Source organism: Choloepus didactylus, chromosome 14, assembly GCF_015220235.1.
Source record: "Choloepus didactylus isolate mChoDid1 chromosome 14, mChoDid1.pri, whole genome shotgun sequence".
Taxonomy (NCBI): Eukaryota; Metazoa; Chordata; class Mammalia; order Pilosa; family Megalonychidae; genus Choloepus; species Choloepus didactylus.
This window is the reverse complement of record NC_051320.1, coordinates 37,759,900-37,831,988: the sequence shown is the minus strand read 5'-3', so window position 1 is coordinate 37,831,988 and position 72,089 is coordinate 37,759,900. Positions and strand designations below refer to the sequence as shown.

Sequence of the window (72,089 nt, the reverse complement as noted above, 5' to 3'; positions counted from 1 at the left end):
ATCAGAATGGTTAATATTAAAAATGGTGGCAACACTTAATGCTGCAAGGACACAGAGAAACTAGATAACTCATACACTGCTGGTAGGAATGTAAAATGGCACAGCGGCTCTAGAAGTCTTTTAAAACTAAGCATGCAACTATCTACGACCCAGCAATTGCACTCCTATACATTTATCCCAGAGAAATGAAGATGTAGGTTTACCCAAAAACCTGTACACAAATGTTCATAGCAGCTTTATTCATAATGGCTCAAAACTGGAAAAAAAAAAAAAATCAGGTCTCCTTCAACAGTTGAATGGTCAAACAAACTGTTTGCACCCACACCATGGAATACTACTCAAAAAGAAGAAGGATCAAACTATTGACATACACAACAAACTAGATGAGTTTTCAGAAAATTGTGCTGGGTGAAAAAGGCCAATCTCATAAGGTTACATATGTCATATAATATTCTTGAAATTAAAAATTAAAAATTATAAAAAAGAACACCAGATTAGTGGTTGGCAAAATAGGGAGTAAGGGCCTAGGAGCAAAGGTGAATTGTTTTCCACCTGTTGATATCAGATATTAAATTCCAGAGTCAAATCAAGTTTTGCTCTGTTTCTATCCAAGCCCAACCCCATAGGTGTACTACTCTGGCAGATCACTCACTTTCTTTAAAGAGCAGTTCTAGGATTTTTAGCTCAAGGTAAAAACTGCTATTCCAGCCAGGTATTTGCTCTAATGTGAGGAGGAGGAAGTAGTGGAGCAACTCTGTTAGCAGCATAATTTTTATATAAATTACCATGTTAGTTTTGCACAATTGGCAATTATATTTTCTATCTGTTGACACCAAGTTTGGAATCACTTGTTAAATGAATGCTGGAGGGTAGGAGATGTGATGCCTCCAGCGGCTATTCTGAAGCTGGGGGAGATGGTTCAGCAGGAAGCCAGGGATAGAGATCAGAATTCTGAGGAATGAGGACTTGATGTGGAACCTCTACAGCAGCAATTTTGAAAGACCCCTGTAGAACTTCAAGATCCTTTCAGAAAGTCATAAAGACAAAATAATTTTCATAATAATACTAAGACCTTTTTTGCCTCATAAGTAGATATATTATCTTTTGCATATTACTCCAGGTTTTATGAATTCTCAATAAATATCTTTAATATTTATTTTCTAAGGCTAAAATCAATACTATATATCCAAGAAACCATATTCCATGACTGATATTGTGTACATCAATACATTTTATTTTGCTATCCAGCAGATTTCTTTTAGAGCTGAATATAAATGCGAAATGCTAAACTTTGCCACAAGGTGGCTCTTTCTAGACTCTGAATTAACTATCATATAAGCAGTGCTACAAAAACAATTTCCATAGAAAATATATTTATCTCTTAAAGTGAATGCTATTTAGATAAAGACAGTTTAGGGAAAATATTTTTTAAAAACTAAATATACAACTAAATGTTATATAATACATATACAACTAAATGTTACTTCACTGATCTCTGTGTGTGTGTGGAGAGAGACAGAGAGAGAGAGAGACAGAGAGACAGAGACTATTATCATAACACATCTATGTAGAAGAAAGCCAGGCTCCTAGGAAACTGTAGAGTAATGTGGTGCCAAGCCAGCTCTGAAATGGAAGACCACCTAAGTAGGTTCTTTTATCACTTAAATGGAAATATTGCTTTTTCTTCACATGTCTAGGAAGACAACTTCCATTCAATGTTCAGTGCACGTTGGCATATGAAATCATTCACTTAAGGAATGGTTTCACTAGCATTTGTGGGAAGCCCAAAGTACAAAACATTTCTTCAAAACATATGTATATTGACCCAGCCTATATTCCAGACACTGCTGTAGACAACATAGCATAATGATTAAGAATATAGGCCCTGGAGCCAGATTGCCTGGCTCCAGTAGTGCTTCTATCCCTTAGTAAATGTTTGTTATTGGGTAAAATACATAATTTATTGTGCCCAGATTTCCTTATATGTGAAATGGGAATAAAAATATAAGTTGCCATGATTAAATAAATCAATACAAGTAAAGTTATAGGTTTAAATAACTCAATACAAGTAATGGTTATAGAAGAGTGCTTGATAAGGCACTGTTGTGGATTTAAAGCATGTCCACAAATTCCCTGACACTCCTCCTTCAAGAGGTGGAGCCTAATTCCCTTTTCTTTAAACATGGTCTTACCTTAGTGAGTCACTCCCATCAAATAGAATGCAGTAACTTCCAGTGCTAGTTAGAAAAAGTGATACAGCTTCAGTGTGGCTCTTCTCTCTTGGGATGCTTACCCTTGGAACCCAGCCACCATATTGTGAGGAAGCCCAGGACACAAGGAGCGGTCACGTGGAGGTGCTGTGGCCAACAGCCCCAGCTAAGGTTTCAGCCACCAGTTAGCATCAGCTGCTATGCATGTGAATGATTACAGATAATTCCAGTCCCCAGCCTTCAAATCGCCCCAGCTGTCACTAAGTAGAGACAAGCTGTGTCTGCCTAGTCCTGTCTCCTGCCCACATTGCAGATTCATGAGCAAAATAAATATTGCTATTGTTTTAAGTTATTAAGTTTTAGCATGATTAAGTACACATTCATGGATAACTAGAACCGACACTAAAGACATGAATAAAAAAAGACAGTTTTTTCCTCCAAGAAGTAGTATGCTCGTAGAAAGGGACAGTTTGATCTACTAAGAAAAAACGTGGACTCAGTAGCCAGACAGTTCAGAGTCTCAGTTCTCTCTCTTTATTGGCAGACACCACTCTGAGTACTGCTTCTGCATCCATAAAATCAAGCTGATAATTCAAGCTCTCAGAGGATTGCTACAAATCCTCCCAAATCATCTCCTTGCTCCAGTCCTGCCTCCCTTATATTTATTCTTGTCACCAGAAACAGAGTAATTTTTCTTAAGTGCAAATCTGATCCTTGGTTCCTTTCCCTGACTGCCCATTCCCACTAATTAACTTCCAAGATCTCCACTTTGCTTCCCAGGCTGTTTATGATCTAGTTCTCATTTGCCTCCTCTGCTCCACCCTGAATCTTCCCCCACTCTACCCTCTGTGTTACTCCATCTGTGAACTTTTTCTATTTCTACTTTGACATTAATTTCTGGAATCCAAATAATTCCCAGGGACCCAGAGAATCCAGTTTATACATGGTGTTCAAGCCAAAGAAACCTGAGCCTCGTCTCTGAAAGCTTGAAGACTAGGGCAGATCTCAGCTGTGGAGCTCTTAAAGGGGTGGCATAAGAGGTTTACAAAGAAAGCTACCTAAGCATCCCCCTTACACAGATCTCCTTCCCCTGAGGAGCTGGTAAAAATCTTTTTGCCTGTCTTAATACGTCTCTCCTCCCTCCATTGTACCCCAATCCTATCATGCACCATCCTTGGGTTGGAAGTGGCCCCCAGTTTTCCACTCAAGCCCAACAACCCAGTTAACCCAGTCTGGAACGGTCTAGGACAGCCAGAGAATCCAGCAGATTCAGTCCCCTAGAATCCCTCATTTCCTCAGAAGAGAAGCATACATAGAACTTCCTGGGAAAGGTAGTCTCAGCTCCCTCTCTGTTGCTTGCCCTATTAAAAAAAAAATCAGCCCATTACTAGATTGTGCAAAAGACCTAATAAGTAAGATTAAGCCCTCCACCTAAAAGTTAAGGGTGTAAGGAAAATATAAATATTCATATATTCATGTTTTTCCCCTCATATACTTGACTCTACCAGTCAAGTGTATTAGTGTGCAACTCCAGACCTTAGGAAACATTGTCCTTCTGCTTGGAACACTCTACATCTCCATCTTCATCCCCCTCACCTACTTAACTCCTACTCATCCTTCAGTTCTGAACTTAGATGTTATTTCTTCCAGGAAGCCTTCATTGACTACCTACCCCACAGCCTGGGTTGGCATACCTCTTTTGTGGGAACACCCTCTACTTTACCCAATTATGGTGCCTACTGTACTGAATTGCAATGGCTTTGTTTTGTTTGTCTCCTCCCAATTATACTGTGAACTCTATGAAGAAAAAACAGATCCTGTTTTGGCCTCCACTGTATCTCCTGGTACAAAAGGATGCACACAATAGATGCTCAATAATGATCCATTGTTGATGAACAATATAAATGAGATAGTGTATGTAAAGTGACTAGCACAGAACCTGACATTTAATTCCCATCTCCAAGCAAAAGCACCCTTTTCTTTATGCTGATCAGATATCCTGTTGAGAAATTCATCCTAGCATCTAGAACACTCATTATTTATTGATCTAAATGCCTATCTCTACTTAACTGCTAACTGAGGTCAATAAGTATAAAGTATTTATTTTTATATACCCAGCACTTGGAATTGTACCTCTCACACTCAAGGTGCTCAAAAAATGTGGGCTGGCTGAATGAATGGAAGCAAATACGGAAACAATTTCAATACAGTGTGATAAAGTCCATAACAAATCTACACAAAGGACAAAAAGGAGCATGGGGGAAGAAATGCCAAAAAAGCTTGGGAAAGTTACAAATACCAATGGAAGGTTTACATTTTGAGCTGTAATTTAACAGATGAATGGAATTTTTTAGAAAGAGAAGGAACAATGTAAACCAAGGAGAAGGGGTATTTTACATTTATGACAAGTGATTTGTCCAGCATGTCTGGACCAAGGGGAGAGAAAAAATTAGGGGTGATAAAGCTAGAGTGGTCAAGAGGGACCAGATCACAAAGGTCCTTGGGTGTTGGGTACCAGCTATAGTTTTGCATTTTGTCTCCTAAATGCTGATCATTAATAAAGGATTTGAGCAGGTGAATTATAATGCATGTAGATTTGTGTTCCAGAATGCTTGCTCTAGTAGCAAAGTGGAGAATGGATATTTGGGAGACAAGACTGGTGTCAGGAGTCCATGCTGGAGGCTACTATATTAGTCCAAGGCAATATGCATGAAAGACTGAAAGAAAAATTAGCAATTAGGATGGAAAAGAGTTTTTAAAGATATCTGGAAAACAACTGACAGGGATTGCTTCTGGCAAGTTATAGGGAACGGAAGAAGGGAAATCTGGGGCAATTCCCAAGCCTTTTGCCTTGGGTAATCGGACAGATAGCAGTATCATCACAAACCAAAATAGAGAGGGGAAGGAAGACCTGGGGAGAGGAAGATAATGAAGAAATGATGACTTTAAAGTGCTGGAGGGACATTCAGGTAGAAATATTGGAACAGTTTTGAGAAATAAACCCAAGCAGTGTGCTCCTGCATTTTCTGTTTTGAAGAGTGCATCTCTTCACTTCTAGGGAAGGAGAAATGGAGGGAGAAGGGGATCGACTATGTCAGTTCTCCAGCTGAACTGTTAAGCTGTTTTATTGAAAATGAATTTGTCTAAGCTATCCCAAACTTTTTCTACAAGCTGCACATATTTATCTGTTGGTCGTAAACCAACGATGTTCTTCTGCCTCTTACTAGGATTCGCATATATCCCCATTATTGATTTACCTCTCATTGTGCCACTAACTCTCCTTGTAGATAACATTGTTGGTTGCTTTTTCAGCTTCCATGCTCCATTCTCTCTTCCTAACAGCAAAAAGATTCTTATTCAGATATCCATCCCATCCCCATGCAATCTATATACTTTGGGTAAAGCTTTTCTAAGTCTCCAACTTCAAGGGTAGACCTTGGTTGACTTAAACCAGTAAATATGTTCTATACCCCTTGCCAGAGTCACTGGTGTACTGTTGGGCATGTGTTTTAAACAATGTATTCAGGATGAATCTCAGGACTCTTGCTTGTAATAGTCAGGCAGAAGTTCTTTTTCCCACTAGAATAAACAAAGAAATAAATACACTTGATTACTACTGGCAGTTGTCCTATATCTCAGAGGCTAATTAGTCTAACACCATAGAAAGCAGGACAGAATCATTAAGCCATTGGATCACCCAACCCTGAAATCTGTCCTACTTCTGGATTTTTCAGGTAATTGAGACAATAAATATTTTTACTAATGTTTCTGCAAGTCTGAGCCCTATTTTCTATTATTTACACCCCCAAAGCATCCTACTAATTCAGAACCTGCTATTAAAATACAAAACAGGTTGAGTGAGGAAGGCAGGGTGAAGGGTGAGGAGTTGGCAATCCTGGTTTTGGGGTTGCAAAATTATTGGTTAACTTTCACCTGTTATAACAGGAAATAAATAGGCCTCTGTTCACACATACTGCATTTTCCAAAAGGGTGCAACATTCTCTCTCCAATAATATTACATGGGTGATATGACTGAGCCAGGTCTCTGAACTGGCACTCTTCAGTAGGAATTTTGGAGATTTCTGGCCCAAACCATTTGTGCACTATGCATTTAGAATATAGGGCACTTAGAGCTTATATTCTCAGCACTGGACTTTAGCGGCCATTTTAGGATAACTGGAAAATCTCATTTGTTGCCTAGTTGCAAATCTTTACCTCTATGTTTAGGTCTATATCTACATCTATATCCATAGCCATACATATACCGATACCACTTAATAGCCATGTCCATATTCATACATGTATCTATATCTATATCCATGCCTATGTCTATATCCATATATATATTTATGTATCTATTTCTATGTGTACAAATATATGTCCACCTGCATACACAATCCCATGTTGTTGTGCCATTAGGAATTTTTTAATGTATAAATGAGTTAATTTACGTAGATACCCATAAATATTTGTTGAATGAATGAAAGTACCTGAAACATTGTAAGTGCTCACTAAATGCTAGGCATTATTATTATTTGATATATTTTTATTATTTATTATTTTTATTATGGTAGTAAAAAACACAACTTAATCTTGCTTACCAATAAAGAAATGTAGTATCTTATGAAATGTCAAGTCCAAAAGTGGAGTGGACTCTGAGCACAGAAAAATCAGAGACTCAGTGATAACATCAAGAAACTTTATCTCTCTTCACTCTGCCATCCTCGTTATTGGCTTCATCCCAAAGTGATTCCCTTGCAGTTGCAAGATAGCTACCAGTGCGCGTCAGGACTTGTACTTTCTTGTTCATACTCAGTTGAAGAGAAAAGATCACTTACCCCCCAAGCACAGGATATATAAATCCTTACATTCTCTTGGCCTTTCTCTTGGCCCTTCTCTTCACATGCTTATGTGGCAAGCAGTCAAAAGTGACAGTCCAATTTAAGCAGGAAGATATTTAAAAGATAGTGACTAGTTCACAGAATCTCTGGGAAGCTTGGGAACAATGCAGCCAGGAAAATGCCTTTTAAAAAAACACACACACACAAAACTAGTGAGTATGCAGCTGCCACTGAGCACTGGGCCCTGTACCTTGGACCATCAACATGGCAGGCATGGGAAAAGGGCTCATCTGATCAGCAAAGCCCAGGGCATGGATCTGTATCCTAACTGCAAGGGAAGCCAAAAAGCAAGTATATAGCAATTTAGGATTTTATAATGGGAAGTGAACAAGATTCATAGCACAGGAACTTCCTAGACACAGAAAGAGGTTCAGAGAGTTGGAAGCTAATAAAGTCAACTACAGAACTACTACAGGAGTTTTTGCCAACTCAGACACCCAAGGTATATGGAGCTCCCTGGAGAAAAGACAGACAGTGTGAACAAAATAGAAAGGGCTGGCTTGCCGAACTCTGTAACACTTCAGTATTCAAGCAAAAGGGAGAGAACATTCTCCATTTCAACTGGCAGCCGACTGCTGCACTGTGGGTCCCTGGTTCAGCAGAGGCAGAGTAGCACCACTGGAAGATCTCCAGCTTGCATCAGTGGTGTCAGAACTTGACTCAAGAGACTGGATATCTAATCCCTGTTAGAACAAAGGCTAGCATAGAGCTGTCAAGGCAATCAGCGACTCACCAGAGGCGAAAGCAGTGACAGCAGCTCATCCAAAAACAGTAACACAGAGCAAAAACCAGAATGCATTTCCTGGAGCATTGAAAATATCATGTGGAGACTCCAAGGATACTTAGGAAAGGGAAAATTTACAAGAGAATGGAATCCTTTAAAAAGGAAGCGGGTGCTTGAAACTAGCAAGATTTGGGTATTAGTGTCAAAACCCAATGTCTCAGGGACATTTGGACCACATATGTGATTAGAAAAACATCTGGCATCTTATTTCCTAGTATTGGAGCTGTTAAGGGAAAGAAAAGGGAGCACTAGTTTTTTTTTTCCTTCCTGTGAGACATGCAGGGCAGTTTTCCTGGAACACTCTGCCACTGGATTTTTGCAAGGTTCTTTTCTTCTAGGCATTCAAATCTCAGCATCAGCACACATTAGCAGAAAGGTCTGATTTGATGCTCCCAACCAGAATCGCTTCATTCTCTCTCTACCCAGCCACTCTTATCATATTGTCTTCAAGGAATATGAAACTAGTTAAATTTTTTTAAATTATTTCTTCCCACATTTATTGTTGGTCTACACACAAACATTCACCAAGAGTATGAACTCCAAAATAACAGTGGCCTTGGGTATATTGTTACTAGCAAATTCCTACTGACTTAGAACAGTAACTGACACATATGGCAGGCACTCAGTAAATACTTGTTCAATGAATATTAAAAGCTGTCTTCTCACAAAGTTGAGGCTGTTCGATAAAACCATATAAAAATTCAAGTTTTATGTCTGTAAGTTTTTATTTCAATTCAAACAACTTTGTCTCTCATTATTAACCAATTTCTGTATAATCTTCTGAGCTCTTTTAGCTAGGATAGTCCTCTCCCCATCTACCCTGCTCTCCTCTCTTCCAGATGTATACATACTTCACCTTGCCAAGTCCTTCCCAGTCCTGCGCATTCATCCAGGTTTTCAACAAGGAAGGTAGAAGAAGTGAGGCATCAGAACCAATCCCAGGGAGCAAATCAACATAACAATGGAAACATCAGGATACTATCAGTTTATCAAGACAGATACATTTTAGGACCCAAAGATAGAATGCATAAAACTATGCTAGAGCTTCCTAATACTCAAAGCAAAAGAAAAAAGAAACTAAATCATTTGGCTAGGTACCATAGTGTTAATTGGGGTAAGAAACCCAGGAGTTCCTTGCTTTCTGCCAGGTCTTGCCAAGTGCACCTCTTTGAAGGTCTAGGCTCCACTCCCCACAGTGACAGGGAATGTATCGTGGAGTGGTGGTCTGAGGATGGACTTTGGGGATAGACAGAATTGGGGTTGAGTCCCAGCCTTGCTGAGCAAGGTAACCTTTTAGAGACTAACCTTCCTAGTTAAAAAAGGCAAGCTAATCAGCCCCCCAGAGACTCAGTCTATAAAATATCAAGCATAATAGTAATACCTGCCCCATGGAACTAGTGTGAGGATTAAATAAATTAAAGTCAATAGCACAGTTCCTCACTTATAGTAAGTGCTATTCATTCATTCAATAAATACTTACATAATCATTATTGATATTGCCTACATCTTCCTAAAGTAGCTGAGCTGTCTAGTTGTCTCAGGACATAATAATAATAGCTAACATTCATTTTGCCACATGATATACTAACACTTAACAAGTACAACTGCTAATATTTTTCACAAAAACACTATAAGAAAGGACTATTATTGTCCCATATTAGAGATGAAAATCCAAGGCTTAAGGAACTGTTGTGTCTTGCCCACAGTAGTACATTAGTAGTAAATTGTGTCATCAGGATTTGAACCAGGTGCCTGACAGTTTCTGTGTAACTTCACTAATATTAAGTATCTTTAAAAATTGTAAATCAGAAAACTCTATCAAAACTTTGAAAGTAAATCTAATACTTTACTCTAAAAAGGCTGTTTTTAACCCTTGTTGGATCATGAAGACTTTTCCACCAGAAAAGTGAAAATATTTATGAGACAAAATATTAAGGAGCTCACAGACTCCCTGAAGTACATGAGAATGAATGTACTTTTAAAAAGATTCTGGAAATGAATATACTATAGATTGGCATCAACAGGAATGATAGAGTAAAGCACTCAGAGAATCAACTCTTCCATAAATACACTGAGAATATATGCAAAAATTGTCAAAATCAACATTTTCAGAACTCTACAAATTAAACTAGATGGCTTACAAAAATTCAGTGAGCATATACTCAAGATAAATAGCTGAATCTCAGAAAGAACAGCAAGCTTTGTAGTGTTTTAACTTGTCATTTTCTCTTCACCCTCTCCCCAGCTCCATGCTGGCCTTCAAAACCAATAGGCCTAACAATCACAGTGAAAACCAGTGGCCTAGCAGCTGCTGGAGTGGGCAGAATGGGTTTGTAGTTACCTCAAAGCGCCTTTTCCAGAGAATTGTCATTATTTGATCTGTCTGGCAATTTCCAGAAACCCCTGCTAGAGAGCTGGTCTTTGACCTGACTCTGAATTTACTCTCAGCAGTCTCTTCCCTGGAGTATTTACTGACAATAATCAGCAGTAACCATTAAATATCCCAGCTGATTGAGAAGCTGAGGCAGACAAGTAGCTGACTAAAAGCCCTAGACATAAAGCTGAGGTATGAGATGTCCTGAAATAAACCCTTATATTTATTGTCAGTTGATTGTTCAATGGGGAAAGAATAATCTATTCAACAAATGATGTGCAGACAATTGTATATCCATATACAAAAGAATGAGGTGAGACTCCTAGCTCACACTATGTACAAAAATTAACTCAAAATAGATCACAGGCCTAAAAGAACTAGAACTATAAAACTTTTAGAAGAAAACATAACCATAAATTTTCATGACCTTATAGTAGGCAGTGGCTATTTAGATATGATACCTAAAGCACAAGTAATAAGAGAAAAAAGATAAATTGATAAACTGAAATACCTCAGAATTAAAAACTTTGTGCTGAACATGATACCACCAAATAAGTGAAAAGACAATCACAGAATAGGAGGAAATATTTGCAACTCATTTATTTGATAAAAGATTCATTTCTAGAATATACAAAGAGCCCTCACAACTCAATAATAAAGGACAACCCAATTTAAAATGGACAAAGGATGTGAATAGACATTTCTCCAAAGAAATATACAGCAGACCAGTAGGCACATGAAAAGATGCTCAACATCCATAGTCATTAGGGAAATGCAAATCAAAACCACAAATACCACATAATCAAAAAGACAGATAATTACAAGTTGTTGGTGAGGATGTAGGGAAATCAAAACCCTCATGAATTGCTGGTGGGAATGTAATATGGTATAGCTGCTTTGGAAAAAGGCTAGAAGTTCCTCAAAATGTTAAACAGAGTTACTGTATGACCCAGCAATTCTATTTCCAAGTATATCCGCAAGAGAACTGAAAATGTATGTCCACACAAAAATTTGTACATGAATGTTCATAGCAGTTTTATCATAAAAGCCAAGAAGTGGAGACAATGCAGATGCTCATCATTGAACGAACAGATAAACAAAATGGAGTGTACCACCACAATGGCAAATTATCGGGCCATGAAAAGAATGAAACACTGGTACATGCTTCAACATCATGAACACTGAAAAATTATGCTAAATGAAGGAAGACAGGCACAAAATGCCACATATTATATGATTGCATTTATATGAAATATACAGAATAGGCAAACCCATAGAGAGAGAAAACAGATTAGTGGTTGACAGAGGCTGGAGGCAAGTGGGAGTGGTGTGTTTGGCAGTGGAATGGCCTGCTAATGGATATGGGTTTCTTTTGAAATAATGGAAATAGATAGCAGAGATGGGGCACATTTTGTGAATAACTGAAAAAAACGGTTTGTATGTCTAAAAAGGGTGTATTTATGGTAGGTTAACTATAGCTCATAAAATCAATGAATAACCACTATATAATCAAAACAATGAATTGACTGAAAAAAACGAACATACTTGTGTCTTCATTTACGAGACTGCTACGGCAAATGCCATACAATGAGCTGCTTTAAACAATGGAAATTTACTGGCTCGTGGTTTCCAGGCTAGAGAAACCCAAAATTGAAGCATCAGCATGGTGGTGCTTTCTCCCCAAAGTCGGTAACATTCTGGTCCTGCCTACTGGCAATCTTTGGAGTTCCTTGACTTGTATCCCGTCTTCCGGGCACAGGGTAATGTTCTCTCCTTCGCTTCCGGGTTCCATTGACTTCCGGCTTCTGGCTCTTCCCCGTGGCGTTTTTTTTGTTTGTTTGTTTGTTTTTGTCTGAATTTCTTCTGCTTTTAAAGGACACCTGTAATACCAATTAAGGCCCAACCTCATTCAGCTGAGCCACACCTTAACTAAAAATAACACCTTTGAGCGGTCCTATTTACAATGGGTTCAAACCCACAGAAATGCAGATTAAGAACATATTTTTTCCGCGGTACATAGCTCAATCTACTACACTTTGCCACATAATAACTGGTGCTCAAAGTAGAGAGGATCTCATGAGGAATATTTATGGAATCAGAAAACTTGATTTCCTGGGTTGAATGTATTAGATATTAAATATATATAAATGGACACCGAAATATCTGAGAAAAATAGAATCTGTATTGTAAATGAAGACTTACAATCATTCCAAAAGGGAAAATAAACAGACATGACATCTGCGTTACGTTTAAGGATACCATTATCACACTAATTATTACTGTGAAGTTTTGCAGATAAACAACTCTTAAAGAAATTGTAAGATACTAGGGTCCTCAGGGACATGTGTAAATCTTAGGGAAATTAATATTCTTTCTGATTGAAAGATAACTTTCTTAATGACACAACAGTCAATCAAAAAGTCAGATGGAACCCAAACCAAAGAGCCAGAGATATCCCAGACAATTTAAAACCTTCCTGAAGAGCTATCAAGCTCCCCTAGAAGATAGGCAAGAATTCTGGTATTGGTGGGTTCCACACTTTCTGCTCCTGGCAAAGCTCTGCTTTCCTCTGGGAACTTTTTTCTCTTTTGGAAGGGTCTCTTACAAACTGGGTTGTTGGCACTAGCCAATGGGACCTCAAAGAACAGTGTTCCTTCTTTGCTCATACACTTGGCATTGACTATACCTCTGAATTAATTAAAACAAGGACTTATGTACAATGATGGATGATTCATTGGTCTGCTTAATTTCAGGAGGTTTCACTTTGTTTGTTTTATTTTGGTTTTGCTCTGCCTAATGCCTTTTATGGATCTCAGTGCTGCTAATCAGGCTGTGATATCTGTTCTGCTATCTACTTGAGATTTTAGATAATTGATGTCAACTCATAAAATGTTCAATCTGAAGTGGACCTTGGAAATCATCTAGCTAATCGAGTGGTTTCCAAACTATTCTGATCAACAGAAGGAATCCTTTTTTTCTGCACCAAAGCTGTGTCACTTCTATTTGTTTTATAGAATGAGCTTTCATTTATTCTTTCTTTGAAACAGACTCCCTCTGAGAATGTGTCTGTGTGTGTGTGTATGTGTGTGTGTGTGTGTGTGTGTGTGTGTGTGTGTATTTATTTATTTATATTAAACCACCAAGCTAATCCAAAAAGAAAATTTTATTCATTCATTTATTTATACAGTTTAGCCCTACTTTGTGCCAGGGGTTTTGCCAGCCAGTGAAGAGGAAGAAAAGGGTACAGTCTCTGCACCCAGGAGTTCATGTTCTAGTCAGGGAGGCAGACATACAGAGACGACACCATCAATGGGAATAAGGCCATAATAGAAGCTTGCAGAGGTTGCTGTGAGAGAACAGTGGAGGGGAAGTCAGGCAAGCTTTAGAAGAGGTGACCTAGAAGTAAGCCTCAAAATGGGATGGAAGTAAAGCCTCAAAAATGGGAGGGTTCCAGGCAAAGGCAACAACAAATGCTAGCAAGAGAAAAAAATCAAGAGCTTAGAATTGGAAATAATTGATATGGCTGGACTTCGAGGTTCATTGCACATGATAGGTGCTCAATGAACAGTCAATTGGTTGATTGACTAACAAATCAGTCTGGAATAAATAAGACTTTAAAAGTAGGTAAAAGTTTCAACCTACTGAAAGTTTTGGATTTTGTTCTCTAAACTAGGGGTTGTAAATGCAAACGTCTATGGGGAGCTGGTGGGAAATATAAACAAGTAAAATGGGCCAAGAGTCAAAAATAGCAATTATGAGGACTATATAAGAAACATCTGCCTTATTTAGGCATCATAAAAGGTATTGTCAGCACCTAGATGTCTAATACTTGATCATGGCCCATACCCTGCACACATAAATAAGAACTCACAACATAATGTGGTGGTTGCCTACATTCATGTACCAAATACAGTGAGATTATTAGAGGGGGGTTCAATTTAATCCCACCTGAGGGAACCAGGAAAGTATTACTGATCAGATTATACTTGAGATGGACTTGAGAGATGAGTAGGAACTCATCTCTCTTTTTCCAACTATATCCTAGCCTGCTCCCTTCAATCCAATCAGATTGGTCTCCCCACTGTCCCACAACACGCTACACTCTGTTATGTCTTCCTTCAAGTCTTTGGCTTTGCTTGGTATGCTCTGCCTCCCTCCTCTACTTATCCAATTTCTCCCAGTCTTTAAATGCCTAGTGCAAGACCATCCTCCTGCATAAAATCCCTGAAGATTTTCCAGATATCAAATGTTTATTGAGAATGTACCAGAGGCAAGAGATTATTGGAAGGCTGAAAGACAAATAGGATAGACATGCTCAGAAAAGGCTTCCCATTGGAAGAGTCTCTTACTGTGTATGGTGAGCAGCTTACTAGTTTGGGAGACAGACTAATTGGCTCTGTTACTTCGAGCAGATATTTTAGTCTCTGTTTTCCTCAGTATTCCTATCAATAAAATGGGAGGGGGGAACTATCTTCATGATTATCATGGTCATTTTCAGTACTAAGATAATGATTCTGTGATTTCCATACTTGCTACTAAAGGAAACCTTGCAAAACTTTTCTTATGTAATATGATGAGTGGAAAATCACTAATCAGGAGTAGCACTATTAAACAGTGTCTCCTCTGTGCCATTTTAAATGTCATATAATTCCTACCCTTGGTTTAGGAAATTGCATTGTCACAGGTGCATTGCAATAAAGTCTGCTGTCATGTTGCCCTGTTTGTACTTTGGTCTTCCACCATTACTCTAAGAATAGATTACTTGTAATTCTTTCTCTGGACTCATAATTTCGTGGCAGTGAGAAAAAGAGAAGGCTGATGGAGTAAGATCCTAAATATTAAGATTAAAGAAACACCTCCTATGGAGACCAATGTATACAAATTAGAGAATCTATGAAATTATACCAAAAGAATCATTAAAAAAGAGTTGTTTATCTAGTTATTGCAAATTATGGAGAAGTACTTATTTCTTTATGTTATAGAGAACACATTATGAAATACCATACTTTAGGAGCTTAAAGTATGAATTGTTGAGAGCTATTCACAAAAACTGGAAAAACATTTTATTAGATTCTACTATTAATTTTTAGTTTGCCTCACTCTAACTTATTTTATCCATTGTTCTTTTGGTTATAAGTGAAAGAACCAAGTCTGGCTAGACTGAAACAAAAAGCTAATGTATTGAAAGGACCCTAGTGAACTTACAGAGTCCAAGGAAATACATCCAGAGTGGGGATGGACCAGACCAACTCCAGGAACCTCAGCGGTTGGACTGCAGGACCTTCTCACCACAGAACTTCCATTTGTCCGACTTTAGCTCCAATGACTTCCAACCTGCATCCCTTTTATCCAAATTTTAAATTCCTGACAGAGACCATCTGTTGGACACAACGTGGGTCAAATGTCCTCGTTGGGCACAATCAACTGTGAAAAGAAATGGAGTCTCATATTACAAATGTGGCTACCAGGCGCCCAGTCTTGTACCTCAGGAACCAATTCCAGAGAAGGGGAAAATGGTGGGATCTAGAAAGCCACCTCAAGTGGTGTTTTCCTGCTGCACATGCTTTTTTTTTTCTTGCTGTGTTTTTTACTCCCAAGTTTCAATATCCATATATTATCGTATAAAACTGTGTTATGGGTGGGCTCGAAATGCTCTTCTGAGGGGTACATATTTTGTGTAAAATTAAAATAATGAAAGGGGCAGAAAAAACAGTTTTCTTTTACTCTACAAGTTAAAATTTATACACTTCAATTTGATTGTGGGAACTGTAGAGAAGTATCCAAAAGCTTAACTAAAATATTCCGTTAATAGAGACGGGGCATCATCTTAACAGCTGTGAAGATGTAACTTTAACTTCACTCTGAACCACAGGATATTCCTTCTTGATTACTGTCCCAGTTTGCTAATGCTGCAAGAATGCAAAATACCAGAAATGGATTGGGCTTTTATAAAGGGGGCTTATTTGGTTACAAAGTCACAGTCTTAAGGCCATTAAGTGTTCAATGTAAGGCACCAACAATAGGGTACCTTCATCGAAGGAAGGCTAATAGCTTCCAGGAAAACCTCTGTAAGCTGGGAAGGAACATGGCTGGCATCTGCTGATCCCGGGTTGTGTTCTAGCTCCTCTCTCAGTTCCCGTGGGTTCTTCAAAATGTTACTTTTGGGGTGTTTGCCCTCTCTTAGCTTCTCTGGAGCAAAAGTCGGCTTTCAATGTCTGTCTTCAAAACGCCTCTCTAAGTTGAAACAAGCTCCTTCTGTCTGAGCTCTTATATAGGGCTCTAGTAAACTAATCAAGGCCCATGCTGAATGGGCAGGGCCATGCCTTCATGGAAATTCTCCAATCAGGGTTATCACCTACAGTTGGGTGGGTCACATCTCCATAAGAACAACCTAATCCAAAAGTTCCAACTTAATCAACACTAATACATCTGCCCCCCACAAGACTGCATCAAAGAACATGGCATTTTGGGGGACATATTACATCCAAACTGGCATAATTACCAGAGATTTTCAGTTCATTTCCTGAAAGTAATATCTAGTCATTTATTAATACAAAATATTCTGAAAGTTCAAAGAAACATAGTATGTATATTATGCTATGTTCCTTTTAATAATTTGAGAAAGAAGTTCTTCTTGGACAATTTCAATGACTTTTCTAGATTTTTATCCTCCTCATAACTGTCCTATCTGTTCACCCTTACCTCTTGGAAGTTTACTTTTTCTTGGTTTCTTAGATATTAGCCTATCGGGTTTTCCTCACTATGGATCTCTGCATCCCTGTTCCTGAAGTGAGAGAAATAGTCCAAGACTCATTTTTCTTTTTTCTGTTTTTCTTTTAATATCCTTATTCACTTTCAGAATTCATGGATTGAATTGCCTTCTCAAAGCCAATGGCTTCAAGTCTATCCTGGTAACTACCTATGTTTTAGTTTCTATAGAATTCTATTTTTACGTCTCATCTCACTGGAAGGGCAATATCTCTCAAAGTAAAACCACAAAACCATCATCATGCCACGAACCATATTGTCTTCCTATGTTCATTTTTAAATTATCACTATCATTTTTTCTCAGTCTCAGAGACTATTTCAAAGGCCTCAAGACTCTTAGAATGATCTTTAAATCAAATTATTCAATTCTAATGATGAATAGGCCTGTGCACTAGTGGAAACCTGGGATTTGGTTATTAAAAAAAAAGGCTTTTCTGATAACTTGCCTGTTCTCCAGATACACAAGTTTAACAAACCTAACAATGTATCATTTGGGATAAAATTGCTTCCCAGAAAGCCCAAAAACACTACAGAATTTCAGCATTTCTCTGCCAATGCACACTTCTGAATAATGTTGGATGGATAGGCTATGGTGCAGACCGGTGTAGTGTTCTATCTTCCCAGTCTTTTAATCGATTGTCATCCCTTAAAGCGATGCTCATTCTGGACAGCAATCTATAACGTACTAGAAACAGCCCAAGCTGTTGATGACTACAAGTCCCGTGATGCAACACAGGACCCAGACCAATGTTTGCCGTAGATCCTCCTGGGAATTGTAGTCTTCTGAGTACCTGTCACGCAAACTAAATATTTTAGCCACTGTTTTTCAAAAGTCCACCTCGAAAAATAAAGCGAGGGTAGAGAACGTTAATTAGTTGACAAAAACTAGGTCCAACCAGGCTATCAGAGAGTCCTGGCCCGACAACTCCAGTCTGCGTCTCACGGGGCGGGCACGTTTGGCGTGATGTCACTACCGGGAGAGGTGCCTCAGGCTCCGCTTCTCCCTTCGCTTCGCCGGGATCTTAGCCACAGCTGCCCCGGCGGAGGTGGGCGGAGGAGGGCAGCGGCTGTTTTCTGGGAGGAGGGTCACGTGAGGCCTTTCCGTGTTATAAGAGGAGGCGAACTACCGTGGTTTAGGAACATCTGTTTTCAAACGTCACCGGGAAGCGCGCTGGGACGGGATTGCGAAGTGGACTGAGGTAGGACAGGGCGGGGGGTGCTGCCCCGGGTGCTCCGCGGGCGACCCCTGTCCCCGGGTAGCTGGCGGGCGACAGGGGCTGCCTGGGGAGGAGGCGCGGCGCCTCGGGAGATTTCTTTCCCACCTGAGCTCCCGTGGACTCTGCCGAGCTTCAGGGAGGCGCTGGCAGCGCTCCCGGCGGCGGAGGCGGCAGGTTCTCGAGCCTCCGGAGAGCGGAGGGTCGAGCTACGCTGGGGTTTCTCCACTTTTCTAGCCACCCACTTCTCTCTCCTACCCGGTTGCTTAAGTTTGGACCACCTCACCTGCGCGAGATTTTCAGAGTGGGACTAAGGTGATGGTCCTCGGAGCATCTCCAAGCCAGGGCAAAACTGAAGACGTCCCTAATGGGTGCAATTAGGTTTTATTAAAGCTTGGGTAGGAGTCACTTCTCAGGACGTCGGTGTTTGCGTCAGGTATCCGAACTGCCAAGGGTAGGGCTATCCCACAGGCCTTGAGAAGCTTGCGATTTCAGACTTTTATTTACTTTTTTTGAGAGGCCATCAGGCGGAACCAAGCAGCAGTGAATCAGCAGCTCGAGTTTCTTGAATCTTTGATGATGGGGAAGGTTGCCCAGAGCCACGTGCTGGGTTAAAAATCTGACTTCAGCATCTTTCCAAATCCAGGAGGCGCATTAGTTTCCTACTTTTCCCACCAGTAAAGTTGTATAAATGGAGTTGAGTAAGCGGACCTATTGTTACGTTATGTTTAGTCCTGTCATTTGGTTGGTCTGTAAGTATTACAATTTCTTAATTACTTTCTTATAAAACAACTTGATAAGACTTTCTTTGTATTATGAAGGTCATCTGATACAAGATTTACTAGTCCTTTTGACAAGAAGGGTTACTGAGTATGAGTTTTAAGATATGTTAAATACCCTCAGTTTATGACAAAGCAGCAATATAAACGATCAAGAAGTTATGAAGAACACAAAGTTTGAATGATTTAATGTTGTTGGATATATAGTTGAATGTTCATTGGATTTTATTTGATTAAATTTAATTTCATTAAGTTGTTTTCTTTTCAAATACATTTGATCCAAATGTTACTTTAAAAGCACTTGATACCTTTAGCATCTAAGCCTCTGCTTCAGTTATTGCTCTGTATAATTCTTTGAAGTTTCGCTAGTTAAATCAAAAGGTAAAGTGAATAATTTTCCTCTCTCTCTTCCTTTCATTCCTTTCCTTTCCTTTACTATATAGTACTATCAGGACCATAAGCAGAAAATAAAACTTTAGGAAGGTTTTTGCCCCCTCCCTCCTTTCAACACTTTTATATAAGTGAAATCAGGTTAAAGTAAATATTACAGAAATCCATCACAAGGAAATAAAATCAAAAAAAAGGATAACATACCATAAGGGTCAAGAAGAAAGGTATGGAGTAGTTTTGCTTCTCTCTTTACCTTGGAGATTGGAGTCCTTAGAAGTGATATTTTGGGATTCAAGGAAGGGGTTTAGGGCATGTCTCCATTCAAAAAAATAATAATAGAATGTCACAAAATTTAAAAGAAATGGATATGAACATTTTGTTTTCTTTGGGATCATGCTCCAGATTATAGACTGTAATTTTTCAATATGTCATTTTCTCTTTTAGATATCCCTAAGGAGAAAATATGGATTGCATATTAATTGTTCTCTAAGCGGTTAGCCTCAGCAGTGTGCAGGTTTGTTGGAAAGGACAAAAGAAGATGGCAACTCCTTATGTCCCAGTTCCTATGCCCATAGGAAACTCTGCTTCCAGTTTTACAACCAACAGAAACCAAAGAAGTTCTTCTTTTGGCAGTATCTCAACTAGTTCAAACTCTTCCAAAGGCCAGTTAGAAGACTCAAATATGGGTAACTATAAACAGACAAGTGTGCCTGTTCAAATGGACAGTACTTCATCCATCTATAGCAGTCCTCTCATTAGGGCTAAATTTACAGGTACAGATTCTTCCGTTGAATATTCAACTAGACCGAGAGAAAGTGAAGAACAAAATCCTGAGACACTGAATTGGGAAGATAGACCATCTACACCCACCATACTTGGTTATGAAGTGATGGAAGAAAGAGCTAAATTTACTGTAAGTATTGACTTCATAGTAAAAAGTGAAATGTTGGCTGTGTTTTAAACCTGTGTTAAATTGATTAATGTTGCTCTGCACTTGTAATTTCTTGAACATTATTTCAGATGGTTTTTATATTACTAAATTTTGTCATAAACTTTTGTTTTTTCCTAATGAATTTTCACCAACAGAAGATATCTATGTAACTAACTAGCACACAGCTCAAGAACAGAACATTACTAGCATCCTAAAAGCCCTCCATGCTCTCTACCAGTCACTGCCCACTCACCCTCCTCCAAGTATAAAAACTTCCCTGAAAGCATAGATTAGTTTTACCTATTTTTGTACTTTATATAAATGGAATTATTGAGTGTATATACTCTATTTGTTTGGTCTCTGTTGTTCAGCATTATGTTTGTAAGATTCATGCTTGATGTTGCATGTAATTGTATGGTTCATTTTCATTACTGATAGTATTCCTTTATGTGAATATACTCCAGTTTATTTATCTATTGAAGGGCATTTGGGTACTTTCCATTCTAGGGCTCTTACAAATACTACTGCTATGCACATTTAGAATTTGTCATTTGGTGAACACATGTACACATTTCTGTTTGATATCTATCTGGGAGAAGAATTGCTGGATCATAGGGTATTCTGCAGTTTTAGAAAATACTGCTGAACAATGTTCCAGAGTGGTTGTACCAATTCATACTCCTATAAGCAATGTATGAGAGTTCTGGCTGTTCCCCGCCTTCCCCAATAATTGGTATTTTCCATCTTTGTCATTTAGCTATTCTAGTGGATATAGAGTGATATCACATTGGATATTAATTTGTATTTCTCTAATGACTAATTAAATTGAAGACCTTTTTGAATGAGTGGGGTTTCTTGTTGGTTGGTTGGTTGGTTGGCCATTTGAATATTCTCTTTTGTGAAATGTCCATTCAAGACTTTTGTTTAGTTTTCTTTTGGGATACCTTTTCCATTTTGATTTGTCGTTTCTATGTATTCTGGATGTAAGTCCTTTTTCAGATTCACGTATTGTAAATATCTTCTCACACTCCGTGGTTTGTCTTTTCACATTATTAATGATGTATTTGATAAGCAAAAGTTCTTCATTTTAATATAATCCAACTTATTAATTCTTTTCTTTATGGCTAGTGCTTTTTGAAATCTTTGCCTACTCCAAGGTCAAAAAGATGTTGTTGTCTGATGTTTTCTTCTAAAAACTTTGCTGTTTGACCTTTCTCATTTATATCTATAAACCATCCGGAATTTTATTTTATTTGCATCAGTTTTTTGTTGTTTTTGCTTTTTGTTTCTCTTTTACATTTTATTTTGCAGAATTGATTTTTGTTCATGGTGTGAGTTAAGGGTCAAGACACATTTTTTTTTCCGTATGGGATCAATTTATTAGGCTTTTATTGAAAAGACCACTCTTTCTCCTCTGCAATTGTACTGTCAAATCAGGTAACCATAAATTTCTGGGTCTGTTTTTGTGTTCCATATTTTTATCCTTTACCAATTCCACACTTTCTTAATTACTATGCCTTTACGATAGGTCCTCATATCTGATAGTATAAATACTCTAGCTTTTTTGTTATTCTTCAGGATTGATCTGGCGGTTATAAGCCCTTTGCTTTGGAATTGTATTGAATCTATAGATTAATCTGGGGAGAAATGAGATCCCTATAATATTGAGTTTTCTAATCTATAAACCTAATCCATTTATATAGATTTTCTTTGATGTCTTTTAATAATGTTTCATGGTTTCCAGTGAAGCGGTCTTATAGCTTTCAATTTACATATATTTCCAGATATGGATGTTACTTGATGTTCTTTGAAGTGGTGTCTTTTTTTTTGTTTTCTGTTTGTTCATTGCTAGTTTATGTATGTTGACCTTGTATGTTTGTTTGTTGACCTATGTATGATTGTATCCAGAAAACTTGCTAAATATTCATTCAAATAGTTTGTTTTTTCTCATTTTTTCTGCAGTAAAGTTTTTGTTTACTTCAGCATATGCTGTAAATTCACAACAGAATAGAAGGACCTCCAAGAAAACCATTGTTGAGATAATTTACAAAGAGACCTAGAGTTAAGTTATAGTAACAGTGATTGGATGGAAAATCTGCATGCAGCTGTCTTTTTGAGTGCAATTTGGACTTAGTAAATCAATGGCTCATTACCTTACATTGATCTATCTTTCTTATGAAAGAATGAAAATTAATTGAGGTGATATGTGTGAAAATGCAAGTTTGCAGGCAAATTTAAGGCAGTAGTTTATAAAGTTTCAAGACTTTATAGAGGAAGAAGTAAAAGGAACGTTATGAAATTAGTCATATTCATTCATTAATTCATGAAACATTTTTGAAGTACCTTTTATGTGCCAAGCACTGTTCTGGATAATAGCAGTACAGCAATTCCAAATAAATAAGTAAAGAAAGAAGTAAATAAAACAAACCTTTCTTATGTCACATGGTATTAAGTGCTGTTGAAAAAAATTAAAAAGGGAAGGGGGATAGGGAGCCTCCCTAATGTTGGGTTACAATTTAAATAGTATTGTCAATCAAGGCCTCACAGAAAAGATTTTAGCAGTTAAAGAGCTTGAGCCATGAAGATATCTGGGGACAGAGCTTTCCAGACAGGGGAACAGATGGAAAGACTCTCTTGTGTTTGAGAACAGAGTAAGCCAGAGGGAGAGATGTAGGAGATGAGATAGTAAGTAAAGGCAGGAGAGGTGGCACACAGATTACAGAGCCTTGATGTCATTGTCAGGTCTTGGGATCTACTCTGCATGAGATAGGAATCTTTTAAAATGTTTTTGTTGTTGTTGCTAGTTATTTTTAAAGTCACATTATCTGATTTATTGTTTTAAAAGGTGCACTCTGGCTGATAAATTGAGATGTATGGGTGAAGAGTAGAAGCAGAACGCTGTTGGTAGGTTCTTGTCCTAATCCAAGGAGTCATGATGGTGGCTTGGACTGGGATGCTAGGGAATGAGGTCTCATAAATGACCAGATTCTAGATATATTTTGAAGATAGAGCCAACATTATTTTCTGATGATTTGGAAGTGGTGTGTGAGAGAAAGAAGAGTTAAAGCTGACTCCAAAGTTTTGGACCTAAACAATGAGAAAAATAAGGTTGCTATTTAATTAGATGGCAGGTTTCGATGGGAAGATCAGGATTTGTTTTGGGGCATGCTTGGTTTGAGATGACTTTTAAACATCAAAATGGAGATGTCGGGTATGTGTGTATATGTCTAAGTCTGGAGTTCAGGGAAGAGATCTGTACTGAGGATACAAACATGGGAGTCTTGGACTTGTAAAATAATTTTTCCTAGATATGCTTCATTGAATTGAGCCTTTAACTTAAGAAAGTTTTAGGATGGACTGTGGAAATCTGATAATACATAAAGTATCAAGTCTTGAAAGGGGTGTTTAAGAACAAAAAGTGGGAGTCTTCTAGGAAAGATGGCCAAGTAGGGAGTTCCAGGATTCAGTCCTTCCACCAAAACAACTATTAAACAGGCAAGAGCCATCTGAAACAACTATTTTCAGAGGGCAGAAGAATACTGTGCAGTATCCAGGGAAGAGTGGGAAAAAGATTGATAAATTATAGTAGAGAACTGTAAATTGCTTTCAGCACAGTGGCTACTGGCACCATCCCCCAACCACCCTGGCTAGCAGCTGGTGACAGGTACCTAAAAATCCTCTTCCCCAAGAATGGGGGTGGGCATGGCCGACTGCTGATCACAGCTTTTGATTAGCAAATTCCGATCACTGGGTCTTGGCTCTGAGGGCAGCTATTGTTTCAATCTACCCTGGACAAAGGCAGTGGCAGACATTGTTTCAATACTCCCCAGATCGAGACAGAGATGGTGGAGATTTAAAGACACAGCACTTCTTCAGGGCTGTGGTAGACAGTTAGCTGAAGGGCTGCATTTGCTGGGTGGGCCAGGAAGGCTTACCTATGGGGAGTTGTTGGAAAAGATTTTGGTGCCCTTCCTCATCCCCTCTCCAGGGCACTTTGGAGCCAGTCTATTTCCCTTCTTGGGTGCCTGGCCCTGTGTTAGCTGGAAAAGACTGACTTGGAAAAGTCCTCTTGGGGTGACCTTCCTCCCAGAATTTGCCCTCTGGGGAAAAGCAGTATGAGACAACAAAAGGAATGTGAAAGACTATGGAGGCAGACAGTCTGGGGCAAAGGCCTGCCAGTTCCAAATACCAAGGAGGGGGAAGTCTGTCTCTTAGAAAGCAGAGAGATCAACCAAACTACTGTAAACAGGGGAACTCCAAAACAATGAACAAGCAAAAGCCTAGAACAAGACAGAGGCACAGAAAGAGAGGGAAAGCCCTGCACACTGCATTCAATTTGGGAAGACCTTCCTGAGAGGAAGGCTGAAATTCAAGAAAATCTCTGTCTTATCACCAGCTGGTTACAAAATCAAGAAACAGACATCCCAGGGAGTAAATCCCAGAGTTAACATTTTAAAATCTTAAAATGTTCAGTGTGCAACAAGAGCAAGACAAACAGGAAATGGTGATCCAGCCAAAGGAAGAGGATAAAGATACAGAAGACACCAATGAAGAAGACAAGAATGTGAAACCAAACAGAACCTTTGAAAAAATGGTCTTAAAATGCTCAAGAAGATGAAGGAAAGTGCAGAGAAAGAACTAAAGGAGAGCAGGAAAACAATGAATAAGCAACATGAGAAACTTAGAAAAGAGATAAAAATTTTAAAAAGGAACCAATGGAACTACTGGAGTTGAGGCCACAATAACTGAAATGAAAAATACTCAGGAGGGTTTCAAGAGCAGATAGGAGCTGGCAGAAGAAAGAATCAGTGAACTTGAAGACAAGATTCTTGAAATGAGTCAGGCTGAGGAGCAGAAAGAAAAAATAAATATTAAAAACCAAAATAGTCTAAGATAGCTATGGGACACTATCAAGCGCACCAATATATGCATGATGGGAGTCCCAGAGGAGAAAAAAGAGAGAAAGGAGCAGAAGGAATAGTCAAAGAAATGATGACCGAATTTCCAAAACTTAGCAAAAGACATGAATATGCACATCCAAGAAGCTCAGAGAATACCAAAAAGGATAAACATGAAGAAAAATTACCCTTTCATCTATTGATTATACTATCGAATGCAAAGGAGAAGGACAGAGTTCTGAAAGCTGCAAGCGAAAAGCAATGTGTTACATAGAAGGGTGTCCCAATTACATTGAGTGCTGATGTCTCATCAGAAACCATGGAAGCAAGAAGGTAGTAGGTTGAAATACTTCAAGTGCTGAAGGAAAACAAATGCCCGCCAAGAATTTTATATCTGGCAAGACTCTTTTTCAGAAATAAGAGGTAGATTAAGACATTCTCAAGTAAACAAAAGGTGAGGGAGTTCATTACCACTGGATCTTCCCTATGAGCAATGCTAAAGGAAGATTTTCAGACTGAAATCAAAGGACACTGGACAGTTGGTCAAAGCAGCATAAAGAAATACAGACCTGTGGTAAAGGTAACCATTTGGGTAATTACAAATGCCAGTAATGTTGTATTGTGTCATTGGGTATGTAGCTCCACTTCTTCCTTTCTATAGGTGCTAAAATGCAAATGCATAAAAAGTAATGATAAATCTAGATGTTTGGACATGCAATGTACAAAGATGTAAGTGGTAACAAGTACAAAAAAAGATGGTGAGGGGACAAAGGGATATAGGCAAAATATATGTGTATGTTACTGAAGGTAAGTTGGTATCAAACCAAATATGATTTTTATATATTTAGGATGTTAAATTTCAACCCCGTGGTAACCACAAGGATAAAAGATGAAAAATACTTCCAGATAGAAAGGAGAAGGCACTTAATATGGTACAACACAAAAAAATATGAAAGTAGGCTTTAATGGAAGTGAGGCACAAAAAAGGTATAAGACTACAAAGGCTAAATAGCAAAATGGCAGAAAAAAGTCCTGTATTGTCAGTGTTGACTTTAAATGTAAATGGATTAAACTCTCCAGTCAAAAGGCAGAGGTTGGCAGAATGGATTTAAAACCATGACTTAACTATATGCTGTCTGCAAGAGACACCTTAAAGATACAAGCAGGTTGACAGTGAAAGGATAGAAAAATATACAACATGAAGGTAGGAACCAAAAGAGATCTGGGTGGCTATACTAGTATTGAATAAAATAGACTTTAAATCAAAAACAGTTACAAGGGACAAAGATGGTCATTGTATACTGATAAAGGGGACAATTCAACAGAAAGTTGTAACAATTATATATGCACCTAACAGCAGAGCACCAAAATAAATGAAGCAAATACTGATAGATTTGAAGGGAGAAATTGATGGATCTGCATTAATAGTTGGAGACTTTAACATACCACTCAATAATGGATAGAACATCTAGTCAATAGATCAATAAGGAAGTACAGGACTTGAATGATAGCTAAACCAACTAGAGCCAACAGATATATATAGAATACTGGACCCAATGAAAACAGAGTACACATTCTTCTCAAGTGCACATGGGTCATTCTCCAGGATAGACCATATGTTGTGTCATAAAACAAGTCTCAATAAATTCAAAGATATTGAAATCATACAATTTATATTCTCCGACTACAATGGAATGAAGCTAGAAATAAATAACAGAGGGACAAATGGAAGATTCATAATTATGTGGAAATTAAACAACAACCTCTTAATCAATGGATTAAAGAGGAAATCTGAAGTGAAATTAGGAAGTATCTTGAGGTGAATGAAAGTAAAATTATGACATACCAAAACTTACAAGATGCAGTGAAGTCAGTGCTGAGACGGAAATTTATATCCAAATGCTTAAATTAAAAAAGAAGAAAGACTTCAAATCAGAGACCTAACCTCAAAACTGGAAGAACTAAAACTAAAGTGAGCAGAAGGAAGGAAATAATGAAGATCAGAGTGGAGATAAATGAAATAGAAAACAAAAAAATAGAATCAACAAACCAAAACTGGTTCTTTGAAACGATTGATAAAATCAACAAACCTTTAACTAGACTGACAAAGAAAAAAAGAGAGGATAATTAAAAAATTAATTTAAAAAATTATGAAAATCAGAAATGAAGAGGGGGACACTACTACCAACCCCACTGAAATAAAGAGGATTATAAGAAGATATATAAACAACTGTATGCAAATAACTTAGATAACATTAGAGGAAATGGACAAATTATTAAAAACATACAAACTACCTACATTGACTCAAGAAGAAATAGAAGATCTCAAGAAACCAATTACTATTAAAGAGATTGACTCAGAGTCAAAAAAGAAAAGTCCAAGGACCTGATGGCTTTACAGAGAATTCTACCAAACATTCCAAGAAGACTTAACTATAGTTCTGCTCAACTCTTTAAAAAAACAAAAACTGAAGAGCAGGGAACACTCCCTAACTCATTCTGCAAGGTCAATATCATCCTCATACCAAAGTCAGGTAAAGATAGCACAAGAAAAGAAAACTACAGATCAAAATCTCTTATGAATATCGATGCAAAATCCTCAAAAAAAATACTAGCAAACTGAATCCAGCAACATATTAAAAGAATTATGCACTATGATCAAGTAGGATTTATCCCTAGTATGCAAGGTTGATTCACCACAAGAAAATCAATTAATGTAACACACCAGATTAACAGAATGAAGGGGAAAAAACACACATGATCATCTCAATTGATTCAGAAAAGGCATTTGACAAAATACAGCCCCCTTTCTTGATAAAAGTATTTAGAACACTAGAAGAAAGAAAGAAGAAAATGTCCTCAGGGTGATAAAGGGCATATATGAAAAGGTCACAGCTAAAATCCTACCTAATGGTGAAAGACTGAAAGCTTTCCTGCTAAAATCAGAATTCAGTATTGTACTGGAAGTTCTTGCCAGTGCAGTTATGCAAGAAAAAGAAATAAAAGGCATCCAAATTGGAAAGGAAGAAGTAGAACTTTCCCTATTTGCAGATGATATGATCCTATATACAGAAAATCCTGAAAAATCCACAAAAGCTCCTAGAACTAATAAATGAATTCAGCAAAGTGGCAAGGTAAAAGATCAATGCCCCAAAATCAGTAGTGTTTCAATACATAAGCAATGAACAATCAAAAGAGGAAATCAAGAAAAAATTTCATTCATAATAGCAATTAAAAGAATCAGATATCTAGGAATAAATTAACCAAGAATGTAAAGGACTTATACATGGAAAACTACAGAACATTGTTAGAAGAAAACAAAGACCTAAATAAATGGAATGACAGTCTATGTTCATGAATTGGAAGACTAAATATTGTTAAGATATTAGTACTACCCAAAGCAATTTATATTCAATGCAATCCCAATCAGAATTCCAACAACCTTCTTTGTAGAAATGGAAAAGCCAATCATCAAATTTATATGGAAGGGCAAGGGGCCCAAACGGCTAAAGCCATTCTGAAAAAGAATGAAGTTGGAAGACTCACATTTCCCAATCTTAAAACTTATTACAAAGCCACAGTAATCAAAACAGCATGGTACTGGTATAAAGACAGACATACAGACCAATGGAATAGAATTGAGAGCTCAGAAATCAACTCTCACATTTGAGGCCAACTGATTTTTGGCAAGGTGGCAAAGACCACTCAATTGGAAAGAATGGTCTTCTTCAACAAATAGTGCTGGGAAAAACTGTCTCCATTTGCAAAAAATGAAGGACTCCTACCTCATATCATATACTAAAATAAACTCAAAATATATTAAACACTTAATATAAGAGCCAGAACTGTCAAACTGCTAGAAGAAAATATAGAGAGGCATCCTCAGGACCTATGTTAGGCAATGTTTCTTAGACTTTACACCCAAAGCACAAGTAAATAAAAAAAGAGATAAATTGAACCTCATAAAAGGACTTTATCATGAAAGTACGACGACTACCTACACAATGGAAGACGTTTGGAAACCACATATGCGGTCGCAGTTGACTCGTCTGGGGGAGGGTGGCGGCCGGTTGCTAAATCCTAGGCTCTCAGGATTGCTCCGAGGGTACCGGCGGCGGGGGCTCTTTCCCGGAGGCGAGGGCGAGGCGGGGGACTTGGCCAGGTCCCCGGCGGGAGGCGTGCAAAGTATGGAGGGCGGCGAGAAAGGAACAGGCGGGACACGGTTCTTTTAGGGTGAAGAAACCAAGAGAGAGAGAGAGTTTATTAGGGGAGAGTACAAGCTTATATCGGGCGGTTTAGAGGGCGGGGTAGCTGTAGGGGTTAAAGGCTTGGATTGGTTCTGAGAGAGCGCGGAGGTTGATTGAAAAGGGGCGAGAGTTGCTCCGGTAACGGTGTCTGGCAACAATGTATGCGCACTGGTGGTAATGGGAGTTGCACCGGCAACGGGGAGTGTCTGGGCAAGATAAGGGGGTGGGGAAAAGGCGGTTCCCTCCGGCAAGCCTCCCCTAACAGTGGTGTATTTTGGGTGAGGAAATGGGGCCTGCCTCCGGCCTCACTTTCCCAGGCCCGGGGGGCTGTAGAGGGCGCTGTCGCCCGTGCCCACTACCCTCCCCAGGGGTGGATCCGGTCCCCCAGCCCAGGCCCGCCAAGTTGAAGCACGTAATCAGTGTCCCGCATTTCCCCCTTCTTTTCTAATTAAAGGAAGAAGCTTACCGGAGAGGTCCGCTAAGGGATGAGGGAAGGGGGAGGTCGGGGAGGGGAAAAGGGGTTGACGGTGGCTCAGCGAGGCTGGAGCTCGGCGTTGGTGTGGCGCCCGGGCGCTTGACAGGGGCCTTGCTGCTTGCGGGATGGACGAGGGTGGGGGGTTTAAAGTTGGAGGTTCAGAGAAGCTGGAGCTCGAGGTTGGTGCGATGTTCAGGCGATCGAGAAGGGCCTCGCAGTCGGCGGGTTGACCGGTGGCGGTGAGGTCGCGGAGGGTTGGTTGTCATCTCGGAGTAGGGAGCGTCAGAGGTGGCGAGTCGCTGGTACTGGACTTGCACGAACGAGGAAAAAATAGCATCCGTTTGTTTCCTTACAAGCTGGACAATTCTGCGGATAATGCAGGGTCCTAAGGTGAGAGCTAGAATAATCATTAGTAGGGGGCCGAGGAGAGGGAGGAGGTATGGGAGGAGGGGGGTAAAGATGTGGGACCAATAGCTGGTGGCTTCACGGTCTTTTTTGCGTTGTTCCAGTCCCTCTCGGACCTTTTTTAGGCTGTCCTCGGCGAGACCTGTGGAATTGGCATATACACAGCACTCTTCTCCTAGGGCGGCGCAGAGGCCTCCTTCTTTGAGGAGGAGAAGGTCGAGACCTCGGCGGTTTTGGAGCACTACCTCAGAGAGGGAATTGACAGAATTTTTAAGATGGGAAATAGCGTCTTGTAGGTGACGAATGTCCTCGTCAACAGCCACCGGGAGGTGAGTTAGGGCGGAGTCTTGACTGGCTAATGCAGCGATTCCGGTGCCAGCGCCTGCAAGACCTAGGAGGGAGGCAATCGTGAGGACGGTGATGGGCTCTCGCTTTTGCAGTGGGGCAGAAGCTGCAGTTGTTTCTAGGCGGAGGAAGAAGTCTTCCTCGCTGTGGTATAGGACCCTAGGGATAAGGACAATTAGGAGGCAAGTTTCATTAGTTGTATTGAGGGTTTGCACGTTAAGGCAGGGGGTAAGTCCTGTAGAGGAGCAGAGCCATTGGGAGGAGTTATGAGGAATGAGAAATTTTGCAGAGCTGCTGGGAGATGAGTAGTCGGCACAAGCTGTGAGGTTGGGAGAGTTACTTGAGCGAGGGCGGATGCACTTTCCTGTAAAGGAGACTGAATGAAAGGTTAGGGGGACGGCAGAGGTATTCCAATTGCATTCCGAGGGGCTGTCCTCTGTGTTTTCTGAAAAGGAGAGGTTGGAGGCAACTGGCTCATACAGGGGGGAGGAAGTGGAGAGGCAAAGCCAACAAGAGGAGGTAAGATTGGGGTTGGAGAAATTTACCGAGGTGAAGGCTGCTTGGATAAGGCCGAGGAGGGGAGAGGAGTAATGAGAGGAGGGGAGAGGAGTAATGAGAGGAGGGCAGAAAAGGTTGGGATGGTGGGGTTGGCGATGCGCTGTTTGTAGCTGAGGTGCGGTTTCCAGATGCGCTGCTTGTAGTTGAGGTGCGGCTGGAGGGCTTTCGAGCGCAGGTTTCTTCAACTCTGGAGACAAAGGTGGCGAAAGGCTTACTCGGCTCCTGGAAGAGCTTGGTGAATTTATTAGGCCGACAGGCAGAGCAGTTGGCAAACGCTCGTAAGGCGATTCCCCAAAGGATAGGCCAAAAGGCGGCAGGCGCATTAATATAGGCGGATGCATTTATAAACGCTCCCGTGCCCAAGTAGGCTTCGGGGTGATGATAGACTCCAGTGGCTGCGTCTTGCTCGCTTTGCTTAGCTGCTTCCGCCTGGAAGTGAGCACGCCAATCTACAAACTGGCCGGGGTTAAGAATGGAACGGGCAAGCGAGGCCCAGTCTTGGGGGAGGCAAAAGTTCATGGCGATATCCTGTAGTAATTGGGAAGCGTATGGGCTACCTAACCCGTCTTCCTTGACGGCCCTGCGAAGCTGCTTGATAGTATCAGAGTCAATGGGATACCAGTCATACGGTTTCTGTGGTGTGGGGGTAAGGTTAAGAGGAAAGCAGCGAAAAGCACGAGAGAAAGGAGGACGCGCTTGCAGAGGGCTTGGCGCGGGAGTGGGGGTAGGGGGAGCGTTGCCCCAAGGGTTGCCTTGAGGTGTAGAAGGCAGCCAGGGGTTGTTAGTCGGCAGGGTGGGAGGAGCGGCGGCAGCTGCCGGTAGCGGCTCCGAGGGGGAGCTCGCCGGAGGGGGAGGTGGAAGTGGGAGGCCCCAAGCGTCGCAAGACGGTGGCGCGGTGGGAGTGGCTAAGGCATAGGATGGTGGACTAGCTCTGTCCTGTGAAAGGGCGGGGCCCAAGGCATAAGATGGCGGACTAACTCCGCCCTGTGAAAGGGCGGGGTAAAGCGCATGCGGTTTCCGGCCCAGCTTAGGGCTGACATCATCGCCGGAGCACTTCCTCCCCTCGATGGAAGAAGAAGGAGGAAGTTCGCCATCTTGGCGAGGCTTAGTATTGCTTTGTTTTTGGGGGGCGACTTCAAGCGCGTTGTTAATTTGCTCGACTAAGGATTCTGTGTCCGAATCGTGGTCTACATTAGTATCGCTGTCTGAATCTGTTGGCTGGGTTGATAGGGCCTCCTTGGATTTAATGGGGCCTCGATCAGGGGGGAGGGAGCCTTGAAGGCAGGAGCGGACGGTTATTAAGGTGGGGAGCAAGCCGGGAGGGAAGCGCTTGCTCTCATGTTCCATGGCGTTGGTGACCCGATCAATAAGGCGATCATAAGTAACAGGGTCCCAAAGATGGCAAGTGGTGAGCCATGGGTTAAAGGGCAGCAGGAGGTCCCAGTATACTTGCAGCTGCCGGACAGACACTTTACAGCGATGTGTGTCTAGGAGACCAGCCAGAGCACGAACTTGGGGTGCTTGGCGTGCAGATAGACGATTACCCATAGCGGAGTGAGAAAAGAAAAAAGGGGGGTTGATTATTGAGTAAAGAAAATGAGGTAAACTGAGGAAACGGCGAGAATAGAAGGCAGGAGCCTCTAGTAGCGAGAGCAGTTTGGGGGGGGCGGTCGCAAAGAGGCACACCGCGCGAAACAAAGAAACAAAGACACAAAGGACCACAGCAAAGTAATGGAGGGGAAGAGGGAAAGCTACTGGAGGAAGAGTGTTAGGAGGAATGGGGGGGATATAGGAAGAGAAGACGAAAGGTAGTCGGGGGCAAGAGTTAGGTTAATGCGGGAAAGGAAGAGCGGCCCGGGCGCGGAGCGGCGTGGGAGGGGCGGCTCCAGACGTGGAGCGGCGAGGGAGGGGCGGCTCCGCGGGGCGGCGAGGGAGAGGCGGCCCTTACTTTGCAGGCGAGGAGAAGGGGAGCTGGAGAGGCGTCCGGGCGAGCGGGTGGTTTTACTGGACCGCTGCGTAGAGAGGACTTTTAATTCCAGGTGCCCCACGTTGGGCGCCAGTTGCGGTCGCAGTTGACTCGTCTGGGGGAGGGTGGCGGCCGGTTGCTAAATCCTAGGCTCTCAGGATTGCTCCGAGGGTACCGGCGGCGGGGGCTCTTTCCCGGAGGCGAGGGCGAGGCGGGGGACTTGGCCAGGTCCCCGGCGGGAGGCGTGCAAAGTATGGAGGGCGGCGAGAAAGGAACAGGCGGGACACGGTTCTTTTAGGGTGAAGAAACCAAGAGAGAGAGAGAGTTTATTAGGGGAGAGTACAAGCTTATATCGGGCGGTTTAGAGGGCGGGGTAGCTGTAGGGGTTAAAGGCTTGGATTGGTTCTGAGAGAGCGCGGAGGTTGATTGAAAAGGGGCGAGAGTTGCTCCGGTAACGGTGTCTGGCAACAATGTATGCGCACTGGTGGTAATGGGAGTTGCACCGGCAACGGGGAGTGTCTGGGCAAGATAAGGGGGTGGGGAAAAGGCGGTTCCCTCCAGCAAGCCTCCCCTAACAGTGGTGTATTTTGGGTGAGGAAATGGGGCCTGCCTCCGGCCTCTCTTTCCCAGGCCCGGGGGGCTGTAGAGGGCGCTGTCGCCCGTGCCCACTACCCTCCCCAGGGGTGGATCCGGTCCCCCAGCCCAGGCCCGCCAAGTTGAAGCACGTAATCAGTGTCCCGCACACATATAAAAGCTTAATATCCTGAATATATCAAGAAATCCTTCAATTTAACAACAAAAAGATAAACAGTTTAAAATGGGCAAAATACTTAAACAGACATCTCTCCGAAGAAGATATACAAATATCCAGAAAGCACATAAAAAAATGCTCAACATCATTAGCCATCAGGGAAATGCAAATCAAAACCACAATGCAATCCACATTTCACATCTATTAGAATGGCTGCTATTAAAAAAAAAAAAAAAGGGACTATAATAAGTTTTAGAGAGGATGTGGAAAAATAGGGACACTTATTCATTGTTGGTGGCAATGTAAAACAGTGCAGCCGCTGTGGAAGACAGTTTGGTGGTTCCTCAGAAAGCTAAGTATCCAACTACCGTATGTCTTAGCAATCCCACTACTAGGTATATACCCAAAAGCATTGAAAACAGTGACCTGAACAGATATTTGCACACTGATGTTCATAGAGGTGTTATTTACAATTGCCAATAAATGGAAGCAACCCAAGTATCCATCAACAATTAAAGGATACATAAAATGTGATATATATATATACAGTGGAATATTGTTCAGCCATAAAACAGGAATGAAATCATGATCCATGCAACAACATGAATGAACCTTGAAGACATTTCCTTGAGTGAAATAAGCCAGACACAAAAGAATAAATACTGTATGTTCTCACTGATTTGAAACAATTAGAACAAGCAAACTCATAGAGTCAGAATCTAGAATATAGGTTACCAGGGGACCAGGTGGGGATAGGGAATGGGAAGGTAAGGCTTAAAATGTACAGGGTTTCTGTTTGAAATGATGGAAATGTTTTGGCAGTAGATGTTGGTGATGGTAGCACATTGTGAATGCAGTTAACAGCACTGAAATATGTATATCTGAATATGATTATAAGAAGATATGTTAGACTGTTTGTATGGTAACAGAATAAAAATTAAGCCACACAGTGAGCCCCAAGTTAAATCGTGGACTTTAATTAGTGCGGTTGTAAAAATGTGCTATCATCAGTTATAACAAGTGAGCTACACTAATATAGGGTGTTGGTGGTGGGGTGGTGCATGGGAATCCTGTGTTTTATGCATGATTCTTCTGAAAACCCACAACTTCTCTAATAAAAAAAATTTTTAAGGGACTGTGTAGACAATGTAGGGTTGGAAATGAGGCATGAGGTGTGCTTCTGCTATTGGAAATGTTTCTTGTTCTGGGTGCTAGTTACATGGGTGTATTCACTTTATGAAACTTCATCAAGTTTTTAATTTATGACATGTGCACTTTTTCTGCATGTATTTTAAGATCCAGTGTATGCATCTATGTATGTTGTGATTTATTTAAAAACTTTAACGGATTACTTTAAAAAATAGACAGTGCAAGATAGTGTATATTAAGTGTATTAGGATTCTCTAGGGAAACAAATCTGACAGGAGATACGTGTAAATATTATGAAATTTTTATAAGAATTGTCTCACACAACTGTGGGGTTGCACAAATCCAAATTCCATAGGGCAGGTGACAAGCTGGGAACTCTGATGAAGATTTTCCATGAATTCCCCAGGAGAAGCTGGCTGCCTGAAGTAGAGATGGAAATTCTCCCTTCTGACTGCTGAAATCACTTCTTTTAAGGCCTTCAACTGATTGGATGAGACTTCTCTCACTGTTGAAGGCAGTCCCCTCAGTTGACTGTAGATGTAATCAGCCATAAAGGCAATCGACTCACTGATGATTTAAGTCCATGAAATGTCCTCACAGTAACAATTAGGCTAGTGCTTCCTTGACCAAGCAACTGGACCACCATCACTTGGCCAAGTTAACGCATGAACTTAACCATCACACTAATTTCAAATAAAGAGTAGAAACAATAACTGCTCTTGGAACATGGAGGAGGGCATAATAAGTACTGTTCGTAAAGTTGTCATTGAAAGAGCACTGCTTAAACAAGTTGAAAGAGGGCTTTCTAGAAAAGATAAAGCATGCAAATTTGCACTTTGTAGGGGCCACTGTGGAATATAGCTTGATGAGACAGAAGAGTTCCTTTTCTAAAGTACAAAAATAAAGTAGATATGGATTATTTGTAGATGAACCTAGTTATATGAAGTTGATTTTTTTATTGTTTTTTTTTTTATTATTTCATCCATAAGATACAGGATTCCATACACCACCCCAACACCAACACTTTGCATTGGTGTGGAACATTTTTTACAATTGATGGTAGCACTTTTTATAATTACGTTTTTTTAATCTTACAGTTGATGAAAGATTATTAAAATACTAGTAACTATGTCCATAGTTTATATCAGGTATATATTTCTTCCCAGATACCACCCTGTTACTAACACCTTGTGTTAGTAAAGTAAATTTGTTATAATTCATGAAAGAACATTCTTATATTTGTTCCATTAAATGTAGTCCGTCATCTATAATAGGGTTCACTGTGTTATACAGTCCTATGCTTCATCTTTTAATTTTTATTCTAGTAACATATATGATCTAAAGTTTTCCCTTTTAAGTTGACTTTTATCATGTGTCAGTCATTCATATTCAAAGATTTGAAGTCAGTTTATCACTTTTGTTTTAATTAGTAACTCAAAGAAAGTTTCCTTTGCATTCCCATTGCAACTATTTTAGATCAGGACTTTCTGCAGACTTGAAAGGGTATAAAATAATCTTGTTCCTACCTTTGCATATTATAAAAATAATTTATTTTACTTGTTTTTTTACTTCAAAGTTAAAGGATTTATCCCTACCCCTTACCAACTTTCCCCCTTCAAAACTAAAAGATATGTCTATAAGGGAGAAAAACTAAATGGAAAGGGATGATCTATAGTCCCTAAATAAGGAATCATCTCTAGCATAGCACTGCCCAGTAGAAATGTAATGCCAGCCACAAATGAATCACATTTGTAATTTTAAATTTTTGGTAGCCATGTTTAAAAAAAGATAAATAAGCAGGTGAAATTATTTTTAATAATATATTTTAATATATCCAAAGTATTCTCATTTCAGTGTCACCAGTATAAAACAATTTAATGAGGTATTTTTACTTTTTTTTTCATGTTAAGTCTTCAAAATTCCGTGTATATTTTACACACACAGCGCATCTCAATTTGGACTAACTGCTTTTGAGTACTCAGTAGTCACATATGGCTAGTAGCTACCATATTGGACAGAGCTACTTTACAACTACAACTGAAGATTATTGTACAGCAGAATTTAAGAAGAGAAGTTACTCTTTTTAAGAGTTTCATTTATTCATCAGAAATTTATTAAGTACCTCATATGTGCCATGTATTTAGCTTAACCCAAAACACTGCACCAAAAACTAATGGGAGATATGTCTCTGAGATTCTGTCATTAATAGGACTTTCTCATAATAAATTTTAAAATTATACTTATAAAAAATAAAAAACTGAGTTTTTTTTATATTATATGCTTTTTAAAATATGTTGACTTGCTTCAACCAAGTTTTTCTATTCAGTGGCCAAGATAATTGTGCATAATTACAGAAATGTAAAATCTTACCTAATATGGATCTAATTTCAGCCTTGAAGAGCAAAACAACATTAAACTTATTTGAAAACTTTACTTGATAGTTATTGGGTTTAAACATTAAATTGTTTATATAGGACAAGAGTGGCTGTTTTTCACGGTTTTCCAATCATGATTGATTCTTTTGTCAATTTTAGAATATGTTGACATAAAACATTTTGAAAGCTGATGAGTTCTTTAGTAGTGTACATAGAAAAAGCATTTTGTCTCAAAATTGCCATAGTCATGTTTCCTAAGAAAAAATTCTTCCTTTTGGTGCCTGCTGTACATTTTGATGGTCTAAATCATTTCTAATATTTTTATATCATAATGTTCATAATATCCCTTTGTGTTCAGATCTTAAAGATTAAATAATATTCATAGATGTTGATATCAAATGTAGGATTTGATTATTTAATGCATCCCTAATAGGAAAAGCATTGCTTAAAAGCACCCCAACTTTAACCCTTACATATATAAAAGAAAATATAAGCAGTCATTTTGTCTGTTATCAAGTAAAAGATTTAAAAATATTTAGTTTGAATTGTTAAATATCTTTGCCTTTCTGTAGACACACACACACACACATACACACAGATGTGTATATATATGTATACATTTTTTTCCTCTCTCTCTCTGCGTAGGTGTATAAAATACTAGTAAAGAAAACCTCAGAAGAAAGCTGGGTAGTGTTCAGAAGATACACTGACTTCTCTAGGCTTAATGACAAAGTAAGTACTTTAATAAATCCAAACCTGGCTTTTCAATTTTGAATTACCATCTGTTCCTTACACCTGAAACTGTTATACTTGTGGGGTTTTTTGCTTAATAATATGAGTCAGATCAAACTTTGCTAGCTCATAAGAAAATTAAATGTTTTATTTCACTTTAATAGCTTGACATCCTATCTCTTCACATAACTTCATTTTTATGAAAAAAAATTGTTTTTAGTGTAAAAATGTGAACCTTGAAAGTGCTAAAAGAAAATATAAGTGATTATTTACATAATCTTGTGGATTTGGAAAAGATGTAATCAAATTAAATGATTATGAGAGAATGACCACAAAATATTTTTTAAATATTGTATTAGTTTTCTATTGCTGCATAACAAATTAGTAGAAACTTAGTAGCTTAAAAAATATTCATTATCTCATGGGTTGGTTGGACTCAGCTGGTTTTGCTGCTTAGGGTTTCATGGGGTCATAATCAAGTTGTCCTCTAGCCTGGGCACTTATCTAGAGTCTCTGGAGGTAGAATTAGCTTCCAGGTTCCTTCAGGTTGTTGACAGAGTTCAGTTCTTTGCAGTTGTGTTGGACCAGGGTCTTCAATTCTTGCACCTGGCCCCTTCATCTTCACAGCCACCTACAGCACATCAAATTCTTCTTGTGCTTTGAATCTCTCTGACTTCCTCTTCTGCCACCAGCCAGGGAGAACTCTGTTTTTAAAGATCTTGCGTGATAAGATTAGGCTCATCTGGATAATCTTCCTCTCTTAAGGTCAACTAATTAGCAACTTTAATTAAAGCTGCAAAATCCCTTCTGCTGTGTAAAGTAGCAAAATCACAGAAGCAACATTAGAAGCAAAAGTCATAGGGTCATCTAGAATTTTGCCTATTGCACATATGAAGTAAACAGAGACAATATATAAATCTTAGTATATAAAGAGCCCTTAAAAATAAATAACAAAAAAGTGAACACAAAAGTATAAAAGTTAACAAAAGATATGAACAGAGTGAATCATAGAAAAATATAAATGATAAATTTGAAAAACATTAAATATCATAAGTACTCCAAGAAAATAAAATTAAGGGACTGCTTTTCACCTACCAAGTTCACAAGCACTTAAATGTTAGAATTATGAAGCTTCCTAGAGTACATCCTAAAGTTTTGCATAAATTTAACACACTAATCATATTTCTGGGATTTATCCTGTATAAACAATCATGAATATGGTCAACCTTTAGCTCTAAGGGTACTTATCATGGTTTTTATTTGTTGGCAGTCATGTTGTAATAGTTAAAAATTGGAGGCAACCTAAATTTTCAATAACAAAGGATTGTTTAAATGAATTGCATTTAGAATATAATAGAGAAAGAAGAGCTAAAGGAAAATCAGATGGGGCAGGTAGAGGATGGTTAATATTTGGAAGCCAAGAAAAGACCATTTTTCCAAAAGAAGTCAGTGATTTATATTGCTTCTGAGAGGCCAGCTAAGATGACCTGGGAACATCCAGAAATGACTCCCTGTTTTGACTTGTGTTTAATAGAGAAGGCTTTACTGGGCCTATTCTTTCCCATCTGCCATCTTCTCTCTCCTTCTTCCTTGAACTACTTGAAACTTCTAAAGTTAGTATATTCTTAGTCAATAAACCATATCCAAATATCAGGCAATTTTCCCCATTTCACAATGAAAAGATACAAACAAAAACTGGGGGCCACCTTGAATATGTAAGCTCTTAATGATGCAGTGATGCACAGGTTGCAGAAATATGGCCATGAGTATTAGGTTATTCTGTATATTCGACTTCAAAGCTCATGATTTTCTATTTTTGGGTTGTAGAACTAGATCAAAGCAGAACACTTTTGTGAAGTGATACATTGTTCTCAGCTAGTTTCAGGCAGCAAAGCATAGAAGCAGAGCAGGAATGTTAACAGCTCATTGTTCAGACAAGCCAAGTTCATGTGAAAATCTGGGCCAGGTTCAACCAGGCATTCATTCCTCACAATCCTTTTGTTGGAAGTCCTCAACCTGTCTGTCACTTGAAGCATGCTGCTCTGTCCTGAACTGATTGTCCTCAATATATTGTTCATGACTGGCTTTTATCATAGATTGAATCACAGTTTGCCTTTCATCTTTCTGGGGATTTTTTCATGTTTCTCCTTTGTTGGATCTTTTGTTTCCTTTATCCCCCATCTTCCTCTTTCTTGAATTAATCTTTTCTTTTAGTGGAACAAATTCTCCAGTACTTCTTGAGGAAGATTACATGTCAGGTAATGTTTTTCAGACCTTAGATATCTAAAAATATCTTTGTTCTCTCCTCATACTTCATTGAAATTTGGCCTAGGTATAAAAATCTAGGTTGGAAATAGTTTTTCTTCAGAATTTTGAAAACATTAATCCATTGTCATTTTGCTTTTAGTATTGCTATTGAGAAGTCGAAAGCCATACTGATTCCTGATCATTCGTATGTGACCTATTTTTTCTTTCCCTCGGAGGCTGTAGAATCTTCCCTGTATCCTTAGTGTTCTGAAATTTCATGATGCCTTGTTGTAGGTTTGTTTTCCTCTTTTCTTTTGAACACTCATTGGGTTCATTTAATCTGACAATTCATGTCCTTCAGTTCAGGAAAAAAAAATTACTTCATTAATGATTTCATCCTTTCTATGTTCTATGTTCTATGTTCTTTGTTCTTTCTATAACTTCTCTTCCTTATAAAATAGACCTTTTCAGCTGGCGTAATTTCATTTTCTTTTCTCCTCTTTTTTAGTCCCTTTATCCTTTTTGCTATTTTGGTGGAGATTTTTTTCATCTCTTTCTAAGAGTATCTTTTTTTATTCTCTGAATATCCTTTTTTTTTTTTTGTCATCCTATTCTTATTTCTTGAATGTAATATCTCAGTCTACTTTTTTATATTTTTATGTTTTCTTTTTCTTGTGTAGTCTGTTTTTATCTGAGTTACTTTTTTTCTCTTTGTCTTTATCTTCCATTTTAGAGAGCTACATACTGATAGTAATTCTTGGTTGTCTGATCTAATTAAAAAATGAGTACCAAAAGCCAATTGGAGTCTCTGACTGCATGGGTAAGCATCACTGTAGGGGGATTTTGCTGATTTGGAAGTTTCTAGAGATCTTCTGATGTCAGTATCTTTGGGTCTTCCTCTTGGGTTGACCAAGTCTACAGAGAACTACCTTCTAATCATCTGCCTGGTGCTGCCAGTTTCCTAAGTAATTTGAGGACTCTGTAATACAGATTTAGTTGAAATAGATTTTCCTACACCCCAGCTTTTCTTGACTCTACTAAGTCAGTTGCCTCTATTCTCTCTGCATTTTAGTTTTCAAAATATTGTTGTATGGTTTTTTTGTTCTTCACTCTAGCTTTAGTGAGGCTTCACAAAGAAACAGAATTAATGGGTGTGCTCAATTTTCCATCTGACACCAGGAAACATGTGTGTTACTGTTTTGAAGGCTTGTTTATAGAAATATCAAACACCTATTTTGGTGTAATTTTCCCAGGAAATATATTGTCTTAATTTAATGAAATACAAAAGCTAGCATTGTTTAAAGTTATTTCAAGCTAATGTATATTTCCCAAACTGTAGTTTGTTGTTCAAAATAAAATAATTGAGTAAGTATACCATAATATAAAGAGTGTGAGAACTTAATTATGGGACATCTCCCTCTTTTCTGAAAGTAATTTCTTTAAGGAAAAGAATCTAACCATATATTTGGACATATGTGGCATTTAAAATGTAAGGTATAAATTAATAAAAAGACTTATTTTTCCCTTATGACTTCTATTATTTTCATTGAGGATACCTTAAATAACAAAATCCGAGGGCAAAAATATCTTGTTTAATTTGGAAATCAAGTTGTCCAAGTTACTTTTCTAGTTCTAGTCTTGTTTATTTTCTCTTCACATATTTATAGAAATACAGACAGAATTTTATTTGTTACAGTTCTACTTAGCATTTTACCTTTTGTTAGTCTTTTTTTCCTACCTTGTGATATTTGATTTTGTACTTAAGTATAGAAATGTGGATGTACATGGTTTTGTCTCACACATTTATTTATCGAACATAATATTGTTGACTGCTTGTTATAGAGCAGGCACTATGCTAGACATTGGGGATACAACTGTGAACAAGGCATAATCATTGCAGTCTAATCAAATGATTTTCCATCTTAGCTAAACAATGGACTCCCTAGGAAAGCTATAAAAAAACCTAATTCCCAGGCCACATCTGACTAATTAAATTCAAATTTGTCAAAGGTAGAACACAAGCATTAATATTTTTTACAGCTCCTTGAGTGATTCCAATAGCCAAGGTTTAGAATCACTGGTCTAGTTGAAGAGTCCAAAATTAAATATTAATTACATTTTGATAGATATCTTTAGGAAAAATAAATGAATAGTTTGAGAATGAGAGTCAGATTATCTTTCCAAAAATGAACACAGCAAAATTTTCAGTCCCACTTATTCTTTCAGAATCTTGCCATACTCCATCAAATGGTAGAGTCTATTTCCCCTCCCTTTGAATCTGAGTGGGCTTGTGACTATCAAACCAATAGAGGACATATGATTTTCAAGGCTAGATCATGAAAAGTGTACAGCTTCCTCTTAGCTTCCTCTCTTGGGTGCTTCTCTTTGAAGCCCAGGACACACAGGCCATGGCTGATAGTCCCAGCTTAATTAGGGAATTTGAAGCCTTGAGAGCATCCCTTTCTTTTACAGCCATATCCAGCATATTTAGGAGCAACCAGCCAATATCATTATACTTTTTAATGCCACAAATTTAAACTCCACAAAACCCAGAGCTTTGCCTCTTATAAGCATTTGAGTAGTCATATCCAGTGGTGATATTTTGCATTCATTTATTGCCAACTTGTGCTGTGGACTATCAGTGCCATCTTGATTGTTGGAAATAAAGTCATTAGTGCCTTTGAATTCAGTTTAGAGAACCAATTCCAAAAATGCTAGACCCAATTCAGATATTTCATCCTTAAGATTCTGTTTCTCAAGAACCTCTCCTAGCAATAAAGGGTTCTCTAGGGAAATAAAACAGATAGGAGATAGATAGATAGATAGATAGATAATGTAAATATTATGAGATTTTTTAAACAGAAATTGGCTCATTCAACTGTGAAGATGGACAAGTCTAAATTCTGTAGGTGAGGCTGCAAGCTGGAATCTCCAATGAAGTTTTTTGATGAATTCCCCAGGAGGAGCTGGCTGGCTGAAGTAGAAAGGGAAATTCTCCCTTCTGACTGCTAAAATCATCACTTCTCCTCTTAAGGCCTTCACCTGATTGGACAAGACTTCTCTCAGTGTTGAAGTCAGTATCCTCAGTTGATTGTAGATGTAATGAACCATAAATTCAATCAACTTACTGCTTTTTTAAATCTAGAAAATCAATTCCCTTTAAAAATTGGGCCACCACTTGCTTGACCAAACAACTGGCCATCATAACCTGGGCAAATTGACAAAAGAATGTATAAATTAGACTTAACCTAGCCTAGAAGGTTGGAAAAGGCTTCTCTATGAAAGTAAAATTTAAGCTGAATGTGTGAAATGGATCATGAACCAAAAAGTATATGCTAAAACTACAGAATTTTTCAAAGAAAACTTTTAGGAGCAACCAGCCAACATCATTTACAACATTGGGGTAAGCAAAGATTACATAGTACCTAAAAAAGCACAAACCATAGCAGAAAAAATTGATAAATTAGTTAACATTATAAATAATTTGCTCTAGTAAGACTCTGTTTAGAAAATGAAAGGCCACAGTCTGGTAGAAAATATTTGAAATACATATATTAACTCCCCCCACAAGGGACGTGACCCCCAGGGGAATGAATCTCCCTGGAGACATGCTATGTGACTCCAGAATGAGCCTGGCCCTGGCAGTAAGGGATTGAAAATGCCTACTTGACCAAAAGGGGGAAAAAAGAAAGGTAACAAGCTGAGCTCACAGTGGCTGAGAGATCCCCGGTAGAGTTGAAAGGCTATCCTGGAGGTTTCTCTTAGGCAAGCTCCAGCTAGACATCCCAAATGGCCACAGTATGCCATGCCCTTACCAAAAGTAATCCCCAAATACCTAGGTCCCTACCTGGGATTCTAGAAAAGATTCACTCATTAAGTTTTGTCTTTCAGAAACTTAAATCCACCAGAGTGTTCCTATGCCAGACAAGTCCTAAAACCCAGAGGCCACAGCATCTTTAAGATCAACAATCAGATGCAGCCCCCTTCCCCATATGTCGACATCCCCTTTCAATATGAATAAGTTAGGGTATTCACTGCCTAGACTCCCCTGGAGATAGAGATTAATCGAGAGAAAGGGGTAGCAACGAACAAGACAATATTTAACAAAGGTCTATGTATACTGAAACTTTATATAAATATATATATATTTAGATGCTGGGATGTTGAAATAGCTGAAAGGAGGTAAATGACATGATGGAACTATAACCTATAACGTCTTTTGAAATTTGCTCTATAGCTACTAATTGAACTGTGCTTTGAAAGTCTTCACCTTTCTATATATACCTTATATTACATAATAAGGAAAGAACTGAAACTGTGGAAATGTAACCCATAACAACTTTTGAAATTACCTATGTAACTGCTTCTGGAGCTGTGCATCGAAAATTAACACCTTTCTCTATGTATGATATATTTTACAATGATGGAAATAGCTGAAGTTGTGGAATTGTGACCCATGACATTCTTTGAAATTTGCTCTCTAGCTACTTGTTAAATCGTATTTTGAAAGTTATCACTGTTATGTATATACATAATGCATTAAAAAAAAGAAATATGGGAGAACCTAAGATGGTGGCTAGGTGAGACAGGGCAAAAAAACACCTCTGTGAAAAATACTAGATAAAAACCAGAAAGTGACCCAGAACACCAGTTTCAGTGATGCACCAGCTGGACAAGGTCTGCTAAAACCACAGGGAATGTGCACTTGGTGAAACTGGGAGTCTGCATTCTGAAACAAGTGAGTGAGCTGGCTGAAAGTCCCACGGCCACGCTGTGGTGTGGGGAAACTGGGGGTTGGCATTTGGAGACGGACTAGTTCTTTTAAAAAACAAAAAAACAAAAAAAAACCAGGAGCGGCTGCAGTTATGACAGTGAGGCCCACGCAGTGAAGCACTGCAGGAGCGAGCTGTTCCAACCTGTCGGTGTCTGGCGTGGAGGATAGACCATTGCTGATTCCCTCAGGGCCAGGGGGCTAGAGGGGAGAGCCAAAAGGAGAAAGAAACCACGCTGCTTGCAGCTGGTTCCCTGGCAGGCTGGAGACACTCCTGCCCGGGGCCGTGCCCACAGCCCAGGGCCGCACCAGGAAGCACACGTCACAGTATTGGCTGTGGACAACGGCCTTGGGTGCATACACAGCTAGTTGTCCCAGAGCTGGGAAGGCAGAGCTGTGTGAAAAGGGGGGGAGGGGTTGAGACGCCCGATTCAGCCATCTTTGCATCAGGCTGGGAGCGCCCCTGCACGGCCCGGTGGCCCAGGGCTTGCCTTGAGGGACGGCGCGCACTTGTGGCGTAGCACTGCCTTCCCTCAGCAGAGGTCCTGGAAGATCACAGCTGAGAAAGGGGCCCGCTTGGAAAACCCAGGGACACTACGTCAATGCTGGCGACTTGTGGGTCAGCGGCAGAGACAATCTGGGGCAAACAAAAATGAAGGCTTAGACTCTTGCAACAGCCTTGAATCTCTGGGAACACCCGGGAGGTTTGAGTATTAAAGCTGCCCTGCCTCCCTAACCACCCAGACACACACCCCACATTCAGGGCGGACAGCACCAAAAACACACCCAAACTGAGTTCACCAATTGAACCCCACATGAATCATTTCCCCACACACCACAAAGACAAAGTTGAGGAGAACTGACTTGAGGAGAATAGGTGACTCGCAGACACCATCTGCTGGTTAGTTAGAGAAAGTGTACGCCACCAAGTGGTAGTTCTGAAAAATTAGACTGGTATTTTTTGCAACTTGAAAGAACCCTATTAAGCAAAGCAAATGCCAAGAGGCCAAAAGCAACAGAAAATCTTACAGCATATGATAAAACCAGACGATATGGAGAACCCAATCCCAAACACCCAAATCAAAATATCAGAAGAGACACAGTACTTGGCGCAATTAATCAAAGGACTACAATCAAAGAACAAGAGCATGGTACAGGATATAAAGGACATGAAGAGCATGGCACAGGATATAAAGGACATAAAGAAGACCCTAGAAGAGCATAAAGAAGACATTGCAAGAGTAAATAAAAAATAGAAGCTCTTATGGAAATAAAAGAAAATGTTGGCCAAATTAAAAAGACTCTGGATACTCATAATAGAAGATTAGAGGAAGTTGAACAACAACTCAGAGTCCTAGAGGTCCACAGAACAGAAAATGAAAGAACAAAAGAAAGAATGAGGAAAAAAATTGAAAAAATTGAAATGGATCTCAGGGATATGATAGATAAAATAAAACGTCCAAATTTAAGACTCATTGGTGTCCCAGAAGGGGAAGAGAAGAGTAAAGGTCTAGAAAGAGTATTCAAAGACATTGTTGGGGAAAACTTCCCAAACCTGCTACACAATATAAATACACAAAGCATAAATGCCCAGCAAACTCCAAATAGAATAAATCCAAATAAACACACTCCAAGACATATTCTGATCGCACTGTCAAATACTGAAGAGAAGGAGCAAGTTCTGAAAGCAGCAAGAGAAAAGCAATTCACCACATACAAAGGAAACAACATAAGACTAAGTAGTGACTACTCAGCAGCCACGATGGCAGTGAGAAGGCAGTGGCATGACATTTAAAATTCTGAGAGAGAAAAATTTCCAACCAATGATACTTTATCCTGCAAAACTCTCCTTCATGTTTGAGGGAGAGCTTAAATTCTTCACAGAGAAACAAATGCTGAGAGATTTTGCCAATAAAAGACCTGCCCTACTTCAGATACTGAAGGGAGCCCTACCAACAGAGAAACAAAGAAAGGAGAGAGAGATACAGAGAATTTTAACAGACATATATAGAACCTTACAACCCGAATCACCAGGACACCCATTTTTCTCTAGTGATCATGGATCTTTCTCCAGAATAGACCATACGCTGGAACATAAAACAAGCCTGAATAAATTAAAAAAAAAAAAAAAAAAAAAAAAAAAAAAAAAAAAAAAACGAATATATTCAAAGCACGTTCTCTGACCACAATGGAATACAAATAGAAATCAATAATTTTTTATTTGTAACTCTACTATTTACTTCCTACATGATATAAAATACACAAGCTCTAATGACAAATCAATGGTTTTAGACTCAATGTAAAATATGTAATTTTTGACAAGGACTATATAAAGGTGGGGGAATGGAGGAGTATAGGAACATAGTTTACAGGTCCTATTGAAGTTAAGTTGGTATCAAAGAAAAACAAGATTGTTATGGATTTAAGAGGTTAATTTTAAGCCCCACAGTAAACACAAAGAAATTATCAGAGAATATGACCATAGAGATGAAAAGTAGAGTATGGGTTATGAGAAGTGGGGGAAGGGGCAATGGGGAGTTAAGAAATGAGTGTAGGGTTGCTGTTTGAGGTGAAGGGAAATTTCTAGTAGTGGAAGGTGGGAAGGTGATCCCATTACAACATTCTAGATGTGATTAATCCCACTAATGGAATGCTAGGGAGGGGGTGGAATGGGAAGATTGAGGCTGTATATATGTTTCCATAACTGAAGAAAAAAAAAAGACTGTCTAAATAGATGACAATTGAATGCCAAGGATGATCCTGGGTGGGATATGAGGATGGAGGACAGGAGGCTCAAAGGGACACAGTTGAGACATAAGGGAAAAAAAAAGGAAATATAGAATGTAAGCTTTGTATCAATGTTGAATTTCTTGAACTTCTTAGCTGCACTTAATGGGATTGCATAAAAGAATGTTCTTGTTCATGGGAAATGTATATGTGAATTATATTGCTTGTTCAAGGATGTGTGCAGCTTGCTCTCATGTGTTCAGAAGACAGAGCAATAGATGATGGATGATAGGGAGAGAGGGAGGGAGGGAGGGAAAGAAAGAAATGGCGGTATGACAGCATGTTAAAGTTGGTGGATTGGGTATCGGGAGAGGGGGATCAGGGTATGCTGGAGTTCTGTGTATGGGGTTTGTATTGTTTTTGCAACTGTTCCTATAACTGAATTTATTTCAAAATAAATTTTTTCAAAAAATCAATAAAAAAAAGAAATGCATGTATCTGATAAAGGACTCATATCTAGAATATATAAAGAACTCTTACATCTCATAATAAGACAAACAAGTCAATTTAAAAGTTGGGATGGGGGATCACAACATTCAAATAGATAATTCACCAAAGAAGATATACAAATGCTAATAATAAGCACAAATGAAAATATGTTCAACGTCATTTGTCAACAGAAATTAAAATTAAATCCACAGTGAAATACTACCACACACCTACTAGAATGGCTAACATTAAAAAAGACTGATAGCACCAAGTATTGGCAAAGATGTGGAACAACTGCAGCTCCATCTGTATAAAACTGGGAAAAATCAAGAAATGAAACAGTCATTATGTAAAAAAATTAGCTGAATTTATTTCTTACGTTTTAAACTGAGCTTATGAATAATTTCAACATAGTCAGCAGCCTTTTGTAGAATTGATATAATTGAGTTGAACATTATATTTTCTTATTTTTTCTTTTTCAGTTAAAGGAGATGTTTCCAGGGTTTCGATTATCACTTCCACCAAAACGCTGGTTTAAAGATAATTATAATGCTGACTTCTTAGAAGATAGACAATTAGGATTACAAGCTTTTCTTCAAAATTTAGTAGCTCACAAGGATATTGCTAACTGGTATGTAACAAATTGAAATAAGAGATTATAAAAACATTCCTGCAGCTGGCCTAAACTAAAGAATAAATTTACGAACATAGTTACTCAAGCTCAAATATACAGTATAGAAGTATAATTATTTGTCCTCTTTAAAAAGGTGTCACATGGAATTTTCTTGCTTTCTTTCAGTAAGGACTTTATTTTGTGTTTGCTTTTTATAATAAGCTTTTAAAAAGTCAGCAAAGTTCAAATTCAATATACCATTTACTCAAACCACCCAACTGTAAATTTGGTTTTAGCATTCAGTATATTAACAGTCATTTAAACAAAATGAGCTCACATATTAAAAGGCTTTTTGTTAATATGACACTATGTAATTTTAAGGATAATCATTCTTTATATTTTTCCAAAGTAGTGCAAAATATGAAACTTATGAAATTGGGTTAATTTATGTAGAAGGCAAAGTGAAAATGCTAAAAACCGTTTTAAAAAGGAAAAAAGGTGTATATAGGTTTTTTTTTTTTTTGCTTCTGAATGTATTTACAAGAAAATTGCTTTATGATTTACTGTCAGTTGGGTATCTAATTTTAGAATTTACATTATCAAATAAATTAGAATTATTTTGAAAATAAATAGCATTTACAATGTAGCAATCCATATTGTATAGATACCTACATCTGTAAAACTATCTCTAGTTTTTCATCTAAGGATGGGAAACAAGTGAGAAAACCCCCCGTCTCACTTTTCTTACCCTCTTTTTCACCATCTTTCTATTCTGTGTATTACCTTTCGTTATGCCTAACACACACATACTGTAGGTACATATCTACCTTCTTAATGCATGATTCCTAAATTTGATGGATTCTCAAGATCCTTGCCCATATCTCCTTATTATACCAACTGTTCTCTAATAAAAGGACTATAAGCCAAACACCCTCTCTCAACTCCATATTCATAAACCGAACTCCTCCTTGACATCCCCTTTAGAGATCTCAAAGCTCCCTCAAACTTAAAACAGCCTTAAAAGCTTGCTCTCTAGGGTTTTTCTTCCTCCATTTTCCAGCACCATCATCTGTCACATCGGTCTGTTTTTCTCAGTCCCTACCATCACCACCCTAGTCCAAACAGTTATCTCTTGCCTTAATTTTTGCAAAAGCTTTGCCACTGGTCTTCTTCCTCTTCCTCTTAACACTATAGCCCGTTGGAGCCACAATGATTTTTTGTAATGCAGTCTGATGAGGTCATTCTTTCTGGTCCCCTACTTACTGGGCTGTTTTTCCAAGTTCATGTTTTGTTATTCTCTCCTTTCCCTACCGCCCCCCCACCATCCTTATTTTCTATACATCAGCTATATTGGGCTTCTATTAATTCTCCAAAATCACTTGTTCCTTTGGACCTTCAGCTATGCTGTTTCCTCTGCCTGAAAACACAGTCTTTCACACTACCACCCCACCTAGCCCTGGCCTTGGTAACTGCTGTACATCCTTCAGATTTCAACACAAAATTTACTTCCTTAGTAACTAGGTTTCCTCACCCCCCACCACAACCACCATGATGGAAAAAGCCTTTGAAGAAAATACTTTTTATACCACACCATGAAAATACAACTTTTAGAGTTAAGTTCAATACACCCTGTTCCCTTTCTTTTGTCCCTTTTTCAGTAAACCTATGCAACTCTGTGTTGACAATGTAGTGAATTAAAATCAAATTTATCCTGCATGTGATTATATGCTATTTTTTATCTGAGATGTTAAATAATATGGACCAAATTAGTAAGTTCATCTTGTGATTTTGTGACTTTTTAAATAGTGAAGGTGTATTTTAGTTGAAATATTCTGATGCAGCTTTAAATTATTGATAATAAGCTAACATTGCTAGGGGCATTTAAAGTCCTGTCATTTCTAAAACTGCATACCTCAGAACAGTGGCATTGGTATTGCACAGTTTGTAGAAAACATGATTCAGGGAAAGAAAGGTCCCATGGTCAGGTAAGTTAGAGAAAGGATTTATTTGACTTTCCTAGAGTATTAAAGTTTCTAAGAAGTTTTTCATGAAAGCATCCAGTATAACTCACATTTATTTGCTTACCTACTTTCATCATATCATGTCATCAGATATTTCGGGAATAAAGTTAGAGAACTTAAATTGAACTCAAAATAAGGTAATTATGCCTTGTTCGTTATGCCCTTTTTATGGTTGATAAGTTTTTATCTCATACCACAAGATGTTTCTTAAATTATTGTTTAAAAAATGGGGGATTATGGGGAGGAAGGATTATTCATCTATTATCTTAAGCATTTGCCTGTATCATGCTAAGAAGGGTATAAAAGAAGCTGAGAGTATACTCATTGGTCTTAGAATTCATTTGAAAAAATTAAACTTCTGTTTAAACAATACAGTGGAGTTTATAAAATTCAATATGATATGTGCAGATTATAAAAGTAGCAAGAACTCAGAGTGTTTGGAAGGTCAGTGCTGTTTGCAATGATGAAGCAACCCTAGAAGTAGCAAGTAGGATTCAAAAGCCTTGAGGCCCAGATTAAGATTCTGGGTAGGAAGATGGAAATGAGTCAGAAACAAATAATTAGAAGATACGTAAAAGTCTGAGATTTTAAGATTATGCCCCAGAATTATCTCCCTGCACCTCAGTACTGTTCCTTTTGTAAAATAAATGCCTAAATCTCAGTGTCTAGAACAGAATTACCTTAGTATTTCTGCTTTTAGTGTTACTATTACTATTATACTACACAGCAAGAATTTCAGAAGCTCCACAGTGTTAATTAAAATAAGGCAGTTCACCAGACAAAAGCTTAATTGCATCTAAAACTATAGGAGAAAAATGAAAAAAGGTTCTTTTATTTTTTATCATCAAAAAGAAGAAGGGAAATATTTCCCGAGGGAGAAGAGAAAAAAATCCCTGATACCTCTTTATGAAAACATGAAATTAATTTGAGAATCACTTCTTAAAACATCAATTAGTTGTACATTACCTATTGGTACACCTATTAGTGTCCTGTTACAGTTGAAATAGCAGCGTGGAAAAGATTACTAATTTTATCTGGTCCAATAATTATTTGATATGAATTCTTTCTAAAGTTCTTTCACTTTCCTTTCTGATATCCTTAGCACCTTACAGCACAATTATTTCTTAACCTTCATGTTGGCTAAAAGAGCCATTACACAACAGTCAGCTCTTAATATTATAACTTCTCTAACTGTAACAAAAGCAGAAGTGTAAGAAAATAAGATCTAAATTGATATTAAGGACTGTTGATTTGATTGTTTTAAGAGAATAATATTTTCAGATGTGTTTAAAATATATAAAATAGGAAAACAGATAAAAAGGTTAATATTTCCCTGATAAAGTGGTTTATTAAAGGTTCAATAAATACGTTTAGGCCTACTATATATTAGGTGTGTGACTAAATGATGAATTATATGCTGATCTTTTCATGTCCAAAATAACTAAAATGGATAGTTAGATCTCTTTTAGAGGAGGTAGAGGGTGGAACTTTTGGCTAGGAGAGTTAGAGGAGGCTTCCTAGAGAATGACATTTAAACTGGATTTAAAAGAATTAATAAGATTTGGACTGACAAAAAGAAGGTGAAGAAGGGCTCTATTTTCAGAAGTACTCTACATGTCTCCTGATTTACTAAATTTTTCCTCCTTTTTAATTCTTTAAAATATAGGAATTAAAATTACATTTTTTTCCTTATATTCTTATCCATCAATAAAGGCTTCATTGTCAAAATTCAGTATCTTAAATTCTACATCTGGAAAAAAAAATGTTCAGGATGGATCTGAATTAACAGCAATTCATAGTAAAAAAAAAAGTGTTCTAAACATTTATATGAGGGAGCAACTAAAAGAACGGAGAACATTTACTCTTTCAAAAAAAGAACTTGAAGCTACCTTCATGTATTTGAAAGATTGTGATGAGAAGAGGATTAATCAAATGATATTTAACTTGAAGAGCAGTGCTTCTCCAACTCGAGTGTTCATATGAATCACATGGGGATCTTGTTAAAATGGCATATCCTAATTAAGCAGGTCTGAGGTAAAGATTCTGCCTATCTAACAGGTTTCTAGGTGATGCTAATACTGCTGATCTAGTGACTTCACTTTGAAAACAAGGTTCAAGTGTACAACTAGTACATTTTTTCTTAGTTCTTAATTGACCTTTTAATGAATTGTAAGCATTAATTTTAGAGGGTTTTTCCCCTTTAAAATATGGATTTTGACAAAGCACATTTTGCTGTTAAATCACTGGCCTTTAAAAAAAATTCATAAAAAATAAACAGATACATAGCTATGAAAGAAAAAAAAGGAAAAAGTAACAGTAAATAGAAGGATTACTGGGTGAAATAGTTTATAGTGTTAGAATTAAAGAGATTTTTATATAGCTTGATGTATTTTATAGGAAGTGGAAGGATATAGCTTAAAAATGCATTAAAACTCTTAAAACTTTTTCAGGAAAATCGAAGGAAGAATGGAAGTTCATAGAACAAAGTTGCTCTGATGAAAAAAAACAGTGCTGAAGAGAACCATCAGTGGTCTCCTTATGTTTAGGCAAATTAAGTCACTAAAAGATACTCTAGATAATATAAAGAATAGAAAGATAATAGAATCTTTTACCTTTTAATTCCAGATTGTTAAATTTTTCTCTTAGTCAGATAGATAGCTTTCTCTCCTATACCTGATGTGCTGCTTGCATATTCATTGTGATAGTCAAATGGAAGCAAGTGTATTAAAGGTTGACAGATTAGGGGGCTATGTTGAACCCAGCAGTGAACAAGTTAAAAAAAATAAAGTGTACAACTTCTTTTTTTTTAATTGACTTCTATTTAATCCATAAACCATTTAATAATAATATAGACTTCAGTATTGTATATTTTTTAATTTACTTGATTTGTTTATAAATGATATGCTGATAATATATAAAAATCACTGAGCAGAACCAGGGCACATTTCAATAAATACTTATTGAACCAAAATAAATTTTTGTAAATTTTTTTAGCCTTTATTGTCAGTATTTCATAATCCAAATATTTGCTCCACCACCACCATCTTTCTTCGGTCTTTGTCTTCAGGATCTTATGGACTATTTTCATAACACCACTTTTCTATATCAGTTCTTTTCTTTAGGAAGTGTTTCACTAAAAATCATATTTATCTCTTTGTGACTACCCCCTGTCATCATCAACCTGTCTGGCTCAGTTTGAAACTCAAAAAGTCCCATTTCCTTTTCAGCATAGGTTGACTTCTCCTTTATGTTGCACAACAAGAAATTATAGTCTTTATCTTTTACAATTAAAAAGGAAATTAAGACTCCACATTTATATTGTAAAATGAATATAGAGTTGTTTCTTAATCCAAAATTGCTTTTTAAAGAGGGGTATTACAAGGCAATTACAAGGAAATTTGATTATTTACCTTCTTAACTTATATCTGATAATTGTGAAGTGCAAGCATAAAACCATATTAATTCATTCTATTACTTGGAAAATGTATGGTGATTCAGAAATTGTATGGTCAGAATTTTTTCTCTTAAACTATATGGGGAAAATATTTAAATAATATAAACAGGATTGCAAGGAAAATCTTTACCTTGCTTCAGAGTAAATGCTTTTCAGGTACTTTAGAAGCATCCACGAAAGTGAAACAATTGAAGTACAAAGTAGAAATTGTATTTATTCATAACAGGATAGTGATTTTGTTAGTCTAGTTCAGACTAATACTTTAAGAGTCATTTTCTTAAAGAGGCTGTTCATCATTTAGAGTGGTCTCTTGTACTGTTTTCTGAATTGTGTCTTATGCCATATTTTTATGTAAGAAAGTCATAAGATCTTAGAAAATAGCTTAAACTCTTTGTATTTTCTATAGATTTGATATTTGTATTTTTGTTACTTAAAAAAGTGAAAACGCATAAACCAAATTGCTTATTTTGGCTTTTAGAAAACTATATAGCTTCAAAGTAACTTTGGCTTTTTGCTATGTTTTGTGAACTTATTTGTACTCCAGCTCTATTTTTTTTTTTTTTTTTTTTTTCTTTGAAAAGCCTTGCAGTGAGAGAATTTCTTTGTCTGGATGATCCCCCAGGTCCATTTGATAGTCTAGAAGAAAGCAGGGTAAGTGCTGTATTATATATCACATGAAAAGAGGAACAAGTAACACAGTACAATTAGTACATTGTTTCTTGAATGGAATGTCATGGCACACAACAAAATAATATAATTTCGGACTGTGATAGATTTGTACAGAAAGCGTTTTAATGTTTGAGTCAAAGGTTTCTTTCATTGAAATACATGGAGCTAGTTAAGTTAAAAAATGAAAATTAATACATATCCTATAGTTGATGAAGCCCTGAAAATAAATCCTGCGTTTTTCTCTATTTTTACTGTTGCAAAAAAAAAAGAAAAAAAAGGAAATGATTTGGACTTTATTTTACTACACTTAAAGGTACTTTTCTGCTGAGTTTTATGCCATCTTATGTAAGTCACAGTTAAAATTCAATTTAAAGCTTATCTTCAGAGGTAATTCAACTCATGCTTGATGCTACTCAAATTACGTTAATTAACGTGTTAAAGTGGCCTATTTCTTGAAGCAATAGGCTAGATTCACAAAGCAGATATGGTAGTAATAGATTAGCTAGGATTTTATGCAAGTTTTTTCCTCAAATGTTTAATGGTGTTTACAGAGAAAATTTAATTGGTAAGTTTGTAGTGCTTTTCAATTAAACTGAGTCAGTTCTTTGTATTTGAGTGTATGCCATAGCTTTTTTAAAACAACTTTATTGAGATAAAATTTTCATCTGTAAAATTCACTCATTGTAAATGTAAAATTTAATAATTTTGAGTAAATTTATAGTGCTGTGCCACCATCATTATAATCAAGTTTTAGAATATTTTCATCACCTCAAAAAAATTTCTACAAACCTCTTTGCAATCACCTATCTACTTTCAGTCTCTACAGATTTACCTTTTCTGGATATTTCATATAAATAGAATCATCACCCCCCCCCAAAAAAAAGCGTGTGTTTGTAAATCTTTCACACCTGGCTTCTTTCACTTAGTATACTTTTGAGGTTCATCTGTGTTCCATCTTCTATCACTATTTCATTCCTTTTTTTTACTGAATGGTTTTACGTAGTATTGATACACCACATTTTGTTTATCCCATCACCAGCTGGTGGACATTTGGATTGCTTCTAGCTTTCTGCTGTTAAGAATAATGTTGCTGTGAGCAATCTTGGAGAATGCTTTGTGTGAACATGTGTTTTCATTTCTCTTGGATCAGTGTCTAGGAGGGGAATTGTTTAGTCATGTGGGAAGTTTATGTTCAACTTTTTTAAGAAACTGACAAACCTGTTTTATAAAGTGACTATAGCACCATTTTACCTTCCCACCAGTGGTGTTTGAGAGTTTCATTTTCTCCACTTCCCCGTCAGCATTTGGTATTACCTGTCTTTTTAATTATAGCCATTCTCATGGGTGTGTAGTGGTATTTCATTGTTAGTTTTAATTTGCATTTCCATAATGACTATTGATGTTAATCACCTTTTGATGTGCTTATTAGCCATTCATGTATCTTCTTTAATGAAATGTCTATTCAAATCTTTTGTCAGTTTTTTAATTAAGCTGTTTATCTTATTGAGTTGTAAGAGTTCTTTATTCTGGATACAAGTCCTTTATCAGATACATGACTTGCAAATATTTTCTCCCAGTCTGTGTATGCCTTTATCATTTTCTTAATGATGTCCTTTAAAGTGCAAAAGTTTTAGTTTTAATGAAGTCCATCTTATCTTTTTTTTTTGATGGATCATGCTTTTTGTGTTGTATCATATTAACTCTTTGCCTCACCCAAGGTCACAAAGATATTCTCCTACTTTTTTTCTAGAAATTTTGTAGTTTTAGCTCTTATATTTAGGTTTATGATCCATTTTGAATTTTTTAATGAAGTGCAAGGTAAGAGTCTGAAGTTCCTATAGATATCTAATTGTTTCAGTATCAGTCATTTAATTATGTTGGCACCTTTGTCAAAAATCAAATAACCCTAAGTATAAGAGTTTATTTCTAGACTCTCAGTTCTGTTTCATTAATCTATTTGCCTCTCCTTATGCCAATATTAGTGACTTGTTTACTGCAGCTTTATAGTAAGTTGAAATTGGGTGATACAAATACTCCAACTTTGACCTTCTTTTTAAAAAAATTGTTTTGGCTATTTTAAATCCTTTGGATTTCTATAAAAATTTTTAGCATTGCTTTGTCAATTTCTACAAGAAAGCCTGCTAGGATTTTTATAGGGATTGCATTGAATTCAACTTCACTACATATTTTCAAATTACTCCCCAAAATTGTATCAGTTTACACTCTGATGAACCGTGTATTTTCCTACTATCATCAACACTTAGTATCATCAATCTTTTGATTTTTGCAGTTTGATAGATGCAAAAGAGGATTTTGTTGTTTTGGCATAATTTTCTTGATTGCTAGTGGGCTTTAGCATCTTATTTATTTTTAGTAGCTGTTTAGGACTTTCTTCTATGAATTTCCTGCTCATATCTTTATATGCTAAAGATATTGTCCTAAATTTCCTCTGAAAGTTTTAAACTTTTGCTTTTCACATTCAGGTTCTTTAACTGACCTAGCTTTTCTGCATGAATGACCAATATCCCAACATAGTTTATTGGAAAAGTTCATATTTCATTATGAAACTTCTGCACTGATCAGGAATTATTCTTCTGTCATACATTGTGTTCATTTAATTGGGTCTGTTTGTGGTAATTCAGTTCTGTTTCAGTAGTCTATTTTTTAATCTCTCTGCCCATATGATACAGCATTAATTACTACACTTCATAAATAATCAGTATCTGGCAGGGCTAGGATTCTTTTGCTTGTTCTTCAAAATTTCATTGGCTATTCATGCTTCCATATGAATTTTAGAATTGACTTGTCAATTCCATGAAAAAATCCTGTTAAAATTTTGTTTAGAATTATTATGCATTTATTTTTGAAGAGTTTTGTCTTTACAATATTGAATATTCCTATCAGTAGCTACATGTTTACTTTTTTTAAAAGGTACTTCAATAAAGGTTTAATTTCTCCCCTTAAATGCTGAAGAAAACTGTAGTATTTATTTTTAGTTTTTTTTTTACATACTTGGTATTTTCATTATGTTCTAATTATTGCTTTTGTATTTTTGACTTTTGTATGTTTATTTTGTACACTTCCTTGCTGGTATCTTTCATTAGATCCTTTTGAATTTTCTATATAGGTAATCCTATCCCCTGCAACACTACCTTAAGGTATCTTCCTTTCTAACCCTTAGTACCTTTCATTTCATTTTCCTGTATTATTGTGCTGGCCTGCATCTCCAGTATGGAATTAAATGGGAACAGTTACAGTAGGCAGTAATTCTATTGGATATGGCTGTTGGTAGTTGTGGTTCATTTCTGTTTGTTGTCTTTTTCTTTTTTAGGATAAAGAAGTTACCTTCTATTTCTGGTTTGCTAAGAGTTTGTACTGTTTGTTTGTGTGTATTTGTGTGTGCATGTGTGAGTGTGTTTGAGAGAGAGAATGGGTTAATAATGTTTTTTCTTGCTATAAGGATGATCATATGATTTTTCTTTTTTTAATCTTAGTGTAATAAATTACATTCATAAATTTCCAAATGATAAAACATTCATTATGGGATAAATTCAGCAAGATGTCTCTGTTTTTAATGCTAGATTTGGATTATGAGAATTTTTTTTTAGAATATTTTCACCTATAATTTTATTTCCTTTTACTGAACTTGTTGGAATTTGTGTCAAGGTTATACCAGCTCATAAGAAAAACTCAGAAATATTCCTTCTTTTTATGTTCTCCACAACTATTTGGTTAAGACTGTATTGTTTATTCCTTGAATGTTTAGTAGAACTTGCCTCTAAAACAATCTAAGTCTGATATTAGATTTTTAATATTATTTTTAAATTTTCCAACATTTACAAACACTCTATATCCACCAAGCAACCATTCCCTCTCTCCCATCCCCCCATCTCCTGGCAATCTCTAATCTGGAAGCATTTAAGTCCTCCAGGTGGGTGGAGACTGAGGAAAGAAAACCAAGATAGTAGAGACCTTAAAAAAAAATGAGAGTGGAAAGCAAATCATTTAGGTTGCATACATATTGTTTTGATTATCCATGTTCCTTGACTCTTTGGTATTGTTCTTGAGAAAGATACTGCATAAGTAATTAATCTTCCCTTTTCCTTCCTGTGTTTGGGTTTGGGGGGTTGTTTTGTTTTGTTTTAGGCTTTCTGTGAAACTTTAGAAGAAACAAACTACCATTTACAGAAAGAACTACTTGAGAAACAAAAAGAGGTAGAATCACTGAAGAAACTGCTCAATGAGAAGCAACTTCATATAGATACCCTAGAGAACACAATCAGGTGTGTTGTGATACTTGCATTTTTAATTTGAGTAATTCAACTTTTAATATCTGAACTAAATGCCCTTTGTATTTTAATATAATTTTGAAGTTTCTGATTCCAAAAGTTGTAGACTCTTACTTCTGGATTGAAACAACTGTCTTTTTTTTTTTTTTTTTTTTTTTTTTTTTTTTTAATTTCAGTTTTATTGAGATATAGTCACATACCATACAGTCATCCATGGTGTACAATCATCTGTTCACAGAACCATCATGTAGTTGTGCATTCATCACCCCAATCTATTTTTCAACATTTTGCTTACACCAGAAAGAATCAGAATAAGAATAAAAAATAAAAGTAAAAAAGAACACCCAAATCATCCCCCCCATCCCACCCTATTGGAAACAACTGTCTTTTGATTGTTTATTTAGAAGGTTGACTATTTGAAGGATAGGAAACCTCAGGAAAATAAACTCTAGCCATTCAACAAGATAAACATTATTCATTTTAACATATTTAAATGTTACCTTTATTTCTGGGCATTTATGCCAACTTTTCACATACAGAAGCTCTAGTTTGCCTCTTCATCAGCATATATTGAATTCATTCTAGAATCATTTTGAGTTAATCAGAATTGTTGATTTTTCTGCTGACTTCCTGATTCAGCAATTTATTAACTGTTATTACATTAGACATAGTAGCTACATGTATACACAGTAGTAAACGTATGTATTTTACTCATGAAAAATAACACTGTTTTTATTTACTTTTAGAACATTGTCTTTGGAAACTGAAGAATCACTGCCTGTGTCCGGAACAGAAGGTGGACAGATCCTAAAGATGGAGTCCTCTATACTTGAGGCTGATCAAATTATCTTTGACGGCAAATCTAGGTATATAACATTTAGTTTATTTTAGGCTAATCATTTGAATAACTGGAGTGAAATGTTCTAAGTTATATAATATTTTTTATAAACCCTGTTTTATTTTATCATGAATCTGCTGAGTAAAGAGAGATGTATTGTAGACATTCTAGGCTCTCCCTAGAAATTAGTCTTTGGCATCCAGATTATTAAGCCATCATTTTGTTATTACTTATTTTGAAGATATGTGTGAATTAACTGGATCCTGACTCACTTTTAGATTAATTTTGTAAATCTTGGCAAAGTACTTTAATCTCCCTCAGTGTCCCCTTTTCTCCTTTAAAAAAGGTGGACAGTAATAGTAGCCACCTTCCCTACCTAATAGGAGTGATGAAAAGACACTGTACTTGAAAGCACATAGAATTTCTATTGCATATAGATCCAGGGTAATTGTTAATACTTTAATGGTAATGATTATGAGAACAAATTTTATGGTAAAGGTAATTACAAACTAGATCTTTATAGGTAAATGGTAATTTGGAGAGCTGAAAGAATTAAAAATATGTCTCTAAAGGTATTATCTGGCAATGAAAAGTAAAGACATTAAATTTCTGATTGAATATTTAAATATGTAGGTTATTTACATAGGTTAAAAAAAAGATTTTTAAAGGTAATAGTAAAGTAAAATAGCATACATCCAGTCCCTTCATTAGACATTTCTCTCTTTTTTTGGCAGAGTTGATAATATGCCATGCATAAGTTTTAGTGAACCTGAAAATTCTGTATCAGATATAGAAGTTGCAGAAGTGGCATATAATGCTGAAGAAGACTAACACGGTTCAAGCATTTTCCTCTATTTTGAATTTCAGCAAATTTAGAATAGAGTGTCAAATCTTACTTTAAAAAAAAAAGACTGTGAAGCATTTCCAGAAAAAAACAGGAGTGCACGCGTATAAAGTTTACATAAAGAAAAATTTTTAAGTTATTGAAATAGGAAATATATTCCCAGCTGCTTTTGTCTTTTTTCCAGTCTTCGTATTTAATACACTAAAAAAAATCTAGTTAGAATTCTATTACCAAGGCCTACATTCTTCAATACTGTACATAAATTATTATGGTGTTTTGCCAATATTTTGCTCCAAACTAATGTGTGTATGTATATGTATGTATATGTTTGTGTGTGTGTGTATTTTAATCCTCAGTTATATTAGTCAAATGGAAATTAATTGCATGTTGCTATCTGGGTGATATATGCTCTTTTGTATTTCTCATATAATATATTTTCATTAATAGTTTAAATTAATGGCCAACATAGTAAAGATAAAGATAAGATGAATTTTAAAGTTGCTCCTTTGGAATGTTAATGCTGTTTAAAAGAGGAAGATGGCTTTCTGATACCGAGGGAAAACTACTTGAAAGAGCTATAATCACAGACTAAAACCTGTGATTTTAAAATAGCCTTGATTTTAAAAGCTAATTCATTAATATCAAGGTAGTATAAGTGTCCCACCTTATTATTACGTTTTAATTCTTTATTTGAGATAATCGTTATCTTAAATCTTTACCTACAGAATCATTGAATTTGCCTTTCTCAGGACACTACCTCCTTTTAAGGTAATCAAGGCATTTTTTTTTTTGGAAATTATATGAGGATTCTAACCAAATAAGGAGTTATATAAAAAGAAAACAAAATAAAAAGCCATTTATACTGCAAAGTTCCTAATTATGTTGACTCCTCTGGCATTGCATTTTTATTTCTATATTTGTGAAGGTGTTGCTCTAATGTATTGTGGCTGATTTTCTTTTTAATATATTTAGCCAAGTGATGCACTTTATTATAATTAAACTCTTTTGTGCCAAGTTTCATTGGTGAATTTCTTTAGTCAGTGGAGTCAGGGGGAAGAAATATGTAGTGCCTTTACTATTTCACTTTTTACAAAAGTTCCCTAGGGTCTGTGATTGAGTCAGCTTTATGAAAAAATGTTTTGTGTTTATTTCAACTTTGCATTTGGATATTGAAAGTGCCTTGTTTCGTTTTCATAGTATGAGGTTACTCATTTATTTTCTGTTTCTATTGTTTTACCTATTACTGTTAATATGCATTGTAACATGCTAGCAATTTGAAAAATTCTGGTTGGTATATTGAACTGCATATGATTTCTAAAAATTAAAGGAAGCTTCTTGGAGAAATAGAGTAACAATCTCCAGTTTTTTTTTCTTTTCTTTCTAAAAGTTTATCAGTATCTTAATATACATATTAAGATATGGTTGTCTTCAAATTTGACTGATGTGGATCAACACACCCAAGCTGCTGTTAACCTTTGATCTAAAAAGGAGACTATTTTTTACCAAAGTACCAAAAATTTTAAGTCTTTCTCAAAATACATTGTTATGCCCTCAGAACGTTTTCCACAGAGTCTGTTACAAATGTGTGTACTGTCTTTAGAGACAGAAATGAATATAATAAACTGGTCCACTTGTTCATTTTTAAAATAGTATAGAACTTACAAAAAGTTTAAAAAGAATAATCACTTAATACCATTTACAGTCTAGTAAAACAAGATGTTTGCCAAATTTCAGATATTAGAGTACTACATGTCTGCTTCAGAGTGAACCAAACACTTTTAAAATCTGACCTTTCAGAAGAATGTATTTGAAGTTTAGGATAGAGAAGAATAACTCTGCTAATTAGGTATATCGTTATTATTTATATTTAGAATTTACTTTTTTTACTTTCATAATACGTTTTATTCCCAGTGTCACATTTTTCATATAATAAACTATTTTTTTTCAGTACAACAGAAGCTATGTTGTTCAGATGTTGAATACTACTTTTCTCCCTCCAATTTCATTGTTCTTTTCCTTATCTCCTACTATTGTAAATTTAATTGTATTTAAGTGCTGCATTTCACAGATGTGGAATGAGTCTGTGATAATCTTCTTAAGTTTACACTTTATATTACTGATCATTTTATGTCTTTGTGAGATACAGTGCACTTCGAATGTAACCAATATTAATTAAAAAAAGAACATACTGAAACTGGAAAACACTTTTTTTGGATGATCTTTTAATTTAACCCAAAATTTAAGTTCACATATAGGTAGTACAACCATGAAACTCGGCATTTAAATTTTAAATACATATTTAATATGTTTAAAATGTATTTTATCTGTCTACTACACTGAGATGAGCCTTTTAAAAGCACATTAAGAAAACTATATTCCTCAGAAAAGTGATCTATGTAGTCTAGTTCAGTTGTCAGTAAAGGGAACAATGGTCTAAATCTAAGAATAGTTTATGTCTGTGGTTTTGAAATGGATTTTATTACTTGTGGGATTAGAGGAGTTTTTAGATTATCTTAAAACCAGTTTGTATTCCCAACTAATAGAAAAAGGAATCTAAATTTTATCCTCTGGGAAATCTTCAGAGAGCTACATATTTGTTCCATATTTTGGCTCTTCATAGAATTGCCTTTGCTGCACTGTTACGCTTCTATGCCATTGGCTTCTATTTAGCAAAAAAACAATCATCAAAACTTGTGTTTTCAGTAAATGAGGTTTTAAGGCTGACGGCTACTAGATCACATAGTGTTCCCTTTTTGAGGACCCATGGGAGAAAATTCTCTTAAGTCTCAGTACAGTAAATCCTGCTCTTCTCCTAAACAATTGATTTGTTTTTATCTTAGACTCAGTTACTCTTATAGGTTCTCCTCTTTGTTTTGTTTTTTGTGCAGTTCTAAGCCAAACTTTGGTTCGCCTCCAGCTGCGTATAGAACCTATGGGTTATGCTTTTGTATAGTAAAATCATGAATTTATTTTTCTATCTTTATTTTCTCTTAATGCTGATTTTCTTCCCTATTTAATTTATCCTATTAAAACATAGTTATATTTATTCTGATAGTCTCAGACTTGAATGGCATTTTAGATTACATTTATGTAAAAACTTGTCACAGCCACGTCCGTGCTCTAACACAATTATGGCCACAATTTAGTGAAGCCAGGAATTACAAAAAGCTAAGTTATTCTTCCCTTTAAAAAAATGCCTTAACCAAGATCAGTAAATATGGCATGCAAACTAGAAATGCTAGTTAGTGGTAAGCTATGAGTAGTTTTTTGGCCGGAGCAGTTTTGATTAAGCCAGGATCATGGTTTTAACCACAGCTTCAAATTAGAACAGACCCCACTTGCCACTTATATATGTTTATCATTCACAGTAAAGTAGACCAGTGTCTTTATCTCCACAAAAACCAAACAACCACAAAAAGAAAAAACAGTGCAGTCAATGCATCCTCAATAAACAAAAGGTAGTGTTTCTTGTAATAGATACTGGTGAGAATAAGTGCTGACCATAAATACCTAACGTTATGTTTCCAATATAGCAAATTATAATTGAAGAGGTATTAGAGTTAGTCAAATGGTGTCTAAAGTCCTTTGCCTGAAGCGTGAGATGGGGTAATTGAGCCTATCACTCTGGAAGACATGTTCTCTAGAATTAGCTAATTAGCCAGTCCAAGCTTCCAGTTCCCTTGTGTAGCAAACTGTTCATTGGCTAACCCAACAGATATTCGCAGTCGTCTTCTGCTTTGCCCCTTCAAGATAAGAGTTGGAAGAGCTATATACTTATTTTCTCAGCTCTTCTTGCAGCTAGGTTTGGGCCTGTCACACAATTATAGCCAGTGAGACAGGTGGAAGAGTCCTGGTGGCTTCTGGGAAATCTTTTGCTTTTCTGAAAGAAAGCAAGCATTTTGCTGTTGCAGCCTTTCCCTGTTCCTCTTGTTTTGTTCTCAGACTTGATGTCCATTACTACTAGGTCAACCGTCTTGCAAACATGAGGTGTGATGAGTATGAGGAAAGGAATAGAGAATCACAGAGACCCTGACCCCTTTGACAGTTGTGTCAAAAATATTTCTAATTAATACACCAATATTAAGCTTTCTTAAATTTGGATTGTAAATTATAAGCTTACAAAAAGGCCTTTCACATATCATCCATTTTGTAAGGCAAAGAATATGTTAAAGGGAAAAGATTTTTTTATTGAAAGCTAATGGGAAGAGAAGCATCTATTAGACATATCAAAGGTCTCTTAACTTCTGATGCTCCTTTTGGTAAACTAAATATGAAAAAGAAAACAAATCTATTGTTCTACATGTAGTATGTATATAATATCATTAAAATATTTACAAAGCTATTTCTCAGTTCAAAACGTTAAAGTAGAATAGCCTGCTTTAAAGATAGATCTGCTATATATCAGTACTGGTTTATGAAAAAGAAACAGACATGATTCTTTCAAGGAGTTCAGAGTAAGAGGGCTTTTCATCTGGCTGATCTGTACGAAGGAGGGGCCTCTATCTGGGACAATATTCTATATTTTGTTAGCAAGGAAAAGGAGAAAAGTTGTTTCCCTTTTAAAAGCTAAAAGGGAGAGAAAACATCTATTAGATGTATCGAAAGTACCCTAACTTCCCAGACTCCTTTCATCATACTGTGCATATGATTGTGCAGCATTGTAGTAAATGTGCTAACAGTGGTATCCATGGTGAATTTGGGGGATATGGAGGCCAGAAAAGGAGGACAAAGTTTGGCAACAAGTAGAAGTAGTTTGTCACATTAGCAGTGTCTGAAATGTGGAATAGGAGAGCAGAGCAGAAGGGTCAACTCCAGCCTAGACAAGGAAGTGACAACTATCATTTTATCCCTAATTCTTTTCCCTCATCCACTCTATCAACTCGATGTCCACAGTGCAGTAGAAACCCACTTACCTAATGGGTATAGGTCAATGAGGGACACACAAACTACGATACACACCTTAAACATTTTTTCTGAACTTAAAGTACATAAAGTATACAATCGATATTCTAACAGAGATTCCAGGCTTTTCTTTAAGTATGGTTCCACTAATGAGAGTTACTGGTTATCTTTCTTGGTAAGTCATATCCCTTTCTGATTACCAGCTTTGGTTTCTTCAGAGTGAGGACTTGAGACATGTGAAGGAATCTGACAGAAAGTTCCTCAGTTTTACTGTTGTGTTGTTTTTTAATCTTGTACTGCTATCTTTGCTTATGCTCTTACAAGTCTTTTCAAATCAGTTGACCTAGTTTTCCTAGAAATGATATTTGCACTTATTTCATTGTTTCATGTAATATTAATAAACGTGTTTAAAATTTAATTTCGTAATTTGGAAACAAAACCGACTTAAATCATACAACTCATTTGGGGGAATAGGCATGTATAGGTATTCTAAGAAGGAGCCTACTAGCCACAGCATTCAGGATGCCGTGGGGTCAGTGGGTGTATTTGACAAAGTAAATGAAGAGTCCTCGCTGGTCGGTTAAGTGCATTCTGGGGTTGGGTGGAACCTTGAATCTGTCCAATTCTTTTCATCTCCACTGCCACCTCCCTGGTCCAAATCACCAAAATGTCTCAAATGATCTGCTGCGCTAGTCATTTAAACTGATCTCCCTGTTTCCACCCTTGCCGCCACTGTAGTCTATTCTCCTGGCATAGCTAGAATGCTCTTTTTGAAAAACCTAAATCACATTATGTTGTTTCTCTATTTAAAACTTTTCAAATGTTTCACATTGCACGTAAAATGATAAAATTTGGACTTCCTTCCATGGCCTCCAAACATGAGGCCATTTTTCTATTTACCTCTATTTATCTATTTACCTCTAATCCCTGCCTCCCTCCCAATTTAAAAGAGAAACTGGCACATAGTAAGTGCTCAAATAATATCTATTGAATGAGTAAGATTATTAAAGGCCAGAATTAGGGAAGTATTAGAGAAAATAGAGGTCAATAGCAAAAGTATTTGGAAGGAAAATTTAAGTCTTGGAAACTGATAACTGGGTGAATTTTGGACTACAGCTGAGGTAGAGACTGTAGAAGGAGGATTGGGTTTAGGGAGGTAGGAGATGAGAATAATATGTGCTGGGTCGTGCTGGGTCGTGCTGGGTTTGAAATACTATAGGTGAAGCTCTCCAGTGGGCCTTATAGAACTCATACCAGATTAACATATTAAGAGATATCACCCCTCTTTCTATTCATATCCCTTGTCCATAGTAAAGTGGCCTAGAATACCTTGGAGACTCGTATGTTAGCAGCAGTAAAGAGAAGAAGACCAGAAATGCAATGCTTATGAAGACTATGTTGACAGGCATCATGGAAATATTCCTGATGGGCCCAGGTGTCTCATGCCGTTAATTTGTTTTTCACTCCATAAGTAATTTGCTATCATTGAAGAGCATGTTTTTCTTCCTTCAGAATGTATATAATAGCACATCACAGTCCTCTGTCTTTGTTCTTTGGTTATTTTAATAATATTTAGTATTTAAAGTGAAGTTTAAGAAAAAGAAGAAAGTCAAATAGACAATAAAATGAAAAATATTTTGTCTCACTAGAAACAAAGAAATATAATTGCAACTGCAAGAAAGCAATATATTAGTATATTTTTTAAATGGTGTTTTCCCTGCAGCACAGGGAAATGAACTCTGCACATTGCTGGTGGGAGTGTGAATCAGTTTAAGAAGAATAACAACTCAGGAGCTGATTTGGCAACATATAGTAGAACCATTAATGCTTATAGTCTTTTGCCCAGCAATTACACTTCTAAGAACTTAAAGTATGGAAATATATGTGGATGTGTGTAAAGATTTAGCTCAGAAAAAATGTGCATTACATTTATGACAAATACTTCAATGAAATTCCAGTATTAGGAAATCCATTGAATAATGAATGGCATCTAAAAAGAAGTCTTTTGCACCCAATTAAATACTGTTGCAGAATAATATGTAAAAGTGTCATGGTATATTGTTAAGTGAAAGAGGCAATTTACAAAACAGTATGATCTCGGTAAAAAGATATATGTTTATGCATTTTTGTAAAGAGATAAATCCAATAAATAAACTGTTAGCAGTGAATATTTCTGCTTGATGTTATCAAGAATTATATTCTTCTTTTCATGAATCTGTATTCTCAGTTTTCTACAATAAGCATTCATTAACTTTTTTATTTTTGAAACATTTTTAAAACAGTAGTAACTAATAAGCATATTGCCCCCATCATCTACTGTTTGACTTAAGGCAAATTCCTAAACAGGTCTATTTCACCTGTAAAAGGAAGATAATGACACCCAAACTATGGAATTGCTGTGGTCCTAAAGGACATGGGAAAACTCTCCACCCAGTTGATCACACGATAGCCACTCATAAATGGGTAGAATCTAACATCCAATTTCCTGCTCTACATACCATCATCACTGGCTGCTCAGAAGAATCCATCTTTAGACCAAAAATACAATGGAAATCCTTTATTTTAAACTGGAATTGGTGAAAAAGCCTATTATCAGATTCATTAATAACCATGTTAATCCATCCTTGCCCTGTAACTTTTAGGGTTGAATAGGCTCTGTGCCGGTTTGAATGTATTATGTCCCCCAAATGCCATTATCTTTGTGGTCTTGTGGGGCAGATGTTTTTGGTGCTGGTTAGATTTGCTTGGAATGTGCCCCACTCAGCTGTGGGTGATGATTTTGATGAGATGTTCCCATGGAGGCATGGCCCCGCCTATTTGGGGTGGGCCTTGATCAGTGGAGCCATATAAATGAGCTGACTCAGAGAGAGGGAACTCAGTGAGTGCAGCTGTGAGTGGTGTTTTGAGGAGGAGCAAGCTTGCTGGAGAGGAACGTTCTGGGAGAAAGCCGTTTTGAGGCCAGAGCTTTGGAGCGGACACCGGCTGCCTTCCTAGCTAGCAGAGGTTTTCCGGAGGCCATTGGCCATCCTCTGGTGAAGGTACCCGATTGCTGGTGTGTTACCTTGAACGCTTTGTGGCTTTAAGACTGTAACTGTGTAGCGAAATAAATCCCCGTTTTATAAAAGCCTATCCGTCTCTGGTGTTTTGCATTCTGCAGCATTAGTGAACTAAGACAGGCTCTATACAGTTTACAAATGTCTTCTAACTGCATTTCCAAATGGTCCATTCAATAGTGGGTTTTGAAACTAAACTTAAAGAGCTTTTTTAATCTATAAAGTACTCAAAATTTGTGTAACATTTAAAGTGGGACAAAGTCATTTTGAAATAGCAATTAAATAAGAATAGTGTAATAATAGATCTTTACCTGAATACATTGGACTTGATGGAAGCAGTTTAATTAGAGATGAAAGGTAAGTAGAGACTTTTGTAAAGAATCTAATGGGAGATTTCAAAGCAAGCCAGACCAAACACAAAAAGCTGATACAAGTTCGAAGTCTAAAAAAATGACAACTCTAACCACCTTAGCTAAACAGGCCAACAAGCATGCAAAAGGCTTATACTATCAGGATACAAGAGAACGAGAAGCTGGTTCCCCAAAGCCTGCCCGGCTCCTCATGGCAGCGGCCTCAGGTTGGGTGATCCACGTGGTCCACATATGGTGATGGGCACACCAGGTCACAGGGGCAAAGCCACCTCTGACTCCTTCCCTTCCTTCTGTTTCACTAGACCACAGCAGGGCCACGTCAGCCCTAAAGGCTACCTACCACCATCTAAGGGAGTTCCTTGTGATGCCACAATTACCTGGCAATTCTATCTTTTAGTGTCTTGGTGTCTTCATGCCTGCAGAAGGCCTGGTCATGGCCTGTTACACAAGGACTTACAAGAAGTTGGCACTGGATTGTTTTATTTGCTTGACATATGACTATCAATCACTAGCTCCAATTTTAGGCTTATTAATCAAAATAGCTGTGTTTTTACTTAAAAATGGCATAAAAAAAGATTTTCCTGTGGTAACTAGACAAGAGTTAGAAGACAGGGAGAAGTGAATTACAGATGAATTAATTAAAGTAAAGAAAGGTTAAAAAAAAAGAAAAATATACAACAGTGTGTAGGCTCAAGTGCCTAAAAGGAAAGAAGGCTGGCAGAACATGGCAGATGAGAACTGTGCCCAACAGAAGTAAGCAGGCCTCAGTCTGGGAGGCTGATAATTTGGCAGGCTTCAGGCCTCTGTCCTTCAGATATTTGGTCAACAATTTATTTAGTAGGGTCTAGGAGAAATTGTCTTATAATATGTGAACAACTTCATGTTCAAAATTATAGCTTTATTATATTGCTAAAAGACAAAAATATTTAGAAATTTCTTTGTTTTTCAGCTAGATGATACATTAATGACTAAGTTTTGATGTAGCTTATGTAGATATGTATTTACAATGCCTTGCCTCAAAGTAATTTTTTTAAAATTTGTTGGGTTTATTTATCTGAGCATTTCATGTCTTCAAAATCTTTCCCAATTTTCTCCAGTCCCAGGAGCTCCAGAGCCTGCCAAGCTCACTTTCCTCAATCCAATTCCAGTTATAGTATACTTTAGAATTGGACAGACCTAAGTTTGAGTTTTGGCTCCGCTTTGTTCCTAGTGGATCAAATTACTTTGCATCCCTGAGCCTCAGTGCGGACTTAAAATGGAGATAATAATAGTGCCCACCCATTTGGTTTGCTAAAGGAGTAAATGTAGTCAAAACCTACCTAGGGAAATTTCAACTTCTGCTTCTACTCACTGAGTGAGTGGAGCAGTATGGAAAAGAATGCTCTTTGGTTCCCGGCCTAATGCTCTCTTATGTCATTACAAATCTCTTCTGCATTGGGTTACATTGGTAAAGAATTCATGGTTGATGCATCATAGCCATTATCTGTGAATTATATTTCTAACACAGCTGGAGAGGGGATAGTTCTTTGAGGTTCAGCACTGGAGGGTCTGAGCCAAACGTTCTTCATCTTCTATGTGCTAGAAGTCAGGAAAGGGCTGAAAAAGCCAATAGAGTTGTTGCTGGATGGGGATATTCTGGTTTCAGGAGAATATTTTGACAAGGACCCCGCCAGAACAGACATAGGGATGCACGCCATGGGTAAATAAATCTTGACCTAGTAGCTGTTTCCCTTTCCCAGTAGTGGCAAAAAAAATGAATTTCCCCCTTATCAATCTGCAGAGATTCCTTCCAAAGGTAGGGCAGATAGACCTCTATCATTCAGAACAGGAATCTAGTAGTCAAAGATTTTTATTGTTTAATGTAGTTAAATACGTTCTAGGGAAGGTTTTATTCCTCTTTGTCACTGGGGCTGCAAGCGAGAAGTTAAATCCACAGTGAGTGGATGGCTGGTTTAAAACTTGCAGATTATTATTTTTAAACTCCTTTCATGTTTTCCAAATGACCCAATGGTAAAATCAAACTTCTTCCTCAATGTAATCTTCTGTAGTGCAGGTTTCTCTCATAGTACTGATATTATTTCATTACACTTACTTATTTTAGAATTCCCTTTACTGTGGTAACAGAGAAGACCTTATCTTTTTATCATTGCTTGCCTACCATCTATTATGATGCCTGGGACACAAGAGGAGTTTAATAAATGAATCTTGCATAATCTTGCTTAGCTAGGCTTCTGGAAGTTACCATAGGTTGCTTAGATGCTTCAGTTAATAACAAATAAATCTTACCTCTTGTCTCCAGATTTATGTCAAATTAAAATATTGAACATAATCACACCCTCATGAATAGACTACTGCAGTCTATTTAAACTTCCCTGCTTGTGGTAGGCAGAATATTGGCTTCCCTAAGATGTCCACATACTAATCCCTGGGACTAGTGAATATGTTCTCTTACATGGCAAAAGGAACTTTTGCAAATGTGATGAAATTAAGTGACTTGAGATTGGAAGATTATCCTGGATTACTCGTCTAATCTCATGGTTTCTTAGAAG

General features: G+C 37.3%; 1 protein-coding gene across 4 annotated transcripts; it reads left to right on the top strand.

Moving 5' to 3' along the window:
- The first annotated feature begins 18,026 nt into the window (after positions 1-18,026).
- SNX16 (sorting nexin 16) lies at positions 18,027-64,241 on the top strand. 4 transcript variants are annotated; one of them, XM_037803144.1, is made up of 9 exons: positions 18,027-18,236; positions 18,523-19,003; positions 19,865-20,333; positions 38,166-38,252; positions 48,969-49,117; positions 55,156-55,225; positions 59,390-59,526; positions 60,279-60,398; positions 61,105-64,241. In XM_037803144.1, exons 3-9 carry the CDS (start codon positions 19,959-19,961, stop codon positions 61,199-61,201), a joined length of 1,035 nt encoding a protein of 344 aa, XP_037659072.1. In that variant the 5' UTR covers positions 18,027-18,236; positions 18,523-19,003; positions 19,865-19,958; the 3' UTR covers positions 61,202-64,241. The 4 variants fall into 4 exon arrangements, with proteins under 4 accessions (XP_037659072.1, XP_037659073.1, XP_037659071.1 ...); XM_037803146.1 differs by having other exon boundaries at positions 18,028-19,003; positions 19,865-20,106; positions 20,194-20,333; positions 61,105-64,240; XM_037803145.1 differs by lacking the exon at positions 18,523-19,003.
- The last annotated feature ends 7,848 nt before the right edge of the window (positions 64,242-72,089 follow it).

Bases quoted from the DNA above. Each gene is read 5' to 3' on its own strand.
- SNX16 (XM_037803145.1), top strand. From the start codon at position 19,959: ATGGCAACTCCTTATGTCCCAGTTCCTATGCCCATAGGAAACTCTGCT. The intron at 55,226-59,389 runs GTAAGTGCTGTA...GTTTTGTTTTAG, and splicing joins ATAGTCTAGAAGAAAGCAGG to GCTTTCTGTGAAACTTTAGA. The intron at 60,399-61,104 runs GTATATAACATT...TTTTTTTGGCAG, and splicing joins ATCTTTGACGGCAAATCTAG to AGTTGATAATATGCCATGCA.